Source organism: Saccopteryx bilineata, chromosome 8, assembly GCF_036850765.1.
Source record: "Saccopteryx bilineata isolate mSacBil1 chromosome 8, mSacBil1_pri_phased_curated, whole genome shotgun sequence".
In the NCBI taxonomy this organism is placed as follows: Eukaryota; Metazoa; Chordata; class Mammalia; order Chiroptera; family Emballonuridae; genus Saccopteryx; species Saccopteryx bilineata.
The window spans coordinates 23,487,516-23,559,604 of record NC_089497.1 but is presented as its reverse complement, the minus strand read 5'-3'; the positions used below and the strand labels follow the sequence as shown (position 1 = coordinate 23,559,604).

General features: G+C 36.1%; 1 protein-coding gene and 1 non-coding gene across 2 annotated transcripts; one reads left to right on the top strand and one right to left on the bottom strand.

Annotated features, from left to right (window-relative positions):
• The first annotated feature begins 34,082 nt into the window (after nucleotides 1-34,082).
• LOC136311819 (large ribosomal subunit protein uL14) lies at nucleotides 34,083-34,661 on the top strand. The gene has a single exon (XM_066241075.1). It carries the CDS (start codon nucleotides 34,110-34,112, stop codon nucleotides 34,530-34,532), a length of 423 nt encoding a protein of 140 aa, XP_066097172.1. The 5' UTR covers nucleotides 34,083-34,109; the 3' UTR covers nucleotides 34,533-34,661.
• Nucleotides 34,662-70,794: 36,133 nt separating this feature from the next.
• On the bottom strand, nucleotides 70,795-70,870 carry TRNAT-GGU (transfer RNA threonine (anticodon GGU)). The gene has a single exon. It is a non-coding gene; the product is annotated as a tRNA-Thr (tRNA).
• Between the last annotated feature and the right edge of the window lie 1,219 nt (nucleotides 70,871-72,089).

Here is a 72,089-nt window from a genome sequence, read left to right as displayed (position 1 = left end):
CCACATCTCTTTTATGCACTTATCTACTGATGGACACTTTGGCTGTTTCTAGATCTTGGCCTCTGTAAACAACACTACAATGAACATGGGGGTGCATATCTCCTTTTGAATTAGTGTTTTGGGATTCTTAGGATATATTCCTAGAAGTGGGATAGCTGGGCCATAAGGCAGTTCCATTTTTAACTTTTTGAGGGGATGCCATACTGTTTTCCACAGTGGCTGCACCAGTCTGCATTCCCACCAGCAGTGCAGGCGGGCTCCCTTTTCTCTACACCCTCACCAGAACTAGTTTGTTGATTAGTGGCATTGAGAATTTTTTTATGAGCCTATTGGCCATTTGTATGTCCCCTCTCTTTCCCTCCTGCAAGCCATTGCTCAAGTAGTTCTAGCAAAAATTGGCCTGGGAGTTGAGGATAATTTCGTGGAGCCTCCATCCCAGGTTAAAAATAGCTCTGTTAGGAGCATGTGCCTCAGATGGGCAGAGCATTGTCCCCAGACAGGGGTCACCAGATGGATCCTATTCACAGTGTATGCAGGAGTCTGTCTTTCTATCTCCCATCCTCTTACTTAAATAAATAAAAAAAGAGTTCCTCTTTTTCAATGAGTTTGAGTATCTCATGTTAGCTAGCTTTTTATATTACCTCCTCTGTAAATTGCTGGAACATATACTTTGCTCAGTTTTCAGATGGGATTTATCTGTTTTCCTTTTTGGTTTTCTCAGTATAATCTGTGTATTAAAACCTTGACAATTTCAGACATTGAAAATTTCTAGTCTTTCAATTTTCTATGATCCTCATTCATTATGTCCTTCCTTGAGCAAAATGATCAAGTTTTGTGTAATAAGTTGTGTCCACCTTTTATGTGCATAGTTTGGAGGTTGTTTAAGCAGTCATTGTCCATTAGTATATCTCCATTCTTCAGATATATCTCCATTTATTCTTTCATATTACCTAGTAAACTTAAAGTTTCACATTACGTGTTTGAATTCTTAATATATCTGGAGTGTACATTTATATGTGGTTTGGATGGAAATTGTTTTAGACTGAATATTTATTTCCCCTCTACCTCATAACATATATTGACCCCTAATGCAGTGATATTAAGAGGTATGGCCTTTGGGAGCTGATTAAATAATAAGGGTGGAGCCCTCATGAATGGAATTTGTCCCCTGTAAGAGAGACCCCAAAGACTCTTTGCACTCTTTGGTGATGGGAAGACACAGTTAGAAGTTGGTGTCTAGAAACCAGAAGGTCTCCAGAACTGTGAGAAATAAGTATCTGTTGTTTAAAAGTTACCAAGTCTGTGGTCTATTACAGCAACTTGATAGGATGAAAACAGAGATCCAGTTTTATTTTTCTCCATATAGTGCATTTCCCTCAATTCCACCTGTGGCTTTATATACCTGAGAAGATTTTTTTTTATCATTCCCTAATATTTAAATAATAATATTACCGAATAAAATTTTTAACGTTAAAAGTATTCCTTCCCTTCTAGTATTGCAGAGAAACCTTAGGTAAACCTGATTCTCCTTCTTTTGTAGGTGATCTGCTTTTCCTCTTGGCAAGCTTTTGGAATTTTTCTCCAAAGAGAGGAAAGAGAAGGCAGTCTTAGTTTGTAATCCGCTAACCCTGGGATAAGAAGGCATCAAAGGATGAATGCTGCAGAAGGTGGTCAGCTTGGGTCTGTTTGGATCCAGTTTTCATCCCAACAGTGCTTTTGCAATAATCTGAGATTACTCTGTGGATCTTGGTAGCCTGAGCTTTTATCACCAGGTGGCTTTTGTGGCCAAGTGGGCGAGAGATGATTTTTCCCAAGCTAAAACAAGAGAAAGGAAAGGTAAAATATAAATGTTTTCCTGACTACAGTGACTGGTTCAGGACAATATATAGTCTCCTTTTCTTTCTTTTTTTGGCAGGTTTTTGTTTTGGTTGCTTTTTGTTTGTTTATTCCTCCAGTGCTTGCTGCTTCCCCGTACTTTCTGCAGTTTTTTAGGGGAAATCCAGTAGACACCTTCTGATAGGTTTTCATCAACTGTCCATTTATTCTCTCTTTGTCTCTTTCTATATCTTCTCTTCCCTCTCCTTTCCTCTCTTCTTCCTTTTGTCCCCGTTGTCTTCCCTAAATACTGGGTAAGAAAAACAGTAAGGTTAGAGGAAATAAGGGCCCGAATAACAAGCAGCAAACTATTTCTTTTTCTTCTTCTTCTAACCTCACCAGCCCTGTTCTATAGTTTTTTAATATGTGTAGAACTGTGGGTCAGAGTTTGAAATATCCCCAAGAAACTGTTCCGTTCTCTTCCACTAAAAACGTTTGCCCAGAGAGAGAGGTTGTCATTGACATTGCTGATGTTTAGGAAATATACTTATTCGTTGGCTGTTCCTTAAAAATCTTTGGGAGCTTTTCCTGTCCTGTAATTATTCTCTTGTCATTTTCTCACCATTTCCTGTGTTTAATTACTTCCATATTCCATTTAGCTCATATGTTCCCAAATTTTATCAGACCCCCACAGCTTTTAGTTGCAATTTGGTTAAAGTACAATTATTCTAAAAGGCACCCCCAAAATTGCTCAAATATTTTTGGGAGAAGTTCAATCCTGCTTGTTTTCTTTATGAAATACAGAAATCTCAAGAACTTTTTAGCCTTTATTCTAGTTTTAGTGACAATTTCCATTTTTCTCAGAAAAAGTTAACTATAGTTACATCAGGGTAAGATTAGATATAAACTTTTTCTTAGTTCAGTTTGATTTTTTGTATTTTTCAATTTTTCCCAGTGACCTAGTTTAATAATAAAACATAGCAAAAAGTGTTTAAAATGAGTACAGATTAGAAAGTAATAACATTGAGAGAAATGCTTAGAGCTTTCGGACTTGTTAGAAAATTCTGTCACCATTCTTTGCTTCTCCCAATTCAATGAGATGGTTGTTTAGAGAGCAGGGAAAAAAATTTTTATAAGTCACTAAATAAAATCTATATGCATTTAATTCTAGTATTTCACACTTTACAGAAATTATATTACATATAAAATAAAAAGCAGATAATATTTTAACACCTTATTCTTGAATAAGATTTAATTGTAGTTAATGACGGCAGAGGTTTTCATCTTCTACACTTGGGTCAACAAATAGAATTTTCTGTTCAACACCAGTTAGTGCAGCATGTCACCCACATAATAGGCTTTTTATTTTCCTCCTTGAAGGAATAATTAAAAATAAGACATCTTTCATAACCTTATATACAGAAGGGGAGATAAGGCCCTTTGGGTTTTCAGAGTGAAAATTGCCATGCAAAGCACTAAAGATTTTTTTTTTTAAATACTCTTTTTGGTTATTAAGAGGTTTTGTCTTATTGAGTTCCCAAACGAAACACAGATGGATGTCTCCCTAACACTGAAATGGTTTCTGTGATGAGAAGTGGCAACTATTTAAAGCACATGTGTCTTTTGGTATGAATACACACAACATTTTCATTTGCATATACATTACTAATGTTTTACTCTGAAACCTTGTATTTCTTCACACATTTGGTTAACCATATGCCTTTGATGACAATCCAGTCTTAAAGCATTGCTTCTCATAGCATATGAGAAGTATAATTAAGCTAAAATTTTAGACTAAGAGTGTAATGCATTTTGATTTCTCGTGAGCTTCTAATCCAGTTTACAAAATATTACCAGATGTACAGTGTAGTTCCAGATCAAATTTTATGTATGTACTGAAATACTAATGCTTAAATTACACAAATACAATATTTATATTCATTGTTGTGCTAGTCCATTTGGAATGTTTCTTGAAATTATTAAGATCATAAGTATATAGTTTGTACAGGGTAATTTTTTAAATTGTGCATATTTGTTCAAAATTAGTAAGGATAATCTTTGAAAATTTGGACCTTAGTTATTAATCTTAGAGATAAAAGCTATTTAAATTTACTCTAATGATTTTCTATTGTATCTTCAGAGGTGCATTGTACATACAGTAAGGGACAGAATTGGGGTAGGGAGCTGGTGTAATAAATTTGTAACTTTAAGCAAAAAATTATTGCTTCTAATTTTTTTATTCTAAATGTTTCTTAAATTTGTTCATCTATTTAACAATGTGCCAGGTATGACACTGAGGATCAGATCTATAAAAATTAACAAAATAATGTTCTGAAAGCTCTCATTCTGGTGACCTAGTCAGCAGACTATGCAACATAAATGCATCTACAGGGATAAGTAGAATGTAACAATGTGAATACTGAGGGGAAAACGCTAAGCTAAGCGGAAGGTTCATCACTGAAAAGATGTGAATGTCGCAAGGTAATGTCAAGCAGTTCTATGTCTCTTAGAGGGTTAAGTTTAATGTCAGTTGTGGCAATAGATCAGAGTGGAAAAAGGAGTTAGCAGAAAGTGCAACAAGGTCTTTTTTAACTTAATTTTAAGGAGTGAAATTTTCTTGTAATGAGAAGCAAGTCAAATGCTTTAACAGTTTATAGTGATTTGGGCCAAATAGAAAATTGTTTAGGATAGAAAAAACACTAACATCAACTAAAACTAAGCATAGCTCTATACTGTGACATGGGAACATCCTCAAGAAAAATGAGTGTGTGTGGTTATCAGAATACACACAAAAATGTTTTTTTTGTAGCTTTATTCATGATAGCCTGGAAAGTGAAACTACTAAAATCTCTACATTATTTCTGACTCAGAATAATGGACAGCTATATTGTGGCACATTCATATTGTAGAATATATCAATAAAAAAGAGCAAACTAGGGTAACTACATGGATACAATCACATGGAGGTGGATATATGAATGAATCCCTGAGACATAATGTTGAGTAAACGAGTCAGACACAAAAGAGAACATACTATGTAATCTCATTTTTATAAGATTCCATCCTTCTGTACTTTTTTATCATGATACTATCATGACTTCTTTTTTTATCAAGATTACTACTGCCATAAACATTGATTCATATCATGTTTCATGTTAACTTGGCCCTGTTATTACTGCATTTTACATTGGTAGAAACCCATCTTTTTTATAGTCTTTATTCGTAAAATATAATGTATTATACCCATTTTGTAGTTTCTCATATAAAGACATGATTTTTTTATTCAATTGTTATTACTGCGTCATTTTACATTGGTAGAAACCCATCCTTTTTATAGTATTTATTAGTAAAATATAATGTATTATACCCATTTTGTAGTTTCTTATATAAAGACATGATTTCTTTTAGTCTCTGTAATAAAAATAAAACAATAATTTTACAACAAGAAAAGAAGGCATGACTTAGCATAGCTTTAAAGAACTTTCTTCCCTGCCTTTTTATTTAAAAATGTTTTTATTATGTTGAAAGTATGGAGGTTTGCTTTCTAAGATTTCCTAGCTCTATTCTCCTCTCCAAATTTAGTTACAATCTTACCTCCTTTTTTTTGTTTCTATTGCCTCTGCACTGCGTAATTATTTCATTTTTGCAACTTCTTCTCACACAGTAGTTTTTATTAGGAAATTTGGAAAGATTCAAAACACTAAATCTCTGTCACCATAATTTTCCACAAACCCTCTGCTGGTGGAATTCTAATTATATAAACATAATGAATAAAGAGTGCAATGCTAAGTTACCAAAGTCAAGTTACCTGGAGAGATTAGCATAAGATCGAGAAAGTAGAGAAAATGGAAAAATGGTAGCTGTGTAACAGAAAAGGGATTCTTTGAAAGGGTAGAACACAAGAGTATCTAGCAGCGTTTGGTCAAGTGAAGGTGTCTAGGAAAGTAAAATTTGTTAAAGAGCTGGACTAGGCCCTGGCCGGTTGACTCGGTAGTGGAGCGTCAGCCTGGCGAGCAGAGGTCCCGGGTTCGATTCCCGGCCAGGGCACACAGGAGAGGTGCCCATCTGCTTCTCCACCCCTCTCCCTCTCCTTCCTCTCTGTCTCTCTCTTCCCCTCCCGCAGCCAAGGCTCCATTGGAGCAAAGATGGCCCGGGCGCTGGGGATGGCTCCTTGGCCTCTGCTCCAGGCGCTAGAGTGGCTCTGGTCGCGGCAGAGCGACACCCCGGAGGGGCAGAGCATCGCCCCCTGGTGGGCGTGCTGGGTGGATCCCGGTCGGGCGCATGCGGGAGTCTGTCTCTGTCTCTCCCCGTTTCCAGCTTCAGAAGGGTACAAAAAAAAAAAAAAAAAAAGAGCTGGATTACAGGGGGAAAATATGCATCCATTCTGCTAAAACTGATTATTTTCAATTTTTTAATTTTGAGTGTAGTTGGAATACAATCTTATATTGACTGTATTAATTTTAGGTATGCAATATAGTGATTTGACATTTTTATATCTTACACGCCACTAATTTTAGTAATCACCTTTATTAGTTTCAGTTTATAACATGAGAAGTAACATTAGCAAGGAACTGTGCTATTACAGAAGGCTATATATGTTCGTCAAACACTTTTCCTTAGAATGTAAAGATGCAAGTAGGCATAAGTGAGTAGAAATCACTATTCAGTTTGATTTATATATCAAGACTCTTGTTTGATTATGCAGGAAAGAAGTTATTCTTAACTATTTAAAAACAATTTTATCTTTCATTCAAGTATTCAGATCTGTGACATTTGAAGAATAATTGTGTATGCACATAGTAAATATTATATATTGACAGTGAAATAACCATTTCATCAAAATTATTCTCAAAACTTCCAAGCAATAACAACTCCATTGTGATCAGATACAGTTAATACTCAAAATGGCATTCTTTGAAGAATGATTTATAGGGAAATAAAATGTTACAGTTACAGATAAAATAATTTAAAAAATAAGTTGAAATTAATTTCTGTATACTGGCCTGTCAGAACTGAAACTACCTTAAATTTATAAGTGAAGAGTATCCATTTTAGAATAAGTATTCTGGATTTATTATGAACCATTGAGTAAATCACTGTGAGCACTTTAATTCTTTTAAGGCACTAGTAACACAAAAGGATTTTATATAAAAGATTTTAAGTAATGAAACAGAGACAAGTACAAATTTAAGTTCATCAAATATTTTCAAGGTACTGGAGAGATAACATTGAAGAGGACAAAACTCCCTGACCTCAAAAAAAAACTCCATCACAATGATGGTAACCAAGTGAGTCAGGGATTGTGCACCGTGGGTTCCCCTTGAAGTACACAAATAAAGGAAAGAAATTACCAATAAGAAAAATTCGATGTTACCAGCTCATTCAATACCATAAGATTTTGAATCAACCTTGTATAAATAATGTCTACACATAAATAAAAATTGTGTATATAGTGAACTATTTTTCAACTTTTCATTTTTTTTCTCTTTTAATACACATTGAGAAACAAAATAACAAAACAAAATAAAACAAAACTTGAACTTCCATTCCAGCAAACTATGGAAATTCCATACTCTCCTAGGATTTTCAGGGATAAGAGACAATGTTTACATTCTGGCTTGTGTCTCTGCTTGATTAGGTTGAGCAGACCCTTTGCTCTTTCTGCTTGTCTTCCTTGTTCATTACACAGCTCACACACTTTTTTCCCCCATGTAAGATTTTAAGTAGATATTTTAGGAATGATAGCAGGTAATTACAAATCTAAAAAGGAAATAACTTAAAAGCTGAGCATTAGATATCACTTAAAAAATCGTTCATTGCCTGTGCCTTGCAATAAGGAATTTCTTTCTGGCAGTCCACTGCAGGTTGATGTGGCTTTTTTTCTTTCTGTTTTAGAGAATTTGCATCCATCTCTTGTGTTCAATAGTCTTGTCTTCTGGTTCATCAGGGAGATAAATGAAAAATTCTTGTTAGTCCTTATTTAGAGTAATTTAGATATATCCTTTATCTCTAATTCTATCATGAATAATCAGGACTTTCTCTTTCATAATGTAAAAGTTAATTACTGAGATAATTGCAGTCTTCACTAGCCTTTTCCATTCTTACCAACTGCTATTTTAGGTGGAAAAGGGCATTGTGTAGTGGTGGAAGTGTATTATGTTACCAGAGTAAGCCTTATGTCTTGATGTCAGAAATTTTTCTTTACCATCTAGGTTCTTCTAGTTCTTCTAAGAACTAAATTTATATGAGACATATTATCAGAAAAAAAATAACCAAAATATAATTACCTATATATGTATGGAGTTTCCAGAAGAATAGGGGACCCAAGGACAAATCAGGCTTTTGAGGCTAATATGCCATCTTAAACTAAGGAAAAGGGGTAAATGACTAAGAGTTCAAAGGAGAGAAAGGCAATTCACATGGTAACCTAATGTTTGCTGTGGGTCATTCAGAGACAATGGGACACAGAAAGGCATTTCATCAAACAATATTTGCTAGACTTTTCCCTGTTTACCACACTATGTTGTGTGTGTGTGTGTGTGTTTATAGTTACCTCTGATGATAACTCCCTTTCTTGGAAAAGGTCTCCTATCTAGATTATTTTAGGCAGTTAGAGGGAAGGTCAAAATTTCTTCCTCAGCCTTTTGCTTGTTAAAATATCATAATCCTCATGCCAGAGAGATTCATGTAGGGGGAACAAATTTTGCTTCATTGCACTCCCAATGGGCGACACTTGTGCTTTCCCTTTATCTAGCAAGTCTTACACGGGAAGAGTGTACACTCCATTCCTTAATGCCACTTCTGTGAAAATGTATCAACTGTACTAGTTTATGTTAAGGAGCTTGAAGTATTTTTATACTCATTGCTTTCAACTTTTTATTCAAATAATCAGTATTACTCTGCAACTAATATATTTTAATAGAGTGTTTTACATAGAAAGATAAAGTAAGTCTACATTACCCAGGAAATGAAATTTCTGATTACTTAAAACTGTAATTTTAACCTTGTTTTCTATTATTATTTTAAATATTTATTTAGAAATTAAATTTAACAGTGTAACATTGCTCCATTAGGGTACCTAGGTTTCAGGTAAACATTTCTATAGCATTTGACTTGCTGATTGTGTTGTGATTCCATCACCTTAAGTCAAATAGTTTTCCATCGCCGTATATTTCTCTCTCTTGACTCCCCTTCCACTTAACCCCTTCTTCTGATAACCACTTAACTTTTATCTATGTCCATGAGTTTCAGTTTTTTATCCCATTTATGTGTGAAATCATATACTTCTTAGTTTTTTCTGATTTACTTATTTCACTTACTATAATATGCTCAGGTTCCATCCATATAGTCATAAATGGCAATGTCATAATTTTTTATGGCTGAGTAGTATTCCATTGTATATATGTACCAACCATATCTTCTTTATCCAATCCTCTATCGAGGGACACCTTGGTTGTTTCCGTGTCTTGGCCACTGTGAATAATGCTGCAAAGATCATGAGGGTGCATGTGTCTTTTGTGTACCAATGTTTCTGAGATTTTTGGGTAGATACCCAGTAGAGGGATTGCTGGGTCAAATGGTAATTCTATTCTCAATTTTTAGAGGAACCACCATACTTTTCTTCCTTTATGACTGTACCAGTTTACATTCCCACCAGCAATGAATGAGGGACCTTTTTTCTCCACAGCCTCTCCAACATTTATTATTACTTGTCTTGTTGATAATAGCCAATATAACAGGTGTGGAGTGGTATTGTGTTTTAGTTTTGATATGCATTTCTCTAATAGGTAGCAAAGATGACCACCTTTTTATATATCTATTAGTTATTTGTATGTCTACATGAGATAAGTGTCTGTTCAGGTCTTCTCCCCATATTTTAATTGGATTGTTTGCTTGTTTGTTGCTGAGCTTTGTGAGATTTTTAAATATATATATATATATATATTTTGATATTGACCCCTTATCAAAGCTGCTGTTTATATCATCTCTCATTTGGTTGGCTGCCGTTTTGTTTTGTTGTTGGTTTATTTGCTGTGCAGAAGTTTTTATTTTGATATAGTCCCATTTATTTATTTTTGCTTTTACTTCCCTTGCCTTTGGGGTCAAATCTGTAAAATATTCTCTGTGGCCAAAGTGTACAGTTTAGTACCTGTGTTTTCTTCTATGTAATTTATTGTTTCAGATCTTATATTTAAGTCTTTGATTCATTTTGAATTCATTTTGTGCAGGGGGACAAACTGTAATCAAGTTTTATTCTTTTGCATGTGGCTTTCCAGTTTTCTTAGCACCATTTATTGAAGAGGCTTTCTTTTCTCCATTGTGTGTTTTTGGCTTCTTTGTCAAAGACTGTTTGTCCATATCGATATGATTTTATTTCTGTGTTCTCGAATCTGTTTCATTGGTCTGTATGTCTTTTTCTGCCAATAGCATTTTGTTTTGATTATTGTGGCTCTGTAGAATAATTTGAATATGCATTATTTTTCCATTTAATTGTGTTTTTTAAAATTTCTTTCAATAATGCTTTGTAGTTTTCAGTATATAGGTCCTTCACATCCTTTGTTAAGCTTATATGTAGGTATTTTCATTTTTTGGGGTACAATTATAAAATGAATTGTTTTTAGAGTTCATTTTCTGAAATTTAATCATTGGCATATAAGAAAGCAATAGACTTTTGTATATTGATTTTGCATTATGTTCTTTACCTATTTAATTGAGTGTTTTAAATATAAATGAATGTTATACCTTATCAAATGTCTTTTCTGTATCTATTGATGAATCATGTTTTTTGCTTTTTCTTTTGTTGATGTGGTATATTACATTGATTGACATATATGTTGAACCAAACTTGTGCTCCTGGAATAAATACCACTTGTTCATGAGGTGTTATTTTTAAATGTATTGTTGTGTTCAATTTGTTAGTATACATATTTTGTTTAGGATTTTTGCATCTGTATTCATTAGAGATATTGATCTGTAGTTTTCTTTTTTGTGTTGTCCTTACAAGGTTCTGGTATTAGGGTCGTTGGCCTCATAAAATGTGCTAAGAGCCCTGGCCAGTTGGCTCAGTGGTAGATCATTGGCCCAGCATGTGGATGTCCTGGGTTTGATTCCCAGTCAGGTCACACAGGAGAAGTGCCCATCTGCTTCTCCAGTCCTCCCCCTCTCACTACTCTCTCTCTCTCTCTTCCTCTCCTGCAGCCGTGGCTCACGAGTGAGTTGGCCCTGGACACTGAGGATGGCTCCATGGCCTCCACCTGAGGTGCTAAAAAATGGGTCCAGTTGCATCGGAGCAAAGGCCCCAGATGGGGATAACATCACCCCCCTGTTGGGCTTGCTGGGTGGATTCTGGTTGGGGCATTGGCTCCCCTCCTCTTACTAAAATAAAAATAAAATAAAATAAAATAAAAATAAAATAAAATATAAAATAAATAAAATAAAAATGTGCTAGGGAATATTACATCTTCTTTTATTTTTTGGAAAATTTTGAGAAGGATACATGCCAAATCTTCTTTGGATGTTTGGTAGAATTCACTCGTGTGGCCATCTGGTCCTGAACTTTTATTTTAGGGAAGGTTTTTGATAGTTGTTCTTATTTCCTCCCCGCTTATGTGTCTATTTAAATTTTCCACTTCTTTGAGTCAGTCTAGGAAGACTGTATAGAATGAGAAATTTATCATTTCTTCTAGATTGTTGAATTTTGTGACATATAATCTTTCATGGTATCTTTCTGTGTTATCCAGCCTGACCAGGTGGTGGTGCAGTGGGTAGAGTGTCAGACTGGGATGCTAAGGACTCTGGTTCGAGGACCTGAGGTCACCAGCTTGAGCATGGGCTCATCTGGTTTGAGCAAAAGCTCAGCAGCTTGAACCCAAGGTCGCTGGCTTGAGCAAGGGGTTACTTGGTCTGCTGAAGGCCCACGGTCAAGGCACATATGAGAAAGCAATCAATGAACAACTAAGGTGTCGCAACGAAAAACTGATGAGTGATGCTTCTCATCTCTCTCTGTTCCTGTCTGTCTGTCCCTATCTACCCCTCTATCTGACTCTCTCTCTGTCTCTGTAGAAAAAAAAAAGAAAAAAAACCACTTATATTCCAGCATGACCTAGTGAAAAAGAGGAACAGAAAACCTCTCAAACATGTAAATTATTATTCCTTTCCTTTTTTTCTTTAGATATTTTTTTAATTTTCATTTATTTTTGGTTTTTGGTGGATGTTTTCTTGTTTTTGATCACTATGTTTTGGCTTTTGTTATTCTTTTGTGTTTTTTCTTTTACTTTTTATTTCTATTTAATTTTTATCTATCTTTTTTTCTATAGTTGGTTATTTGATCTCTTAACAATAGCACTCTCAAATACCATCAAGAGAAAAGAAAACTAATACTATGACTACTGAAGAAAGAGATGCAATTCAGATAGCAACTAAAAAATATCCAGAAAGCAATCTCAATCATATGGAAACCTTGGAGTTAAATGATAGAAAATTCAAAATTAAAATTCTAAAAATAATGAAGGAGATGTGAGACAACACCAATAAGCAATTTAATGAGGGCAATAAACAAATCAGTGAACAAAATGAGAACTTCTCCAAGGCGATTGAAAACAGTTATTTATCTATTTATTTTATTTAAAATTTTTTATTGATTGATTTTAGAGATGGGAGAGAGAGAGAGAAGGGGGAAGGAGATTGAAGCATTAACTTTCACATGTGCCATGACCAGGCAAGCCCAGGGTTTCAAACTGGTAACCTCTGTGCTCCAGGTCAACACTTTATCCACTGCTCCACCACATGTCAGGCAATTGAAATGTTTAAAAAGGACCAAACAGAAATGAAAAACTGAATACATGAATTGAAATATAAAGTAGCAAGTTCAGCTAATAGAACAGGTCAGACAGCAGAGAGAATAAGTGACATCAAAGACAGGTAACAAGAAATGCTACAGGGAGAAGAGAGAGACTCACAGATTTTAAAAAATGATAGAGTTCTACAAGAATTGCCAAACTCCATCAGAAAGAGCAATATAAGAATAATGGGTATATCAGAAAAAGGAGAGAGAGAGAAGGGAATGGAGAAGCTATTCAAACATATAATTGATGAGAATTTCCCAAGCCCACAGAAAGAGTTAGATCCTCAAATACAAGAAGCAAAAAGAATGCCAAGTTACCCCAATCCAAACAGACCTTCTCCAAGGTATATTGTAATAAAATTGTTAAAAATCAATGACAAACAAAGACTGCTCAAGTCAGCTAGGGAAAAGCAGGACATAACATATATAGAAAGGCAATTAGGTTATTATCAGATTTCCCAGAAGAAACTCTACAAGCCAGAAGGGAATGGAACCAAACATTCAAAGTGATGAAAGAGAAATTACCAGCCAAGAATACTGTATCCATCGAGGTTATTCTTCAAATATTAAAGAAAGGGGAAAACTTTTCCAAACACACAGCTTAAAAAATTTACCAGCAGAATTATTTAAGGGGATTATTCTGTAGGATTCAAAGAAGCAAACAGAACAAAACTATATATAAAATCTCTAACAGGTTACAATATAAACAAGAATAATCTGTGACAACAATAACATAAAAGGAGAGAGGATAAAACTGCAGTAACAAAGAAGGATGGCATGCAGAAGCTCTCATAAGACAAATGACTCTTATATATATGAAATGGTGTTTCTTAATAACCTAACCACCCACAAAATAACAAATACTGAAACGCAGCTTAAAAAAATGGAACAAGGTAAAAATGTACGAACTGTCACCAAACAAAAACAACTGGCAGAAACACAAAAGAGAAGAACCAAACAAGACACAGGGCTACCAGAAAACAAAACATAAAATGGCTATAGATATTCCTCAAGCTTTAATAATTACCTTAAATATAAATATACTGAACTCATCAATTAAGAGGCAGAGAGTAGCAGATTGGATCAAAAAGCAAAACCCAACCATATACTGCCTTCAGGAGATACATCTAAGCTGCAAAGGCAATAGTAGACTCCACAGGAAAGGTTAGAAAATAATTTTCTAAGCTAAAAATATCCAAAGAAAAGCAGTTGTAGACATGCTACTATCTGACAATGCTGACTTTAAGACAACAAAGATAACAAGAGACAAAGATCATCATTTCTTATCGAAAAAAGAGATACTACATCAAAAAGACATAGCACCACTTAATATATGTGCACCAAATCAGAAAGCACTAAAATATATTAGACATCTCCTAATGGAACAAAGGAAGAAAGAAAGAAGAAAAGAAAGAAAGAAGGAAGAAGGAAGGAAGGAAGGAAAGTGGAGGAGGAGGAGAGGAGGGGAGGGGAGGGGAGGGGAAGGAGTGAGGGAAGGAGGGAGGGAGGGAGGGAGGGAAGGAGGAAGGAAGGAAGGAAGGAAGGAAGGAAGGAAAAACATCATTGATGACTTTAGATAGATCATCCACACAGAAACCAATAAACAAATATGAGTCTTAAATGGCACACTAGACCAAATGGACATAATAAACACTTACAGAACAATTCATTCTAGATCATCAGATTATACATTTTTTTTAAGTGTGAATGGAACATTCTCAAGGATAAATCATATTTTGGACCACAAAACTAACCTCAACAAATTCAAAATGATTAAATTATACCAAATGTATTCTCTTACCATAAAGTTTTAAAACTAGAATTTCACTCAAAATTTCACAAAACTGGAGAAATTAAACAACATACTTCTAAAAAAGACTGGGTCAAAGAAGAAATAAAAGCAGAGATCAAAAGATATATAAAGACAAACAAGAATGACAACATGACATATCAAAACTTCAGGAATGAAGCAAAAGCAATAATAAGATAAAATTTTATATCATTACAGGCTTATATAAAGAAACAAGATAAATCACAAATAAACAATCTAACATTACAACTAAGAGAACTAAAAGAAAGAACCAAGGCAATCCAAAATCAGCAGAAAAAAAGGAAATAGTAAAAATTAGAGCAGAACTAAATGAAATAGAGAACAAAAAAGGTATAGAAAAAAATAATACAACGAAGAGTTGGGTTTTTGAAAAGTTCAAAAATATTGACTAGCTCCTGACTAGACTCACTAAAGAAAAAACAGAAATGACTCATTATAAACCAGATCCAAAATGAAATAGGAGAAATTACAACAGACATTATCGATATACAAGGCATCACAGAAGGATACCATGAAAGATTATATGTCACAAAATTCAACAATCTGGAAGAAATGGATAAATTTCTCATTCTATACAGTCTTCCTAGATTTTTTTTCAAATAAACCTTTTGATTGTTTTTTTCTATTATTTCTTACTTTATTAAATGTACCTAAAATATAAATATGATATTTTTCATTTGAATAATGGCTAACATTTCAGAAAATAAACAGATTTTTTCTTTCTAGTTATTCATTCAGGCTGCCTGAGCTAGCCATCCAAAGACTTAAGAAAAGAAAAAGCACCCACTGAATTATTCTTCCAGCCTTTCACTGTCCTGCTTCCCAAATTTCACAGCATAGCTCACATTTTCTTAGATTTTATCTATGAAAATTGACCACCTGGTCTCATTCAAAATAGCATGTTCTTCAGCCCAGATTGAAGATAGGATTAGTGAAATAGAAGACAAACAACTTGAGGCACAACAGAGAGAAGAAGAAAGAGACTCAAAAATAATAAAAAACGAGAAAGCCCTACAGGAATTGTCTGACTCCATCAGAAAGAATAACATAAGAATAATAGGTATATCAGAGGGAGAAGAGAAAGAAAATGGAATGGAGAATATACTCAAACAAATAATAGACGAGAACTTCCCAAGCCTGTGGAAGGAACTAAAGCCTCAAATTCAAGAAGCAAACAGAACACCAAGTTGTCTTAACCCCAACAAACCCACTCCAAGGCACATCATAATAAAGATGACACAAACCAATGACAAAGAAAAAATTCTCAAGGCAGCCAGGGAAAAGAAGAGTACAACATATAAAGGAAGGCCTATTAAATTATCATCAGATTTCTCAGCAGAAACTCTACAAGCTAGAAGAGAGTGGACCCCAATATTTAAAGCCCTGAAAGAGAGGAACTTTCAGCCAAGAATACTATACCCATCAAAGCTATCCTTCAAGTATGAAGGAGATATAAAAACATTCACAAATACAGAAAAGATGAGAGAATTTATCAACAGAAAGCCCCCACTCCAGGAAATACTAAAGGGGGTTTTCCAACCAGATCCAAAGAACAAAAGAAAACAACACCACAAGTAACAGCTCCACCAAGAACACAATAAAACCAAACTTAAACTGTGACAACAAAGGAAAAAAAGGGGGGAGAGGATGGAGATTAACAGTAGCAAAGGATGATGAAGTGCAGAAATACTTATAAGATAGGGTACTACAATGAATATGGTAGGTACCCTTTTCATTACTTAATGGTAACCACCCTTAAAAAAACCACCACAAAAACACTTGACTTAAAAAAGGTAGCAACAGAGGAAAGAAGTATGGAACACAAACAAACAAAAACAAATGATAGAAAAACAAAAGAGAAGAATCAAACTAGATACAAAACTAACAGAAAGCAATTTATAAAATGGCAGTAGGGAACCCACAAGTGTCAATAATTACACTAAATGTAAATGGATTAAACTTACCAATAAAAAGACACAGAGTAGCAGAATGGATTAAAAAAGAAAATCCAACTATATGCTGCCTACAAGAAACACATCTAAGCAACAAGGATAAAAACAAATTCAAAGTGAAAGGCTGGAAAACAATACTCCAAACAAACAACACCCAAAAAAAAGCAGGCGTAGCAATACTCATATCTAATAATGCTGACTACAAGACAGAAAAAGTACTCAGAGACAAAAATGGTCATTTCATAATGATTAAGGGGAAGTTGAATCAAGAAGACATAACAATCCTTAATATATATGCACCAAACCAAGGAGCACCAAAATATATAAGACAGCTACTTATTGACCTTAAAACAAAAACTAACAAAAATACAATCATACTTGGAGACCTCAATACACCGCTGATGGCTCTAGATCGGTCATCCAAACAGAGAATCAATAAAGATATAGTGGCCTGAAACGAAATACTAGAACACCTGGATATGATAGACATCTACAGGACACTTCATCCCAAAGCGACAGAGTATACATTTTTCTCTAGTGTACATGGAACATTCTCAAGAATTGACCATATGTTGGGCCACAAAGACAATATCAGCAAATTTAGAAAAATTGAAATTGTACCAAGCATATTTTCTGATCATAAAGCCTTGAAACTAGAATTCAACTGCAAAAAAGAGGGGGAAAAACCCACAAAAATGTGGAAACTAAACAACACACTTCTAAAAAATGAATGGGTCAAAGAAGAAATAAGCGCAGAAATCAAAAGCTATATACAGACTAATGAAAATGAAAATACGACATATCAGAATCTCTGGGATGCAGCAAAAGCAGTAATAAGAGGAAAGTTCATATCACTTCAGGCTATATGAACAAACAAGAGAGAGCCCAAGTGAACCACTTAACTTCACACCTTAAAGAACTAGAAAAAGAAGAACAAAGACAACCCAAAACCAGCCGAAGAAAGGAGATAATAAAAATCAGAGCAGAAATAAATGAAATAGAGAACAGAAAAACTATAGAAAAAATCAATAAAACAAGGAACTGGTTCTTTGAAAAGATCAACAAAATTGACAAACCCTTGGCAAGACTCACCAAGGAAAAAAGACATAGGACTCAAATAAATAAAATCCAAAATGAAAGAGGAGAGATCACCACAGACATCATAGATATACAAAGAATTATTGTAGAATACTATGAAAAATTATATGCCACCAAATACAACAATCTAGAAGAAATGGATAAATTCCTAGAACAATACAACCTTCCTAGACTGAGTCATGAAGAAGCAGAAAGCCTAAACAGACCAATCAGCAGGGAGGAAATAGAAAAAACTATTAAAAATCTCCCCAAAAATAAAAGTTCAGGCCCAGACGGTTATACTAGTGAATTCTATCAAACATTCAAAGACGACTTGGTTCCTATTCTACTCAAAGTCTTCCAAAAAATTGAAGAAGAAGCAATACTTCCAAACACATTTTATGAGGCCAACATAACCCTCATACCAAAACCTGGCAAGGATGGCACAAAGAAAGAAAACTACAGACCAATATCTCTAATGAATACAGATGCTAAAATACTAAACAAAATACTGGCAAACCGAATACAACAACATATTAAAAAAATAATACATCCTGATCAAGTGGGATTCATCCCAGAATCTCAAGGATGGTTCAACATACGCAAAACGGTTAACGTAATACACCATATCAACAAAACAAAGAACAAAAACCACATGATCTTATCAATAGATGCAGAAAAGGCTTTTGATAAAATACAACACAATTTTATGTTTAAGACTCTCAACAAAATGGGTATAGAAGGAAAATATCTCAACATGATAAAGGCCATATATGATAAACCATCAGCCAACATCCTATTAAACGGCATAAAACTGAGGACTTTCTACCTTAAATCAGGAACAAGACAGGGTTGTCCACTCTCTCCACTCTTATTCAACGTGGTGCTAGAAGTTCTGGCCAGAGCAATCAGACAAGACAAAGAAATAAAAGGCATCCATATCGGAAAAGAAGAAGTAAAGCTATCACTTTTTGCTGATGATATGATCCTATACATCGAAAACCCGAAGGACTCCACAAAAAGATTATTAGAAACAATAAACCAATACAGTAAGGTCGCAGGATACAAAATTAACATACAAAAGTCCATAGCCTTTCTATATGCCAACAATGAAATATTAGAAAACGAACTCAAAAAAATAATCCCCTTCACGATTGCAACAAAAAAAATAAAATACCTAGGAATAAACATAACAAAGAACGTAAAGGACCTATATAATGAAAATTACAAAGCATTGTTAAGGGAAATCGAAAAAGATACAATGAGATGGAAAAATATTCCTTGTTCTTGGATAGGAAGTATAAATATAATCAAAATGGCCATATTACCCAAAGCAATATACAAATTTAATGCAATTCCCATCAAAATCCCTATGAGATTTTTTAAAGAAATGGAACAAAAAATCATCAGATTTATATGGAACTATAAAAAAACCCTGAATAGCCAAAACAATCCTAAGGAAAAAGAATGAAGCTGGGGGCATTATAATACCTGACTTTAAACTATATTATAGGGCCGCGATAATCAAAACAGCATGGTATTGGCAGAAAAATAGACACTCAGACCAATGGAACAGAATAGAAAGCCCAGAAATAAAACCACATATATATGGTCAAATAATCTTTGATAAAGGGGCCAACAACACACAATGGAGAAAAGAAAGCTTCTTCAACAAATGGCGTTGGGAAAACTGGAAAGCCACATGCAAAAGAATGAAACTCGACTACAGCCTGTCCCCGTGTACTAAAATTAATTCAAAATGGATCAAAGACCTAAATATAAGACCTGAAACAATAAAGTACATAGAAGAAGACATAGGTACTAAAATCATGGACCTGGGTTTTAAAGAACATTTTATGAACTTGACTCCAATGGCAAGAGAAGTGAAGGCAAAGATAAATGAATGGGACTACATCAGAATTAAAAGTTTTTGCTCAGCAAGAGAAACTGATATCAAAATAAACAGACAGCCAACTATATGGGAACTGATATTTTCAAATGACAGCTCCGATAAGGGCCTAATATCCAAAATTTACAAAGAACTCATAAAACTCAACAACAAACAAACAGACAATCCAATAAAAAAATGGGAAGAGGACATGAACAGACACTTCTCCCAGGAAGAGATACAAATGGCCAACAGATATATGAAAAGATGCTCAGCTTCATTAGTTATTAGAGAAATGCAAATCAAAACTACAATGAGATACCACCTCACTCCTGTTAGATTAGCTATTATCAACAAGACGGGTAATAGCAAATGTTGGAGAGGCTGTGGAGAAAAAGGAACCCTCATTCACTGTTGGTGGGACTGTAAAGTAGTACAACCATTATGGAGGAAAGTATGATGGTTCCTCAAAAAACTGCAAATAGAACTACCTTATGACCCAGCAATCCCTCTACTGGGTATATACCCCAAAACCTCAGAAACATTGATACGTGAAGACACATGTAGCCCCATGTTCATTGCAGCACTGTTCACAGTGGCCAAGACATGGAAACAACCAAAAAGCCCTTCAATAGAAGACTGGATAAAGAAGATGTGGCACATATACACTATGGAATACTACTCAGCCATAAGAAATGATGACATCAGATCATTGACAGCAAAATGGTGGGATCTTGATAACATTATAAGGAGTGAAATAAGTAAATCAGAAAAAAACAAGAACTACATGATTCCACATATTGGTGGAACATAAAAATGAGACTAGAGTGTGGTGGTTACCAAGGGTGTGGTGGTTACCAAGGGTGGGGGGGAGGGAGGACATGGGAGGGAGGGAGGGAGAGAGTTAGGGGGAGGGGGAGGGGCACAGAGAACTAGATAGAGGGTGACGGAGGACCATGTGACTTTGGGCGAGGGGTTTGCAACATAATTTAATGACAAAATAACCTAGACATGTTTTCTTTGAATATATGTACCCTGATTTATTAATGTCATCCCATTACCATTAATAAAAATTTAGTATAAAAAAAACAAACAAAATAGCATGTTCTTAACAATAATAAAAAAGAAAGAAATATAATGTTCTTTAGCCTGAACTGAGTTTTGTAGGACATTTAAAAATGATTAGTTCAATTACAAAATAAGTAATAAAAATAAAATGACTAATTCAGTTCCAATGTTTATTTGAATATACTCTTAAGTGTTGTTTTGATCAAATCCCAACTCATAAGATAATATTTTCAAACAGAAAATGAAATACATAGAAATGTCAGGCCTTAACTCCAGATAAATCTTTCTTTACCAAAGAATTTTATGAAGACTGAATGAGACAGGATATTTCAAAGGTTTTATTAATGCAAAAAGTTATACAAATATGAGGTGTTATTATCACTAGTTTCAATTATGAATTTTAACTTGTATTTAAAATCTATTTCTTGTTCTACATGGCATTTGTTGGATGCGCATGTGGTTACTTTCACTTAATAAAATCCCTTCTCTGAAAATGGTACTTATAATGGATCTTATTAAAATGGTATAAATGTCAATGTAAAATTCAGAAGGGGAAAATTAGTTCTAATAACTTCAGCACAGTTCAGCACTCAATCAATTTACATATCTCAAGTTAATTTCTCTTAAACATACTGTCATTACAAGTTCCTTTCAAGCTAGTGAGGTATATTAAAATTCTATTAATGCAGTAGAGCTATTTATTTCTTGAATATGTCATAGGTCAGTCTCCTGTCCTCAGGAGTGAACTTTTTTCTGGTTTCCCTGACAGTGATTGGCAAGAATATAATCTGGTTAGGTATTCAGTCAAATTGCAAGGTGTAACATGCTTGTCTTCACCATCAGACAACGGATTGTGTATGTGTATGTGTCTGTGCCATTAAAGGTCAAAACACAAGATTAAGAATAAATATCTATGTATAACTATCCACCATATTGGTGCTGCCAAAGATGTGTTTATCAAGAGGTTTTAATTAATTAAATGCTGTGAATCACTGTCTTTTTAAGTGTACCCCTGAAAGGAAATCATATGCTTGAATCACCATAGTGGGAAGTGAATGATGAAAACTATTTTCTGACATGAAGCCAACTTTGACTGACTTCATAGAGTAAAATCCTTTTTTTCTTCTTCCTTTTACTTTTTCCCCTCTTTCTTTCCTCCTTATTTTATTCCTCTTTCCCTCCCTTGATCTTTCTCTCTCTCTCTTTTTCTTTATTTCTTCCCCTTCTTCTCTTTTTCCCCCCTCCCTCTTTCCTTCCTATCTCCTTCTCTCCCTTCCTTATTTTTCACATAAGAAGTTTAACAACCTAATAGTTTTGTCATCAGGTTAAAAATATTGGCGCCTTTGAACTATTGATTTTATAAACAGATACTCATTAATCAAATAAAGCTGAGTTTTACCTTACAAAGTCTATTTCAAACATATGCAATAACGTTTGGTGACTTATAACTTTTTTTTTTTTTGTAAGAGAGAGAGAGTGAGAGTGACAGACAGGAACAGGCAGACATGAAGGGAGAGAAATGAAAAACATCACCTTATAGTTGTGGTATCTTAATTGCTCCTTGATTGTTTTTTTTTATATGTGCCTTGACCAGGGGGTTGCAGCCAAGTTAGTGACCCCTTGCTCAAGCCAGTGATCTTGGGCTCAAACCAGTGATCTTTGAGCTTGAGCCAGCGACCATAGGGTCATGTCTATGATCCCACACTCAAGTCAGCAACCTCGTGCTCAAGCTTGAGAGTCTGTGCTTAAGTCGTATGAGCTCGTACTCAAGCTGGTGACCTCTGGGTTTCTAACCTGGTTACTCAGTTTATCCACTGTGCCACCACCTGGTCAGTCTTTGGTGACTTATAATTTCTATTACAAATTTTATTAATCATATCAAAAAAGTTGATATTTAATAAGAACTCTCAGTTACAATGTAATGGCAAAATAATCCATCAGAAATTTATGATTAATATTAGCCTTAATTCTCATTTTAAAATATTGTCATTTTTGTAAATATATAAGTTTAACAGGTATATAAGAAGTGAATTACTTTTGCAATGTTGAAATTTAATTAATACAAGGCCTATTCATAAGAACATATATATTTTTTTAGTATCCTAAAATACTTTAAAAATATTATTTGTGGAATATTACTGACTATTATATAATAATAAGAGTCAGTTATAAAATTCATTTGAGACAAAACAGCAACCAGTTGAATTATCTTACTTGAATGTTTGCCAACTAAAATACAAAAGAAGTTGTTCTGATTATAAACGTTAAATGAACCCAAATATATGAACATACTGATAATTTTAAGTGAGACGCCGCTACCAGAATTACATCCATATGTTTTGCTTATAAATAGTAAAAATTAGGCTTAACATTTACAATAAGACCCCCAAAATAGCCGTTCCCACGGCCTGTGTCCTGTTTGGGCCTTTATTCTCAAATGTCCCAGAGAAGATAGTCTTGTTATCTATTCCAGAAAGAATTAGGTTCATTTTTAACAATTGTAGAAATGATCCAGTTTTCAGAAGTTTTATAAATAATTTTATATGATCTTAAAGCATACAGCCTTTAATTTCTTATATACTGGCACATTCATTCTGTTAAACAGGCTTATACATAGTAAAATGTAAATGATCATGTGTTTGCACATAATGCAAAAATATACTCATGATGTTCCGTATGATTACCATGGGTCTGGATACTGCTTGTAGTGTTTCTTTTTCTAGTACATATTTCTGGAATTGTATAAATGACTTCCTGTAGACAGATATTTTGTACAGCTCAACTGGCAAATAACTTTAATGAGTTGAGGTACTTTCCTTTTAATCCAATTTTATTGAAGGTTTTAAACATAAAGGGATAAAAGAAAGCCCCTTCAATAAATGGTGCTGGGAAAAATGGAAAACCACATGCAAAAGAATGAAACTTGACTACAGTTTGTCTTCCTGCACAAAAATGAATTCAAAATGAATCAAAGACCTAAATGTAAGATCCGAAACAATTACATAGAAGAAAACATAAGTATTAAGCTCGCAGACCTTGGCCGTAGAGAACAAATTATGAATTTGACACCAAAAGCAAGGGAAGTAAAGGCAAAAATAAATGAATGGACTATATCAAACTAAAAGTTTCTGCACAGCAAAAGAACCGACAACAAAACAAATATTCAGGCAAATATATGGGAGCTGATATTTGAAAACAACAGCCTTGTTAGGGAGTTATAATCCAAAATATACAAAGAAGTCAGAAAGCTCAACAATAAACAAGCAAACAACCCCCATTTTAAAAATGGGGAGAGGACCTGAACAAACGCTTCTCCCCAGAAGTCATACAAATGACCAACAGATACAGGAAAAGATGCTCATTTTTATTAACTATTAGAGAAATGCAAATCAAAACTACAATGAGATACCACCTCATAGCAGATATATTGGCTATTATCAACAAGACAGGCAATAACAAGTGTTGGAGAGGTTGAGGAGAAACAGGAACCCTTTTTCACTGCTGGTGGGAATGCAAATTAGTACAACCATTATGGAAGAAAATATGATGGTTCCTCAAAAAATTAAGAAAAGAACTACCATATGACCCAGCAATCCCTCTACTGGGTATCTATCCAAAAATCTCAGAAACAATAGTACTCAAAGACACGTACACTCTCATGTTTATTGCAGCATTATTCATGGTGGCCAAGACATAGAAACAACCAAAATGTCCCTCGATAGAAGATTGGATAAAGAAGATGAGGTACATATATACAATGGAATACTACTACTCAGCCATAATAAATTATGACATATTGCTATTTATGACAACGTGGATGGACCCTGAGCGCATTATACTAAGTGAAATAAGTAAATCAGAAAAAACTAAACACTGCATGATTTCACACATAAGTGGGATATAAAACTGAGACTCATGGACATAGATAAAAGTTAAGTGGTTATCAGAAGGAGGGGGTAGGTAGAATGGGAGTAAAGAGGGAGAAATATATGGCGATGGACAATTATTTGACTTAGCAGGATGGACACACAACACAATCAGCAATTCAAATGCTATAGAAATGTTTACCTGAAACCTATATACTCTTTTTGAGCAATGTCACCCTGTTAAAGTTAATTTTCTAAATAAAATTTAAAAATTAAGAAGAAAGCAAGATGGTTTCTCCTTAAGTTTCTGTATTGTATTCCCTCGGGCTTGAGGAATTATTCATTATACCTTCACCTTGTCTTTCAAGGAAGAAATCTAGGGCCTTTCTCTCATTTATATCAAACTCAGTGCAGTGCTGATGATGGTCAAGGCCAGGCAGGCTCACAGTGAATTCAGGCAAACAGTAGAGAAACTGTGGAGCCGGAAAGTGTTGGGAGATTCCTATTTATTGGAGGCTTGCAGAGATGGGCAAGTGCATAAGCAAAGGAAAACTGCCTTTCACAGTGAAGGGCAAGGGATCAGGAAATTGCACCTCGTGGTGGCGGGAGAGCAATCTGGGAGAGTCGCCATCAAAGGGAAAGCACTCATGGCTTTTCATAGAGACACACATGTTGCTTTCTGCCAAGTGCTCAAGCACTAATCATGTAAAGTGCTTGCAGCCGGCAAACCAGTGAGCAAGCCTAACACAACTGTTTTTCCAACACCCAGTCAGTAAGTTCAGGCTGAATTGAATGACTGCCTGGCCTGAGGAGTGTTTCTGTAAATATTGAAGGTCGCTTAGGAACCCCACTAAGGTGCAAGTTACATTTTTTGGGGTGTAGAGAGCCATGCTAGTCTTGCTGCCACATGAGAAAGACGTCCCTAAGGGTGCCCCTGGAAAGAAAGTGTTGTTTATAATTGGCGATGCCACTCAAAAAGAACGCACACCAGTCATGAGGCAGGCACAGGTTGAGAATGCTGCCTGAATTATAGCCAGTAGGGTTCCAAATTTGAATAATTGAGTCTACTCCTTATTTTTAGAGGCATTACCAGCTTTTACACACTTTCAGCTCCTTGACTTTTTTTGTCCAACAGAGTGACTAAGGATTAGAAGACATCTTTTGGGAGTCAGGGCCATTTATTGTTCTTTTAGACAAACATCTTGAGAAAGTTAAGAGAAATGGCAGAGTCATGGGCGGAGTCATCTGGAAGGGGATGGCCTACCTAGGATTCAGCTTAATTTAAGACAGAAAACCAATATTTGGATAGTTGCAACGGAACATTTTCTTTCATACAGAAGGTCCTACAGGAGGTTATGAAAGAATATTGTCATTAATATTCCTCCTTACCCCATTGTAAAGTATTCTTTCTTCCACAAAATCAGTGCATCCATTTCAAGAGCTATAACTTTACCTTAAAAAAAAAATGATTTCCTACTCACAACTGATTTTGAATCTCCTAGGCTCTATTTTGGCTTGACAGTCTCAAAGAAGATGTTACAATCTAGCCAGCCAGGAGTTACTCTGAGGAATAAAAAAACAGCATCATGCCCAGAATTGTGAGAATAGAATCTTACATTTTCAAAACAGGTCTTTATAGCTAACTCCACACTTTCATTATCATCATCTAGGAAATGGCTGAGAAAGAATTTTCCCTGTCTGAGATGTCCTCATTTGGTGACCAAGCTATCTTACTAAGCTGTGTGGATAAGGGGAGGCTGAGAAAGCTAGACAAGAAATTTTTGGAGTTGGTTTTGAAAAAGTAATTCCAAAACTATGGCAAATAATACCAGATATTTGGAGATGTCGGGGAGTGTGGGAATCTGTCAAATATCTTGACTCTTAACCAGTTCTTGAGCGAGTTTTGCAACAAGATACATTTCTTTATCTAACTGAAGATGATATAAAAAGAAAGGTACAGACTTTGCCCTTGGGCACTTATAAGGTCCTCTCCAAGCCCTTAGAATTGTAACATCATCTCTGTTTACCTGTGGGTTTTGAGCCACATGATAATTTCAGGTAGGAGCTTTGGTTCATGTGGGTATCATTTGATTTTCTGAGGGGCTGGAGATGGAGGTCAGCCATGTGGGTGATCAACAAAGTTTATGTGACCAAGCCCCAATAAAATGCCTAACAAGGCCAGAATGGTATTGCCAGAGTGGACTAGAATATCAAATGTGCAATTAAAAATTGTGTCAATAGTGATGAGTCAGCTTTTAACTAGAGTCACAGATTTGACAGGCAGAGGTAGTTTTTGCGTCAGAAATATGGTGACTTTTCCTTTGTGTCAAGTCTGTGGTGGTGGATGCAATATCATGTCCAGAATGATCATGGATCCAGGATGGTGGTGACAGAGGTACTGAATCTTGATCAGCGGTTTTATTCCAGTCTGTCTTGTCAGAGATTGGGTCCTTATCATGGATATCTAGTTGAATGACCCAGGTAGTTTAATAAATAGTTACTGTTTGTTTCCATCATTCGGAGTATCTTTAATCTGCCAGTCAAATGGCAAAGTGAATAAGCTATGGGCAACAGCTCAAGAGTCAGTAGTGACATAGCAAGGTTTATCAAAAGGAGTGTGGGCCAGAGGTCTGAGAATGGGCTTAACAATGACCAACGGACAGAGTGTCACTTCCATTTTTGATACTGTATAGCTGGTACAGTAGTTGAATAGCTTCAGCAGCCCAATGAGCGTCATTGGATTCAGCTTGGTTGAACCAGGAACAGGCTTTTACAGGAATCTTTGTGAATTTAGGACCACTGAGCCAGTGACTTTGGCTCAGGAAATGTAGTAGAGGATCAAGTTTCTCCCAGAGGAAGAACTGGCCCTTTTTCATGTAAAGCTAAGTTAGCACTGGAGTCAAGCCTACTGCATTTGTGAATATGCCATTTCTCCTTGACTGGTGAGGTTTGTTGCCCTTTTCTCACCTTCAGAGCAACCGAATAGAAGTGGAAACACCTCAAACTGGGAACTTAAAATGTCAAGCCAGCCCATCATAAGACCTCCCCAGGTTAGGTATTTATTTCTGGCAAGAGCTCAGTGGCCAGGTGATAGGTGCTTTTGAAAGGAGTGTACCTGGTATCTGTATCAGGAAGGCAACAAATCTGGACTCAAAAGCGGATCTTCTTGGTGGAGGCTGCTTTTCTTTGCCACACTGTCTAATACAAAAAAAAAATCACCAGTTGCAAAGATTCGTAGCTCAGAGGGGTTATTTCAGTTGTAAGGCTACATGGACTAAGAGTGTGCCATAGCTGCTGGACAGGTTCTGTTCAACCCATTCATTTGAACTCTATTCAAAGAATGCCAATTTGTGGATTAGCTGAGGTAATTAATAAAATATATAGAATGTCCAACTGAGACAGTATTGTGTCCAATACCTAAAGTGTTAATAACGCATTGGGCTTCCTTTTCTGGTCACGAGGGATACAAAAAAGCAATAGTTTTTACTTGATTTCTGAAGGCATGAACATCGTGAGTCCACTTAAATTACTTTGCATGTGTGTCTCTGCATGTTTTTCTCAGGATTTATTAACCACTTCCGCTGATAGGTGTTATAATAGTACAATAAGGGCCATTGAGATTGATTCTTCTGATTGCCACAACAGGACATCATTTATATAGTGAAAACTTTGGATATTAGAAGATAGAGGCTTACATGTTAATTCCTGACCCACCCACTGGTAGAAAGTTGCAGGTGTTACTTGTGTTGGGGTCCTTGGATTACCCTAGATAGAAATCAAGAGGAAATTCAGAGAAATTTTCAGACAAATTTTATGCCTAGGAGGCAGCACAGAGGAAAGTCAAGTCCTCTAAACTGATTCCAAAAAAGGTTACGTTGGGTTATTTATCAGCTGGGACAAGGCAAGTTTGCTAAAAGGTGAATGGGTCTCAGATTTTTTTTGTGTGTCACTGCTGAATCACTTTCTCTTTCTTTTTTTTTGTTTTTTGTTTTTGTTATAGAGACAGAGAGAGACAGAGAGAGGGACCGATAGGGACAGACAGGAAGTGAGAGAGATGAGAAGCATCAATTCTTCGTTGAGGCACCTCAGTTGTTTATTAATTACTTTCTCATATGTGCCTTGACCGGGGGCTATAGCAGACTGAGTGACCCCTTGCTCAAGCCAGTGATCTTGGGCTCAAGCTGGTGAACCTTGCTCAAACCAGATGAGCTTGCGCTCAAGCTGGCGAGCTCGGGGTTTTGAACCTTGGTCCTCCGCAGCCCAGTCTGACATTCCATCCACTGCGCCACTGCCTGGTCAGGTGCTCATTCTTTAAGTTGCTTTGCACCAATCTCTGACCCTTCGTTGTGAGGGCAAGATGGCGGGTTGCTCACTACTGCTATCCCAAGAAGGTTGTATAGAAATCAACCTTACTCCACTGTGTTTGTGGAACAGTGGTTTTTACATCTTCAAGGGGTAAGTGGTTAGAAGGGAGATAAAAATAACTACTTAGGCATTTTTCATAAGAAGTGGAAGGGTGATTACATTCTTGCAGTCAGCTTATGTGGTATTTCTTCCAGCCATCTTACATTCCTTCAGTCCCTGGGCCCAAGTCTCAATGCTGTCTCACAGGGGTGTTTTATCCACTAACAGTTCCCTACATGTGGCTTCTCCCTCGTGAAGGAAGATTCTGTGGCACTCATGGAGGTTGAAGTATATGCATATAGCACTCATCAATTCTACTGTACACCCAGAGGTAGAAGCATCAGCATTACATTGGCCCCAATGGATCCACATACAAAGTCACATTAGATTTTCCCACCTCACTTTGAACTTGTCCAAATAACAACAGTTTAATTTGGTTATGTTCTTGCCCTGTTGGTGTGGGTAGGATGGTAAATTGGGTGCCTATATCCAACAGAGCCCTAAAAGTTTGAGGCCCTTTTTACTCTGCAGTTTCTCAGTGTGATTGTATAGGTGTATAGGTCTGTCACCAAGACAGGAAAATTTCAGCCCACTCTTAATTATTCTTCTCCATAAAGCACTTGAGATTAGGGTAATGGGAGGGAAGAGACAGAGAGCATGGGGGAAGAAATGACTGCAGCAGTAAGCACGGCACGTTTACTTTTGGTTTCAAGTGTTCTTGGAACTGCACATGGCTCAGCTGAAAAAACAAAAAACAACAAAAAACAACAGAACAAACACCTATACTGTTTTTGACCTACCCAACATCTCTGTTTCATCATTACTGACACCATCTCTATCAGTTTGAGGGAATCCTTAAATCACAGCTACGGCCACATTCATTACCTTTTAGCCAGGGTTGTGATGCTTGCTACCCCATTATCATGATAATATCGTTAATCACATCACTGTTGGGCTGTGTGATTAAGTTCTACGTTTTATCTGTCTCCTAGCCTCTAAGCATTTACTGAAAGGTAAGGTAGTAGGGGATACTTACTTCTTTCCTGCTCATCCCAAACTCTTGCTCACCCTGGACAAGAACATTTTTTTTTTCCAAACTCTCAGTGAATCTTTTAATATTCCTAACACATGTCTATGAGGATCTTTTATTTATTTTTTTCTTCTAGAAAGCCACAGCTCTCTGAGCATTTCATTCTCACTGATGAAAACTAAAAAAGAATTGGTGTATCAGACTTATTTTCATGGAATCTGGAGGAAAATATGAGGCTCCAAATCAGAAGCAGAAGACTTTCTCCCACATAGTGCAACAGGCAACACAAGACTTGCATTTGCAGTGGGGGACCTTCTTCCTCTCTACCTTCCCACATGCCCCTAAGTACCACGGGGATGATTTATGTCAGGATGGAGGGACACCGAATTTAGGGAACCTGAATCTTTTATAACGAACTGCAAGCAATTATGACCAACCTTTTCCCTGGAGGAAGATATTATCTTTTTTAATACCAGATAATTAACAAACCTGCATTCTTCTTTGAAAGGAAACATTATCTTCCAAGGCTGTTTTCTATGAAAATGTACTTAAAAAAGTAGTTTGGAGAAAAAGGTCAGAAAGTCCCTTTGTTTGCATGATGCAGAAATACTAAAGATTCACAGAGAATCACTTTCTGACAACTCCTTCTTAAAAGTAATAAACTTTTCTTTTTGTATTTATACTAAAGTATTCCATTATTTCCTTTTTTTTCAATGAAAGTATGGATTAGACAAGAGTTTGTCATGGGTTGAAGAAGGAGAAAACAGTGAGCCTCTCAGAGGCAGGCCTGTGAAGTGAAGGGTCCCTGATAATTCAACTTACAAGTGGTTATACTGATCTACTAATAAGTAAAATTTATTTATTAATTCACCATATATTTATTGAGCACCTGCAATGTACTAAATACTCTTTTCACTTGGGGGCCTGTAAAAACTACAGATAAGGCGTGTGAAGTAACTAAAGTGCAATTATAGTTAAGAACAGCATTATGATGGTACTCTGGGCAGAGTAGTAGGAATCAGGTAAAGAACACACCTTTACTTGGGTCTTGAAAATATAGTGAGAGTTTTCCAAGTGTAATGCACTTGGTGGGGGCAGGAATTCTATGAACAAAAAAGTGTTAGCACTGGCAAATATCTATAGAGTACTTCAAGAAACAGTAGGTAGCTTGACTGAAATACAGAGATGGAAGAATGACATAGGAGATACAACTGGGTAGGTAACTGGGGTCAGCACATTGCAAGCAGTGATGGAGTTTGGGTTTTATCTCTAGTATAAAGAGAAAACCTTAAAGATTTGTAAATAAAAGTGTATGGCACATCAATCTTCATGTGATAATCTCTTAACTATTATAAAATAAATGTAAGAAAAGATTGGAGTTGGAGAAAGAGTGGAAAGGCAAATGTGATTATACTTGTGAAATATACAAAAGGATTGGTCAAGGCAATAGAAGAGTGGAAGCTATTAGAGAATTTGGACGTGGTCTTTTAAAACTGGATGGAGAAGTATATGTGTAAGAAGGGCAGAAAAAAAAAACCTTTTTAAAAAAACTTTTCTATTGGAAAATTGGGCAGCCAATGTCATTTTGATGATGCTGTCATTTTGATAATGGTAGAGGTTTTATTCACAAAGCTTCTAAGTATAAAGTTGTTAAATAATGCAAAGTAAAGAATGTGCTTAAATTGATTTGTGACTTTCCACTCTGTCATTCCATTTTATGTGCTTGTAAAGTGGCATAGATTGTATGAAACTTTCCTCACTACCAATGGACACGTTTGATGTAATCTCTTGCAAAAATAGATTTGATGTCTGGACATTTTTTTCCCCCTGACTTTAACTATGGTGACTTTAACTTTCTTATCAGAATCAACTGAAAGTAGAGTAAAACTATTTGTTATAAATTCTCAGATTTAAAAAATATAGACCAAATACTCAAAGAATCACCAACACTATAGCTTTATTAAATTTGAAATCTAATATTTAATCACAAGAACTTTAACTTTGTTAAATAATTTTGAAATCAAGTAGCTAATTTCCATACTCACGGACTATTAATATTGCTGTTATAATCACAGTGCAGTAGATAATAAGAAAGGAAAACTTTTATGTACAATAATAAGTGGCTTCATGCAGAGATAGAAAAATACAAAGTATCCTTGCAAATAATTACACATTCTAATTCTGGATGATGTTTGATTAATACATTGGAAGGCAAAATACCTTCAGTGTCTTAGATTACGGCACTCTGATAAAACTGCAGCTGATCTTCCATTGTTCTAGCTGAAGATTAATTATCTCCCTTCCTAGTATAATATCCGTTTAGTGCCTTATAAATTGGACCCATCTATTAGCACTACTCATTTATTTTCTGTGAAGATGGTTGAGCTTTATCTACTTGACTGTTTGATTTAGTATCACTTTTTATTTCCTTCTTAGCTAAATACATGATCTTCTAAACAGTTTTATTCTCATCTTTCCTTCACTTCCCACTCCCCACCCCAGACCAAAATGTAATACGTACACTCACACACTAATACAAAATATCTTTTCCTCCTTTTCTTGGTATCTTTGCATTAATTTATTGTATTTGTCAAATTTGAAAAAAAGTATTACAAGAGGAGGGAAAGATTTAACAGGACTTTTAGTGAGCCTTTGCCTCTGGAGGATGAACTTCACAAGTGTTTCTCAGGGTTTCCCTTCCCCCTTGGTGGGACAGGAGGACTAGGATGGCTAAAGTTGAGTATCACAGGTCAGTTAGGCTCTGATAATACCCCACCCCAGCAGCTTAGGTTCATGTTAACTAGTTTCCCTTGAGGGCAGACCTTGTTAAGAACTGAGTACCCTGATATATTTTGAAACATTTTCTTTTCCCCTTCCTGGGCTGGAAGCAGGAGGGGATTTTTCTCTGAAAGTTACTGTGAGAACCTGGTTGAATACTTGGAAGTCAAATTCACAGAAGTGTGGGGACCCCTATGACGGAGACCCCTGGAGTTTTTTTTAACTGTCAACCTTGTCTGCACTGAGCCTCCAGCAATTCATCAATAGCAGTCCAAGTTTTCTAACTCCTGCACTGGTTCCCCAGGCGGTTTCAAGCTTGCTCCCGGAAGCCCTGACTTCCTGTCCATGCCTGGCTGTCTCTACAGTCTGAGGGGGAGCAGTTTGCTCTGTGTCCTCATTTCAAGCATGGCTTCAAGAAGGCCTGTTGATGTCCTAGTCTGTTCAGCTGTTTCTTTGTTGTTGGGACAGAGTGGCAGCTTTCAAGTTCCTTGCATATGGGGCTGGAAACGGTATCAGGGCTTTTATAATTTGTGTTAGCTCGTGTGATTTCTCAGCAACAGGTGTTGAGAGAGAGAGAAATAAGCTGGGCTTTGGTGGATGTCTATCTTCTACATTTAATCAAGTATATGTAGGTTAGGTACAGGGTTTTACAGGGATCAATTTTCTTGTCTTCTAGGTTGAGAAGTCATGGAATTAGTCCACTGTGAGTTGGGACTAGGCTATCTAGTCAACCAAGGGACTCTTATACTTACTTCTAAGATATCTTACCTAATTGATGTGCACCGTCAAAAGAGAAGGCCCGAGACTAAGAGAGTTTCTCCCTCCTTGATTCTTGTCACACTCACGGGAAAGAATTCAAGCGAGACAAGGTGCAGTGCTCAAGCAAAGCAAGCAGCTTGTTAAGCAAAGCTATACACTTAGCACAAGGCACCAATGGGCAACTCAACTAGTCTAAGCACTCTGCCTACTGGGGTGTTAGGAGTTATATGACTTTAGTTTCAAAACTTTGTATTGATTTTAACACATAGGGTTTCAAGGCTCCCCTTCCATGATATTAAGAGTAATATACAGGGTTTCAAGGCCATTTGAATATGTGGTAATTTTGTTTTGGCAGACCTTAAGACTGCTGACTCTCTCCTTCTTTGGGTGAGATAAACCTCTTTCTGTCCCCTTCTTCTTTTCCTGTCCTGATAACATGCATCCCCACAAAGACACTGGGATGTGGAGATGAGTACAGCTCTTAACCTGGCAAGATGTGCTAGGTTCCCAGGCCTCTGGTCAAATAATTGTAACATTCCTCATGATAGTTCTGTACCCAGATGAACCATCCAAAGTACAGACAGAGAAAGTGATCAGAAAAAGGAAGATGTTGGATTTTTCTTGGTAGTTTCATTTATGGCCTTGATCAAAATAAATATTTATTCAATCCTTATAAGGTGGATCTGATTCTGTACTTAAAATATAATAAAAGAAGAAGTAATAGACACGATCACAAAAGGATAAAAAAAGTGGAATTAGACAACTACTTCCTTTCTTTCTCTTTCCGGTGCGTTCAAGATGTCGAAGCGAGGACGCGGTGGGTCCTCAGGTGCGAAATTCCGGATTTCCCTGGGTCTTCCGGTAGGAGCCGTGATCAACTGTGCTGACAACACAGGAGCCAAAAATCTATATATCATCTCTGTGAAGGGGATCAAGGGACAACTGAACAGACTTCCTGCTGCTGGTGTGGGTGACATGGTGATGGCCACAGTCAAAAAAGGCAAACCAGAACTCAGAAAGAAGGTACATCCAGCAGTGGTAATTCGACAACGAAAGTCATACCGGAGAAAAGATGGAGTGTTTCTTTATTTTGAAGATAATGCAGGGGTCATAGTAAACAATAAAGGCGAGATGAAAGGTTCTGCCATCACAGGACCAGTTGCAAAGGAGTGTGCAGATTTGTGGCCCAGGATTGCATCGAATGCTGGCAGCATTGCATGATTCGTTCTACCATCACAGGACCGGTTGCAAAGGAGTGTGCAGATTTGTGGCCCAGGCTTGCATCGAATGCTGGCAGCATTGCATGTTCGTCAGTGTATTTATAAAGAAAAAGCCCATTAAAAATTATTTCCTTGGAAAAAACAAAAAAAACAAAACAACAACAAAAAAGTGGAATTAACTATAAAAAGTTAAAAAATTTTTAAAGCTTTTGTTGCTACTAGTCAAGGGTCTGACTTCTTCAAGCTTCTACGACATAACTATGTTTAAGTAGGTGGACCCATGAGTCAGAGGAAGTGGGTTTAGATATTTGTTCTAATATTACTAGCTATGTCATTTAGGAGAATCATTTAAATTTTCTGTGCCTTGCCTGGCTTTTGTTGGCGCAGTAGATGGAGCATCAACCTGGAGTGCTGAGGCCACAGGTTCAAAACCCTGGGCTTTCCCGATCAAGGCACGTATGAGAAGCAACTACTACGAGTTAATGCTTTCTGCTTATCCCGCCCTTTTCTCTCTCTCTCTCTCTCTCTCTCTGTCTCTCTCTCTCTCGTCAATAAATAAAAACTTAAATTCTCTGTGCCTTTATTATCTCATTTATAAAAAGATGTTAAGATAATAACTTACTTTGTGAAGATTTACATGAGCTAAAATATTAAAATACTTAGAACAGCACCCATTTGGCCCACCATCAGCATTTAATAAATGTTAGCCATTGCCACTGTTATCTAAAGTTAACAGTGATACTGTAAGATGAGGATTTTTGGTTTTTTTTTGGCAGTGACAGAGTCAGAGAGAGGGACAGATAGGGACAGACAGACAGGAAGGGAGAGAGATGAGAAACATCAATTCTTCCTTGCGGTTCCTTAGTTGTCCATTTACTGATTTCTCATATGTGCCTTGACTGGGGGGCTATAGCAAACTGAGTGACCCCTTGCTCGAGCCAGCTGACCCTTTGCTTGAGCCAGCGAATTGGGCTCAAGCTGGTGAGCCTTACACAAACCTGATGAGCCCACAATCAAGCTGGTGACCTTGGAGTCTCAAACCCGGGTTCTCAGCCTCTCAGTCTTACGCTCTAACCACTGCACCACTGCCTGGTCAGGCGTGCGATTAGGTTTTTATAATCATTAATTCTAAATGTAGAAGCTTAGTTTACTGTTACTGACAGTACCATCAAGCTTAATCAAATCGAAAATGCTCTGTAACTTGGTAATTATTTTATTTTATTTTTTAAAATTTTATTTAGAAATTAATTCATGTGTCATAGGCTATAAAACTTCTTTTTAGAAAATTAAAGTCATTTTTTTACATTAAGTATTTGCTCATCTCTTCATTGTCAAAAAGATCCTGAGTATCAGGTCTCATTCTTCATGAAAATTGTGGGCTATTGTCCTGAGGATTATTGCTTCTCACATAGTTTGCTATTTCTGTACTGAAACAGTTTGCTAAATTGATTTTCTTTCTTTCTGTTTTCTTGCTACTTGTTCGTAGAGAAATACACACTTAATTATTTCCCACTCTAATTATGTTTCTGTTCTCTCTTTGAGTACTTTCTTTCATATGGCAGCAAGAAATATTGAGGGTTTACCAGGCAGGGTTATTGTGTTGTGAAGTTGTTTTTCAATTTAAAGAATAAATTACATTCTGTGTGAAATGCTGTAAGGCAAGGTTGACCAGATGACCAAGGTCTCTAGACTTCTATTTTTTAAAATTATTTTTATTTATTCATTTTAGAGGAGAGAGAGAGAGAGAGAGAGAGAGAGAGAAGCAGGAAGCTTCAACTCCCATATGTGCCTTGACCGGGCAAGCCCAGGGTTTTGAACCAGCAACCTCAGCATTCCAGCTCAACGCTTTATCCACTGCGCCACCACAGGTCAGGCCTAGATTTCTATTTTTTAACAATACACTTTGGTTATTGTCCTTTTGGAATAGAAATGTGTTCTATATTTCCAGTCTGCAGTGGACAATGCTAGCAGTTTCAGTCCAAGACCATAGAAATAGAGAGATATAGAAAACCTATAGTCAGAACTTGCAATATTTTCTCATGCTGCTAAAGCTTGTTTTAAATTTTAGTGGCAAAACTGTTAGGTGATTTTAAAATGGTGACATAATTATGATTTTATTTACTTTTAAGAGTATTAAACGGAAAAACACTTTTTTTTTTCTTTTAAAAACTCAATCTTTTAAGAAATAAGATAATGTAGAAACCTCGTATATGAATTTAGGGAGATTTTTTTAATATTAAACACAGATCATTTCATTGCTGGATCCAGGAGAAAATACAGTGGGACAGAACTTCAATCTTTTAAAATTTTAACAAAATTCTTCCATCATATGTATAATTTAGGCATGATTCAAAGATGTTAGAGCTATTTCTCCTTCATTAGAAGTTATTAAAATGGCCAACTATTTTCGCATCTACCCTATTTGTGGAATGTTACTAATATCATTACCCATTGAGACTTTCGGAGTCAATGAGAAACTTGCCATAAGACGGAGAATAAAACTATATTCAGGTTTTTGGCAATTTGCATTTACCTTTCTTTCTATATAATTCATTATTTTTATTTATATTATCTGAAATATATTTGAATTAAAGTACATCCAGGAAAGTCATGAACCTAACAAAAAATCTCCATTGAATAAATTGCATTTATCATTTTTTATCTTAAACTCTTTGTTTCTAAGTGAGAATTGTGTTTTGAAGGAAAGTACTATATTTTAAGATACGATTTGCACTTAAATAATGATTGAAGTACCTGGAATGGAAGTTCAGTTTTTAAATTAAAAAATGCATACTTCTAAAAAAAGAACATTTTGCTAGTTAAAAAATTTTTTTTAAAGTATGTGTCATATACTATTTCTATACTTCCCAAAGAAACATGCTCATATAATAATGGGGGTAAAGCATCAATTTCAGTTAGTTAACCAAATTAATTTGAATACATAAGAAAATGTTTTGTTTGAAAATGAGAATAAGATGATACCAGAGTATGAAAAATTCTTTATGTTTTTTACTATAACACAACATTTCAAGCTTTAACAAATCAGTTTGATGATAATGTAATTGAGTTTTAATGAGAGAGAATTTTCAGATGGTGTCACAATTCTAATTTTATTTTAAAGGATAGACTTATAATGGTTGCAAATGATAAGAAACAGTTGATCCTCAATTAGTGCAAAGCAGAAAAAGAAACTGGTGGTCTAGATTTTACTTTCTTTAACTGTATAAATTGACTTTTGAATGATTAGTTTTATAAACTTTTTATTGCAAATTCATATAGAAAACCTAATATTAATTTATTGCCAATGAAGTGGGAATTGCATAGATGAACACTACTAGCTATAAATGTATAAATTTTTTTTTTACCAAAGTAGATTTATTCAACCTTCATCAGTTGGAAATATATCTATCTCACCCTGGGTGAACAGGTCAGTTGATTAGAGCATTGTCTTGACACCCCAAGGTTAAGGGCTAGATCCCCTGGCCAGGGTATTTACAAGAATCAACCAATGAATTCATAAATAAGTGGAACAAACAAATCAACGTTTCTCTCTCTCTCTCTTTCTCTCTAAGTCAATTTAAAAAAATTAAAAAATATATATCTTACTTAGCCAAAACATTGAAGTGGGAGAAGAATCACAAGACCAAAAGAGCAACATGTCTGGAAAATAAAATTATAAACTTTGCCACAAAATTATTAACTTCCTGGTCTTCAGTTTCAGCAAAGAGGGAATATTACATTACTTTGTTTTTATGAGAGGCCAGTAATATAAAACACTGACCTACATTCTCATTCTATAAAACTCTCTAGGAGAATTACACTGCACTGGCAAAATTCAGTCCGTAGAAGCATAACCGCAATGATTAGATGCTTCTCCCTTAGCTAAATTAATTCCCTGGTTATTTAAATAGAAAGAAAGTTTCTTTGAAACTCTTCAACAGCAAAGCAGACTAAAGAGCTATTCCCTTACAGTGACAGCTCTTACCTCCTTCACACCATGAGTTGACACAATCGTTCCTTTGGTCAGTCGTAGCTTTTACTATGCTTATTTCAGTTCTGATAATGAAATTCCCCTAGACTGGCAGAAGCCAATAATTTAGCTTCAATAGGGTTATTAATTGAGATTTAGTGAGGCACCTCTCTCCTCTGTTACACCTTTACATCCAGAGGAGCTAAGCCACCGTCATCCATGCTCTTTTTGAGAAACAAATATACTAGATTATTGGATTTCAATTTAGTGAAATTAGAAACTGCAAGCTTATTTTTCAAAGACCCACATTTTAAAATACTCAATAATGTTGGAAATTTCTTCTTTACACTTTTATTTGATTGTAATACATCAATGCCAAGTAGTGCATATGGGATTGGGATCAAGCATGCTTTGAAAACACAAATAAGTTCCATGAAGACGTGGCTCAAATGCTCATGGTTCCCACTCCTGTTACATGACCTTATCTCTCCCAGCCTTCACTTACGACCTCATGGGGAGTTCTCTATGGTCAATTGAAATAGAAAGAAAAAACCTGGACCTGGTTTTACAGGTGGGTTTAGACAATACGCAGGCACAACCTGGAAGTGGATAATTATAGCACTATAGCTTGTTTCTGGGATATCCTTGAGAGACAATGGTGAGGGGGAAATCTTCCTAGTTGGAAGAATTTTGAGCATTGCCTCTGTTTGTTACTTTTTCTTGGGAGGAGAAGTGATTAGATACGTGACTGGCTATCAATTAATAGGTTGTGGACAATGGTTTGGCTAGAAGATTAGGGACCTGGAAGGAGCATGATTGTAAAATTAATGATTAAGAGATCTACGAAAGAGGTATAGGACCTGTGGGTAGGCCTCTCTGAATGAGTGCAAAGTGTAAAAGCATTTGTAGTTTGTCTGACTGCTCACAAAAGAGTGACCTCAACAGAAGAGGATTTTAATATTTAAGTAGATAGGATGACCAATTTTGTGGATACCAGTCAGCCTGTTTTCCTAACCAACCCATCAGTGTCCAAAGAGCTTAGGAATTAAAGGAACATGGTGGCAGATGTCAACCCCAAGAATCAATATTTCTGTTAAGGAGGGTTCCTGGTGGCTTACTGGGCTCAAATTTATGAACAGAGTTTAGTAGTCATTGCTAAACAAGAGACTCACACTCTCTTCACTTCAGGGAAAAGATGCACCGAGCTGCAAACCTTCTGCCATCTGAGATGAATCTTGTAGAGGAATTCCTGGAATTGTACTTTGACTGATAAGACTGGGGCCTTCCCCATCCAACTGGAGTTGCATAGCTATCTACTCATTTGCATCTTCAACAATTAAGCAGAGTTGGTCCATTCTGACCAATAAGGATAGTGTTTTTCGGACCAATCAAACTGTGAGGCTTTGGAGTCCTCTTTTGTATGAGGACAGACCAATCATGGACCAGGGCAGGGCCTTCTCTGTATATAAGTCAGCCCCCCTCTGGCGCAAGGAGTGCATTTCCAGTTTTCACAGAAGACTCCATCTCCCTGTTCAGAGCTCTAACACTGAAGCTGTCTCAGCAGAGTGAGGCTGCATTGAGTGGAGCTGTCTCTCCAGAGAGGGGCTGAGGTGCAACACTGAGTGAAGGGAGCCAGTGTGGAGTGAATCGGATCCTTGCCCCAGAGTCGCCTCACAGCCGTGCTGTTCCTCAGCCATGCTGTATCATAATTGAGCTGTAACACTTTGGAGCTGTTCTATAACTGTGCTGTCACAATTGAGCTGTTTTAACTGAATAAAGTGTCTACCTTTACAGTCACCTGGATTTGGGACTCCCATTCGTGTTGACTTGTGGTCACAACCTTCAGTTGACACAGGGATGGAGAAGATCAACCTGCCCACAGCCACTGCTGAGTATCCACTCTGCCAGCAGCGGAGACCAACACTGAGTTTCTGTTACAGTAACATTTCCGGGAGTGATCAGCCAGCTATACGGGGCAAGTTGATTATATTGAGTCACTAGAGGCGGATTTAACGGTGGACGCACTGGGCACGTGCTTTGGGTCCTGACTTCTGAAGGGCCCTGCAAAACCCCAATTTTACACTTTTTTCTAATGACACCAAGTTTGGTTTCATATGTGCAATTTTAACATTAATAGTATATAATATTTTTTATTTATTTAAAAATATGTTTAACATGTACTTTTATTTTCCCTGTCTTTCTCTCTCTCTCTCTCTCTCTCTCTTTTTTTTAAGGGGCCCAATATTTTCTTCTGTACCCGGAGCCTCAACCAACCTTAATCCGCCTCTGTGGGTCACTTCTATGGTGGAAGGATCTAGTGTATTCATACTAGAATACACTCTGGATACACATTTGCCTTCTTTGCATGGAATGCTTCTACCAAAACTACTGTTTGTGGACTCACAGAATGCTTTATCTATATACTTTCATGGTTCCACAGGATTGCGGTCAAAGGACTTATTTCATATCAAATGACATACAGTAAAGGGCTCGTGCTTATGGAATTCATTGGTCTTACCATGATCCAGCCATCCTGAAACACCTGTCTTGATACAGTGGTGAAAAGGCCTTTTGAAGATTCAATTACAGTGCCAGTTAGGTGGCAGCACTTCACATGGCCACGGTGAGGCTCTTCAGGAGTTTGTATATATTCTAAACCAGTATTCCACGTATGTGTGTGACTTCTCTCACTATAAAGATTCATGGATCCAGGATTTAAGAGGTAGAAATGGGACTGGTGACCACTCATTATTACTGTCAAGAAGTCATAGTAAAGGTTTTGCTTCCTGCCTATATGCTTTTGATGGTTCGTAGTCTGATTTCCAAAGGGAGAACACTTTCACTCAGCGACACAAAAATGTTTCCATTGAACTGGAAATTAAAATCGGCACCCAGTCTCTCTGGGTCCTCATGCCTTTGAATCAATGGGCAAAGGAGGCATTCACTGTAGTGGCTGGATGATTGATCTTGATAACCAAGGAGGAAATTGGACTGAAACAGTATGTCACAGGCATGGCAATACTAAGAGATTCCTTAGAACATCTCTTAGTATTGCCACACCTGTGACTAAAGTCAATGGAAAACTACAACCCAATTAAGGTAGAACTAATTACTCAGACCATTCAGGAATGAAGACTTGGGGTATCCTACCAGGTAAAAAATCATGATCAGCTAAATTGCCTGCTGATTATTAAGGGAATATGAAATGGATTATTGAAGAAGAGTAAAGAAAATTTTATTCTATAATATGGGTGGGTTTCATCCAATCAGTTGAAGACATTAAGAGAAAAGAGTTCGGTCCCCTGGATAGGAAGGAATTCTGCCCTGGAGGAGTGTCCTTGGACTCAAAAAGACAACTCTTCCCTGGGTCTCTAGCACGCTGAACAGCCATGCAGATTTTAGACTTGCCAGCTCCCACAATTACATGAGACGATTTCTTAAAATAAACCTCTCTCTACCTGTGTATACAACTTATGGGTTCTATTTCTTTAGCAACTTATGGCTAATATAACTAGCAATGTTGCCAGAGTAAAGTTTAGCAATGTCTGGATTTTTTTTTAACATTATAGTTTTACATTACATATTTTTTTCAATTATAATGCACTTAAAAGAAAAGACAATTTATATGGGGAAAAAGTCATTGTTTTACTGATGAAGGAGTTCAACTTTTATGTGGCTAGGTGAATTTCTAAAGATGATATCAATATAAAGAGTTATGTCCAGGACTGACACTCATTATCCAGGGCTAAAATATCACAGTGCCTTTCCAAGAGGTAGTATACACTTACAAGCATTAGATTTGATAAGATCAAGGTTATTGCTTATCCATAGAGTAAGCACAATTGTATCTAAATCAAAGATTGATTGAAAATTGATTGAGATATGTATTTAAAGCATTTTAGACTGATTGCACCATAAAGTTAATAATTAGTAGTATTATTTCTTATTAAAATGAAATGACTATTTTTTGTATTATATCCATGACTTTTATAAAAAAATCATCTTTATTTTACTAAAAGTTACAATAATTTTATAACAAAACTCATGGTTTGAAAACCTTTTTGATTTTAACAGATTTTTAAATGATTAGACTGAATTGTTAAATGTTTTAAAGTGAAAGCTAGAACGATTATTGTAAAATCCAATTATGTAGTCTTTTCTGATATGACAAGATATTGTCAGAATACTTTGGGTTTAGGACGAGTAAGATGGAGAGTATCAGTGAAGTTTGATGCCAATTATGAATTCATGCTTTTAAAGGTCTAAGAATGTCTTTAGTTAGACCTTTCTTTTAAAAAACTCCAGTATTCATAAAGCACTTAGGAAGGGTTTTATCTGCAACGTCCCCAAAAGATCCCTTTGGAGAATGATTGATTGGTATTTGGCAGACATCCTTTATTGTGTCACAGTTTTGTTAGAGTATTTTTGGCTTCAATATTAGGGGGACAGTTTAAAGTATGCACTTATGTACTGTTCCCAGTGGTAATAATAGGAGGATTAAATGCAGTCAGTTGTCTGGAGTCAGCCATAACCATAAATAAGATATCACACATATGTTGAAAAAGTCTATAATGTTTCAGAGACTAAAGAATGAGCTAAATATTTCTTTTTTACTTTAACTTGTTTTCTATTCAAGAGCAAAAAAGCATTTAGAGGATGCTAAAAGTTGTAGATTTAAATTCAGTAGCTACCAATACAATAGAAACATTGGCTGCTGAAATTCAATTCGGACATGTCAACATATGGGATGATAGTATCTTTGCTAAAATCAGCATTTCAGAAGACAGCAGAGATACTAAAAGCAACCTTATAATTTTTGATAGACCTTTTCATTTCAAAGTTATGCTGGTTGGTATTTTGATCACCAGTTTTCAGAACAAAAGGTAATTCCGGCTTTATGTCTGAATTCTAATGCTATCTGGCCACTTTTACTGAAAATAATGAATGTATGAGCAACGTTTGGTGTAGTTGGTCTCTCTCTTTCTAAATTGTCTTTGAACCTTTCGCTTCCAGGGCACTGCACTTGATTGGCTTTCCTCCTAACTCACTGGCTGCTTATCCTCAGTTAGTTACCTCTCTATTCCTTCCCTTATCTGAGCCATTAACATTGCCATGTCCCTGAGCTTAGTCTTTGTACTTTTGTTTTCTTTTTTTTTTAAACCACAAATCCATGGTGCTCTCATCCAGTCTCATAACTTTAAAGATTATCTATATGCTGATGACGACCCAGTTTTAAAAAAATCTCTTGGCCTGATTATGCTCTTAAACTATAGACTCACATATCTAATTGCCTACTCCACATCTCTATTTAGCTAATAGACATCAGAAATGTGACATGTATAAAACTTTAAAATTTCCAAATATTCTCTCCCAAATTTGATCTTTCCCTTTTCCTCATCTCCTGGACATTTGTCTCACTTCCATTCTTCCTGTTGTCAAAGCTGAAACCTTTGGGGTAATACTTATCCTCCTTCCTTTTTCTCAAGTTCTATATTAAATCTGTTAGAAAATAATGGTGGCCTTATCTCCAGAACATACCCTCCACTGTTACCATTTTGTCTGAACCACCATCATCTCTTGCTTGGATACTGAGTTATCCTTCTAAAATATAAGTCAGGTCATGTCATAGCTCCATTTCACTTGGATTAAGAAATGAAGCCTAGAAAATGGCCAAGACAGTCTCTTATGCTCTGTTACCTGCCCTTCTTCTCTGGCTCTCCTTACACATTTCCACACATGCTCAATCAATCTCGGCACGCTGGCTTCTTTGATGTTGTGTGAACATAAAAGACATGTTCTTCTTTTAAAGTTTTGCTCTATGTGTTCTGTATGTTCTTCACCCAGATAATAGTTTGGCTCAACTCACCATCTTGTCTAATTATCACCGTATCCATGAGGCCCTGATTACTACAATTATTACTAAATTTGGACCCACCCACCCCTTACACCTTCCCTACTGCTTCCCACTTGCAAACTGGACCTTCACCATGTTTAATTATTTCACTCTGTTTTTTCATAGAATTACTCACTTTTCATACTTTTCCCCAACTAGATAATAAATTTGTTAGGAATCTTTTGTTGGTTACTGATGTATCTAAGCATCTAGAACAGTGCTTGGCACACTGTAGACATTTGGAACAGTTTTTAAATACATGAATACAAAATTACTATGTGAAAAGCTATACATTCTGGCCAAAATCTCATTTGCAGGCTAGCAAAACTAAGTAGACAGAGAGAATTTGAAGAGGATAGTAGTTTGAAAGAAAAATATTTCTCTTTGCAATCTAGAAAGTTTAGTTTACTCTATATCATTCATTTTTATAAATTTAAACTTTTAATGCAGAAAATGTTTAACATTTCAGATAGTCTAGTATAGGAAATGAAATTATGCCATTGACATAGGGAAACAATAGGACAATATAGAAATAAGGCATGCATTGCTGTGATCTGAGGAGTGACCAACTCTCCAAAGCTGAGAGGACTTCAAAGATAACTTCAAAGCACCTGAGTTTTAAAACTGGGTATGATGTCTGGCGTGATCTGGCGGGTTTTGAAAGGATAGCATTCTGTCTGAGTTATGATAAAACTTTGTAAAGATTTATGTGTTTCTTGAATCTTACTATTTGTATATGTCCTTCATCTTTTTCTTTATTTGTATTATAAGTCCCAGCTGTTTTTGTACGCTTTTTAAAGAATTGTGTGCTATATATTTTCCTGCTAGATATCATTTGGATGATGTCAATCTATAAAATGTATTTACATTTTGAAAACTTCACAACATAAAGGAAATCCTTAGATAATAGAAAAAAATCAAGTAATAGCATATATTGTTAATAATGTTAAGCATAAGGAAAGCATAGGTCAATGTTAAAGATAACTATCTATATGAGTTTTACTCTTAATATTAATATATATTTAACTGACTGAAGTGGAATTAGGAATAAAAAAGAGATGAGGGAATTGAAAAAAACAGTAGAAATTTTTGGACTAGAGGGGAAAAACCTATAACAATTTAACATTGAAAAGTATATAGTTAATGTTGAAAATATTTGCATTATTTCTTTGAGAATTGGATATAATGTGTATGTCAAGAAAAAAGTTTTCAGACACCCTTTGGGTTAACCTAAAGTAAATTGCTCTGTTAAAACTTTTTATTGATAAAACATTTCTGGCTCATGTTAAAATATCGCTTTTTGATGGCAAAATGGCTGCAGGAGGGGAAGAGAAAGAGAGAGAGAGAGAGAGAGAGAGAGAAAGGGATGGTGAAACAGATGGTCCCTTCTTCCGTGTGACTTGACCAGGAATTGAACCCGAAACTTCCATATGCCAGGCTGATGCTCTACCACTGAGAAACTGGCCAGGGCCTTTAATTTATTTTTGTTACTTATACAGAAGTTCAAAAACAAGTTATTTTAAAGCTATTATGAACCAACCTTCAGTATTCAGCCAGACTATTTTTGAAAAGTACTGGGAGTAGGATCATCACTCCTAAAGTTGTGAACAGAGCAGGGAAGGAGCCAGCATCCTGTATGACATTTTCTGGTTTAGATTATTTTCTACTCATAGTGTTATTATGAGATTATGAGAATAAATCAAGTTGGTATGAGATTGTTTCTCCATGGGAAGAATACGGGATTCTGAAAAAAAATACCATTGTAAAAAGTGAAATTATTAACTTCTAAATGCAATTGTGTTTTCTTGCAAAAACAAAATTAGTGTGAAAGTTTCTGTTCTAAATGAAGTTTTAATTTCTTTATTTTAGTCATGCTTAAATGTAACAAACTATAAAATGTGAATGTTTATGAAGCCCACTTAAAATCATTATTCAAAATGTCCAGCTTTTAATAAAATACTTAAAATATACCAAAGTGAAAAAATTCTTTAGTTGACTTAAAAACAGTATAGAATTATATATAATATATGAAATATATAGGATCACAATTAAATTTTTATTTTATTATTTAAACTTTGTATTATTTTTGTTTTCTAATACATAATAATATCATAATAATGACAAAAATAAGTGTTCTCATATTAAAAATGCAAAGTATTATAAAATACTTCCAGTGTATGAAAAGTAAAAACTGCAGTGTGCTGTTTCAAGTGATTTATGATCTTCCAATGCTTATTGTAATGTCAAGTTTCAGTTTTGAATCATACTATTGTAATGTGTCAAACAATTTTAAAAGTACTCCAACAGTCGACTACACCTGTTTCCACTTTACAAATCCTTTCAAGTTCATGGCACTTTGATCGAAGGGAAATATTTAACTTGTGTCTTTCTTTTTCAATCTAAAAATTGGAAATATTATAATTTTATTTTTGAATATCATTTAATATTAATGGATAATAAGTTAAGTTTAGTAATTCTCTTTTATTTGATCATTTGTAAAGAGATTTTTCAAGTAATTTAATTTGAGTTATTTCCAAAAAAGAGAGTAGAGTAGAACAAAATGTGGTAAAATTCTACTAAATTGTATTACTGTACCTTATAAATAAAATCTTTTAACACTTAATCAAAATATTTTAAGTTTGCATCTCTAAATTTGATACACACACATATATACATATAAATACATCTCTATTTAAATATTTAATACCACCTTATGGTTAGGCTAAAAGTAAGACAAATTCATCATAGTTAGTATTTGGTATTTTGGCTAGGCTATTTATATTTTGGCAACTTTAAGCAGAATAAGGTTCTTGACACTTTCTTTTTTTTTAATTTTATTTATTCATTTTAGAGAGGAGAGAGAAAGGGAGAGAGAGACAGAGAGGGAGAGAGAGAGAGAAGGTGGGGAGGAGCTGGAAACATCAACTCCCATATGTGCCTTGACCAGGCAAGCCCAGGGTTTCGAACCGGTGACCTCAGCATTTCCAGGTCAATGCTTTATCCACTGCACCACCACAGGTCAGGCAACACTTTCATATTACATAATTGTCATTGGAAGTTACCATTTCTCTGTTCAATCACACCTACTAGGTTAAAATCATGGAGATAAGATAAAGCCATCTTATTATTTCTCATATTCTTTGTACATGTATTTGCTTAAGTCTGGATTACATGAGTAAGAATTCAGGGAAACACATTTATATTGAAAATAACAGCGACAATATAAATTTTCATAATAAGAAACTGTGACACTTTCTGCAGAGAAAATATTCATAGAGTGCTACAGGTAAATTTGACTTAGTAGAATACTAGTTTTTTCATTATGACCTAGGTTTTATGAATTTTGATTCTTTCACTTTTCAGACACTCTCCAATTTTGTAAGGCATTTTGAGAAATTCTTTTTCAATCTACTGTGAAATTTCAGTAAAGGGCTTAACAGTGTCTTAATCCAAATAAATATAAATTAAATATGAAAGAATTAGGTACAGCCAAGAAATTCTCCTCAACTGAAATATCATTGTAATTACAAGGTAAAAGTTGGATGAAAAATTTCAAAATATGTTATTAAAATACTCAAGGAGGATTTTTAAGAACTTAATTGTAGTGTGCTGCTTGGGTGATATAAAGTACCTTTTTTTTTTTTTAAAAAAAAAAAGACATTTATGCCTTTAATAGCACAATCATAAAAACTGTGTGTAAGTGTAAGAATCATATTTCTTATTGAAAAGAGAATCATTTTAAGGGAAACGTCAATATTCTTATGATGGATCATTCAGATACTCACTAAATATGATTTTTGTGCTAGGCCTTCTTGGGCTGTTTTTATTGTTACAGAGAAGTTAGGCCTGAATGAAACCTGCAAGTACAGGAATAGCTGTTTATAATTTAAAGAGTCACATACTGAACAGAATGGGAGAATGTAAAATTATTTTTTCTTATTTATGGAAAGTGAGACAACTTTTACAACTCTGAAGTATTTTCCAAAGAAAAGTCAACCTACAATTCTATAAGGTGGTGATGGTGAGACATCAGCAATGATTAGTAAAAGAAAGAACAGATACAATGTTTCCAATATTGACAATACTTCTCTCTACCAGTTAGTAGCAAACACAATAATGATTTTTCAGAAGGTTGAAGATCATCTGTGGGAGATATTTAATATATGGTCCTGCATATAGTAAGCTCTTGAACAATGGTACCCTAGAAAAAAAGGTAGAATATATCAGGAATCTCAAAGTTTTCACTCAAATTCATAATCATATTTGCTTCATTTTTATTTTCTTGGGTAGCATCAGCATCATAATCACGTTTTCTGTTTAAATTCTTGACCAAACTACAGCAACTTCTCAAAACATGTTGATGATGATTTGGAATAGTGTTTATTTAAGACATTAAGCAGTAAGGTATGTGTTCATGATTAGAGGTTGAAAAATTAAAGATAACCACAGTAGTAATAGTCCAGGTATGGAGGAAAACATTAAAAAATATCTACTATAACCTTAGGTTCGATCTCATGTCAGGGCACACATGAGAAGTGGCCATCTGTTTCTTATCCCCTCCCTCTCCCCCTTCTTTCTCTCTTTCCCTTTCACAGCCAATGGCTCAATTGGTCCGAGCCTCAGCCTCAGGTGCTGAGGATAGTTTGGTTGATTCGAGCATCAGTCCCAGTTGGGGTTGCAAGGTGGATCCCAGTTGGATGCATGTGGGAGTCTGTCTTTCTATCCTATCTCCCCTCATCTCAAAAAACAAAAACAAAAACAAAACAGAAACAACAACAATAAAGCAACTACAAGGTGTTAACCACCAAGACAGAAAAATGAGCTCTAGAATAAAGAGATAAGTTTTTCTCTTTCAGGATTGACTGAGTATTTTTATATCTATTTTGCTCAGGAATACCAAAGAAAAGAGTTTCTTTAAAAAGCTACTTTAACCATATTTTGTCTCTCAAATCCTGTTTCATTTAAAATGAACCCAAAACACTCTATTCACCCCCCTGCTCTTATCTTTATCTTGGCTTTCATTCTGACTTTTATGTCATTTATCATGTCCTATTCAATGATCAATTAAATAGGCTTAAATGCCATAATTTTTCTGTTTTTCCTTTAGTTATTATGAATATAAATAGTATTACTATAGAGCAGAAAATCAAAACTATTTTTTATAAATTATTTAGTGGCATGGAATTTAGCATACATTATAATAGAGGATGCCACAGACAGATCACTTTTAAATTTAAAATCTTTATTTAACTGTACTTTTGTCAGACTAATTTAACTGTTTTCGATATATACCTAATACGATTATAAATAGTCTTTCTATACAAAAACTTCAAATACTGTATATTTTTTAAAACAACTTATAACTTTAAGATAGATTATTTATAGCTATAATTTGGATTCCTGTCTTGTTATCCATTACTGAGGATATAAAACATTTTATCTTATTTCATTTGATAATCTTCATGCCATTGGCAATACCAGATCAATATTACCACTGTAGACTACATACTAGTTGTTTCCTTTTTTTAAAATTATTGATTGATTTCAGAGAGATATAAGAAGGGAAAGATGGAGAGAGAGAGAGAGAAAGAGAGAGAGAGAGAGAGAGAGAGAGAGAGAGAGTAACATCAATTTGTTTCTTCACTCATCCATGCATTCATTGGTTGATTCCTGCATGCGCCATGACTGGGAATCAAACCTGTAACCCTGGTGCATCAGGATAACACTCTAAACAACTGAACTACCCATTCAGGGCCATACTTGTAACTTATCTCATTTTTTTTTAATACTATCTCACATTGGGTTTTATGACTTGATCTTTTGGAGTATTTGTTTTGATTTTGTCTTTTCATTCTTTTTCTTCATTTCAAGCCTATGATATCTTTTGAATGTTTCTTGTTTGGTCTTGTTGAGCTGCCTTAGAGTATGCTTGAAATCTTTATTTATATAATAGGCCACTAGGCCTGTGGGTGATTTTCCGTCGTGTCCCTGCTGAAGGGGTATTCCTGTGCCACCCAATCATGAGTGTGATTACAACACTGTGCATTTTGTTTAGGACTTCACCAAAATGGTACACACTCTTTAAAAACTATCTATTATAACTTTTAATCTATAGCGAAAAGCTAAACATATCTATTTCACCAAAAGAGATTCTGAAGGCCAAATTAGAAATTATTGCACATTCTGGATAAGGGATTTTCTTTATACAAGGACGCTCTGAAAACACATACATGTAACTATTGAAACAAGAACAATGGCAGGTATTTCTGCAGGGCAAAGCTGTAGGGAACATACTTCGGGGGTTTTCGTGAGTTTTAGGAACTTTAAGTTGTGTTTCATTGGTGGTCTTTTACTGTATATTTCTTCATCATTGTATATAGGATCATTTAAGAAGATCTTCATTATTCGTGGTGAAATGTTCTCCTTGCTGTCTGTTTTGCAATTTTCCCTTGTGAAAAATATGAATCTTTAAGCTTTAATGAGTATATATTTTTGAAGGATGTAGAATGGCAGCGGTCGGGTATCACTGACAATTGTAAAGTATCAATCATATGGCATTTGTCATTGAGCTAATTCAAATAAAATATCATTTCTAAGTACCTGCTGTGTGCCAAATCATATGCTTATGCCATATGCATCTAAGTGACTGTGCTAATTTTATGAGAATAAACTTTTCACAGTGTGCCCAGAATTCTCAGGCTTTCTACCAAACCCCTCTGGACTATATTTGTCAAGCTAATTAAGACATAGGTTGGAGAACACATGGTTTTCAAGGTATGAAAGCCAGTTTGGAATAGGCATTTTTTGAGGCAAAAATGTTGAAATTTCTGGAATATTTTAATGCTTGTTGAAAAATACTTGAAATCGTGTACATATGGTAAGCATCATGTGTACCCAAGTATTTTTGCTTTCCACCCTGCCCCTTTGTAATTTTCAAAATGTGTGGGGTTAAGATGGAAATAACATAAGCATCTGGAATCTGCTCTTCCTTAATATGGAACAAAAGGTGTGAAATAGGGAACACTTCTGCATGCTGGTGTGTTTACACATCACTTTGGGTTTTCCCCATGATTCAATCACAGCATGATTGAAGGGTGATGATGTTTACAAATTAGTATTTCCTTTTCTGTGAAGTTTCAGGCTTGAGGTTTATTCATCCTCAGGAAAACAGTCTAACAGCTGCTGCCTTGCTGATGAACTATAGGAACAGACCTCCATACAAGGCTTCGATACAAGGAAGTAAGGACAAGAGCAGATGGGCAGAGTGGAAGAATGAATGCTGACTCACTGTGCAGGACACAAACCCCCAGTACCAGTCTGTGGCCAGTTCTTGTAACACCTTGTTTGTACCAAAGACATCACATATTTTCATCCAAGGGAGGTTTCCCTAAATAAGATGCTCTGTTTTTAGCCAAAAGCTGATTCATGGCTTTGAAACTGAAGAGACATCTCCAGGAAGTTCTGATTGCTGTTTCAAAGCTGAAAAAATAGGCCTGACCTGTGGTGGCGCAGTGGATGGAGCGTCGACCTGGAAATGCTGAGGTCGCTGGTTCGAAACCCTGGGCTTGCCTGGTCAAGGCACATATGGGAGTTGGTGCTTCCAGCTCCTCCCCCCCTTCTCTCTCTCTGTCTCTCCTCTCTGTCTCTCCCTCTCCTCTCTAAAATGAATAAATAAATTAAAAAAAAACACACAAAAAATAATAATTAAAAAAAAAAAACAAAGCTGAAAAAATAGAATATGCATTAAAATAAATTTGATTTTCTTCATAACGAGGTTACTAAGATTCTATCTAAGCAAATCATTCAAATTGTACCTCTACATATCAGTTATATCACAATAAAATAAGGAAACAGTTTAAAATAAAAAAAAACATTTAGAAAAATTCTAGCTCCAGGTATCACATCCATTTCTTTCCATAAATAATTTTTTAAAAATATATAATTAATTCCTAACTTTAAAAAATTTTAACACAATCAATGATTCAAATGCTATGGAGATGTTTACATGAAACCTATGTATCCTTATTGATCAAAGTGACCCTACTAAGTTTAATTTAAAACAATAAGAAAAAAGTAAAATGATAAAAATTGAAATGTCAGGAAATATATTATGATGTCACAATTATCTTTTAATCCTATATTTTGAGCAACTGATGAGTTATATTGATCTTCTAGTTTTCTACATAAATATATAATGTTTAAGACTTCATTAATTTAATAAAAGCAATCATCGCTTAAATTAAAATCATGCTACTACTTTTATATTATGGGGACACTTAAAAAAATCCTGTGTAAAATTTGCCCACACTAATGTCTGTACTGCACAAAATAGAATAATATTAGAGACCAGTATTCAGATATGCTATCTTTAGGATATAACTTTAATAATTCACACACTATATAGCCAGATTTATGTAATTCCATTTAGACGGACATCTTGATTATAAATTCAGCCTTTCAACTTGTCCTGTGTAACATTATCACTTATTTCATTTTAAACTAAAATGTAATCATCTTGTTGAAAAGCGCTGGTATTCTCTATTCTCAGAAAGGTAAAAAAGAACCTAGCTTTTTTTTTTAATCCTATCTCCTTTGGGAATGCAAAGCTATTCCACAGTTGTCTCAGCTGCTACTTGGCATTCAAACCAGATCCTTGAGCTGCCAGACGTTTATAAATTCCACTCTCTTCAATTTTCTCCAGTAGTTTACAGTTACAGTAAAGCACCCATAAGTTGCATTTCTCGAGGGAACACCCTACTGTCAGCAGCAGAAACAGTCTTGACTCAATTGGGATCAGTTTATGAAGACTGTAGCACACTCATAAGTTGTCATGCATCCAGCCCTCTAACTCAGTGCACTTCTCAAAGGTCAATTTATATTCCAAATTTCATCCTCTAAGACATTTCTCCAGGACAGAAATATTCCAAATTCATAATTCAGACATTTCAGAGGCTCACAACGTTTGTAGAACTATGTGTGTCAAGAAATGTTTTCTTTTCTTTTTTTCAAAATAAATGCTGAATAGTCCATTTCAGTTCTTTAAATATTTTGTAAAAGTTTCAAATCCACATGTTTAAATAAGATGGCATGCTTTTCATTTAATCAAATGGTATGTGTGTGTGTGTGTGTGTGTGTGTCTGAGAGAGAGAGAGAGAGAAAGAGAGAGAGAGAAAGGAGAGAGAGAGAGCACCAATGTCTGAAGGAGAAATCCAAGTTATAAAACCTGCTATATGGTGTGTTGAATGTTAAAGTGACAAGGAACTTGTGTGAGATTTGTATTAACAGACATTTTGTAAGAAGGCAACATTAATGTGCCCCTGGAGCTACTATTTAAATGACTTTAGCTTTATGATCTTTTAATGTAGGACCCTTCAGCCTGGAAATGAGGTGGATTTTCCATCCTCTGACTCAAATCTGCTCAGCAGGGTGGCTTCCCTGCTAGCTTCTGAGCAGCTGTTAGCAGCAGCAGAAAGAGTATACTGCGATAAAATTGATTGCTTCAACCTACACTGCTCTACAGCCCTCTGCAGTTCCACTTTTTGTCGGGTTTCTTTGCACCTGCTTGCAAAAGCATCAGACCTTACTTATCTCCAACGTGTCTAAATCTAAATTTCAAAAAGAGAAAAACCACGCAGTAGTTCTGTGAGAATTGTGAAGAATTAAGTGCCTGTTATTGCTGAGGTTTTCATGAGAATAACAGGAAAGGTCTGCCCAGGCAGGGGTTTTATTGTGATTAAGATCTTAGTGCTAAATCAAGACATGGCAGCCGATATCCCTAAATCATTTCTGTGTAGACACTGGGGAGAAAGACAGAATGCATTAAGTGAATTTCCAGCTAAAGTGAACCTCACCAATTCCCCTGGTCTTCCTGGAAGACTCCCATATGTATAAGTAACACCTTCTTGATATTTCCTTTCAGATTCCTGAGGATCAGTTGTCAACCCCTTGAAATGTCCCTTTCAGTATAAGACAGAAGCTGGTATTGTCATAATTTGGTAACACAAAGGAAGCACTTCAGCTTTAAGATTGGAGAGTGATCAGTGTGATGGCCAAAATGTTCATCTTAATTTTAAAATGTCAGAATACTTCATTTTAGCCATCAATAACTGTCACCATGTTTTTATACATAAGATTCTTGTTGTGTCATTCCATTTTAAGGCCAAAATATTAATCAAATCAACTTTCAAACAACTTTTTTTTCTGATTAAATTCTCTGAATAATTAATTCTTATTTTCTTAAAAATAATTATTGAATTTTAGAGACAGAGAAGGGGGGGAAAGGAGAGAGAAACATCTATTTGTTGCTCTACTCATACCCATCATCATTGGTTGATTCTTGTTTGTGCCCTGACTAGGGATTGTACCTGCAACCTTGGCATGTCAGGATGACACTCTGACAAATTATTACCTATCATGTAATCTATCTTTGCTGTATTGTACTTGAAGACATGTAAGGTGATTTGCATATTTATTTCATTTTTTTTTGCTTAGATCATAACTTAGAATATTATAAAATTTAGAAAGTTAATATGTAACTTTTAAAATCATCTACCAATAATTTGGATAGTGGGACAATTTATGCCTATCATGCCATTTTAGTGAAATGTAGGATTCATTTATTTTTCAAGAAAAACATCCCCCCAACTTTGAACTTTAAACCATTTATCTCAGAAAAAAATTCATTATGAAATACAAAGTAATTGGCCACATCAAAAAATAGCAATGAACTATTTAGTGGGAGAAATATGTATTCACTTTTGGAAAGGAAACATGGAGTTTATTTTTCTTTCAATGAGAACTACCTGCCTAAAAAGTTATAACACGTTTGCTACTTTGTAAAAATTAAAAAAAAACACATGAGGGGTTAGAGGGAAATAATATAGGAATTGGATTTGATCAGAGTTTTTAATATTACTCTGAAGGCTTTGTATTTGGGAGTTTCTTGAACATAACAGTGGGGTTGCTGAGAAGACATTTGATCATTGACAGAATTATATCACTTCCAAGACTGTCTACTTTCAGAATCAATTATTTGCCTCATAGTTCTGCATAACAATATGCAGTATCTATCTGCATAACACTATCCAATAACAATATGCAGAACTTTGCTTGCTCCAGGTAATTTTTCATTAACTTTGAAATGTTTGTTTTAAAAGGTGAATATGCTGTTATATTCAAACATAGAATTTTAAAATGCAGATCATTCTCTATGTATTTTTAAAATTTTTGTTTAGAAAATTAAATTTAACGGAGTAAAAGTGCTCAATAAGAGCACATAGATTTCAGGTAAACATTTTTATAGCACTTGAACTATTGAGTCTGTTGGTGTCCATCACTCAAAGTAAAATCATTTTTCATTACCATGTATTTGTCCCTTTTTATTTCCCTCTTCCCAACCCTCTCTCCTTGGTAACCACTTCACTTTTATTTGTATCCACGAGTCAGAGTTTTATATTCCTCTTATGTGTGAAATCATATAGTTCTTAGCTTTTTCTGATTTAGTTATTTCACATAGTATAATGTTCTCAAGTTCTGTCCATGTTGTCATAAATGGCAATATGTCATCATTTCTTATGGCAGAGTAGTATTTCATTGCAAAAATATACCACATCTTCTTTATCCGATCATCTATCAAAAAACGCTTTGGTTGTTTCCATGTCTTGGCCTCTGTGAATAATGCTGTGATGAACATGAGAGTGCATGTATCTTTGCATTCCAACCTTTTCAAGATTTTTGGGTAGTTACCCAGTACAGAGATTGCTGGATCATATGGTAGTTCTATTCTTAAGTTTTGAGGAACCACCATATTTTCTTCTCCAATGGCTATAACAGTTTACATTTCCACCATCAGTGAATGAGGGTTTTGAATGAGCAGTGAATATGGAGGCTTTTTTCCACAGCCTGTTCAATACTTGTTATTAATTTGTCTTGTTGATAACAGCCAATCTAATAGGTGTGAGATGGTATCTTATTGTAGTTTTTATTTGCATTTTTCTAATTTTGTAACTAGTGAAGATGAGCATCTTTTCATGTATCTGTTGACTATTTGGTCAACAGATGTCTTCTTGGGAGAAGTGTCTGCTCAGGTCCTCTCTTCATTTTTTAATTGGATTTTTTGCTTGTTTGTTGCTCAGTTTTGTGAGTTCTTTATATATTTTGGATATTAACACCTTATCAGAGCTGTTGTTTGTGAATATTATCTCCCATTTAGTTGGCTGCCTTTGTTTGTTGTGAATTTCTTTTTCTGTGAGGAAGCTTTTTAGTTTGATATAATCCCATTTGTTTATTTTTGCCTTTATTTCCCTTGTCTTTGGGGTCAAATTCATAAAATGTTTTCAATGGCCAGGGTCTGTAAGTTTAGCACTTATGTTTTGTTCTATGCAATTTATTGTTTCAAAGCTTATATTTAGATATTTTATTGATTTTGAATTAAATTTTGTACATGGGGACAAGGTGTAGTCAAGTTCCTTTTGCATGTGGCTTTCCCAGCACTATTTTTTGAAGAGGAATTTTTTTCACTATTGTTTGTTTTTGGCTCCATTGTAGAATATTATTTGTCCATATACATGTGGTTTTATTTCTAGGCTCTCAAATTTGTTCCATTGGTCTGTTTGTTTTTCTGCCAATATAATGCTGTTTGCTTATCATGGCTCTTTAGTATATTTGAAGTCAGGTAGTGTGATAACTCTGGATTTATTCTTTTTACACAGGATTATTTTGGCTATTCAGGGGTTTGTATGATTCTATACAAGCCTGGGGATTTTTTGATCTATTTCTTTAAAATAAAGGAATTGAGACACCACTGAGCCTAGACTCAACCAGCTCTACAAACAACACACCCAAACACACAGACATAATGAGAAGACAGAGAAGTGCAATTCAAATGAAACCACAAGAGAAACCTTCAGGAAATGAACTGAGTGATATGGAAATAACCAAACTTCCAGATGCAGAATTTAAAATAATGATTGTTAGAATGCTTAGGAATCTTAGAATAACAAAGGATGGTCATTACAAACACCTAAATAAAGAAATAACAAGTGTAAAAAAAAAACATTGAAATATTAAAAAAAATCAGTTTCAGATGACAAATACAATATCAGAAATGAAGACCACAATGGAAGAAATTAAAAACAAGAATGATGAAGCTGAGGTTTGAATCAGCGAGTTGGAGGACAAGTTGAATGAAGGCATGGAAGCAGAGCAGAAAAAAGAAAAGAGACACAAAAAGTCTGAGGAAACTATAAGAGAGCTCTGTGACAACATGAAGAGAAATAACATCCGCATCATAAGGGTTCCTGAAGAAGAGAAAGAACAAGGAATAGAGACTTTGTTCAATCATATCATAGCTGAAAACTTCCCTAAATTGATGCAGAAAAAACTCTCAGAAGTTCAAGAAGCACAGGGAACTCCATTAAAGAGAAATCCAAAGAAATCTACAACAAGACACATCATAATTAAAATACCAAAGCTAAGTGATAAAGAGAAAATATTAAAAGCTGCTAGAGAAAAAAAAGGCTATCACCTACAAAGGAGCCCCCATAAGGATGAGATTTGACTTCTCAATAGAAACACTTGAGGCCAGAAAGGACTGGCAAGAAATATTCAAAGTAATGCAGAACAAGAAACCACAACCATGACTCCTTTATCCAGCAGGGCTATTATTTAAAATTGAAGGAGAAATAAAAAGCTTTTCAGACAAAAAAAAAAAACAAAACAAAAAAACTCAAGGAATTCATTACAACCAAACCAATGCTGCAGAAAATGTTAAGGGGCCTGTTGTAAACAGATCAAAGTAGGAGAATATAGCAAAAGAGGAATACAGCTTTAGAGAATAAAATGGCAATAAACAACTACATATCGACCCTGGCCGGTTGGCTCAGCAGTAGAGCGTCGGCCTGGCGTGCGGGGGACCTGGGTTTGATTCCCGGCCAGGGCACATAGGAGAAGCGCCCATTTGCTTCTCCACCCCCGCCCCCCCTCCTTCCTCTCTGTCTCTCTCTTCCCCTCCTGCAGCCAAGGCTCCATTGGAGCAAAGATGGCCCGGGCACTGGGGATGGCTCCTTGGCCTCTGCCCCAGGCGCTAGAGTGGCTCTGGTCACGGCAGAGCGATGCCCTGGAGGGGCAGAGCATCGCCCCCTGGAGGGCAGAGCATCACCCCTGGTGGGCGTGCCGGGTGGATCCCAGTTGGGCGCATGCGGGAGTCTGTCTGAATGTCTCTCCCCGTTTCCAGCTTCAGAAAAATACAAAAATAAAATAAAATGAATAACTACATATCAATAATAACTTTAAATGTAAATGGATTAAATGGTCCAATTAAAAGACATAGGGTAGCTGCATAGGTAAGAAAACAGGACCCATACATATGCTGTCTGCAAGAGACATACCTTAAAACAAAAGATGCACATAGACTGAAGTAAAAAGATGGAAAAAAATATTTCATGCAAATGCAAATGAAAAAAAGCTGGGGTAGCAATACTTATATCAGACAAAATGGACTTTAAAATAAAGGCTATAGTAAGAGATAAAGAAGGTCACTACCTAATGATAAAGGGAGCAATCCAAGAGGAAGATATAACCATTATAAATATCTACACACCTGATATAGGAGCACTTAAATATATAAAGCAGACTTTGATGGATATAAAGGGTAAGATTAACAGCAATACTATAAAAGTAGGGGATTTCAATACCCCACTGACATCACTAGATAGATCCTCAAGAGAGAAAATTAACAAAGAAACAGCAGACTTAAAGGACACACTAGATCAACTGGATTTAATAGGTATCTTCAGAACATTTCACCCTAAAGCAGCACAAGATACATTCTCTTCACATGCTCATGGTACATTCTCTAGGATAGACAACATGTTAGGACACAAAAGCAGTCTCAACAAATTTAAGAAGATTGAAATATATTAAGCATTATCTCTGATCACAATGGCATGAAACTAGAAATCAACCACAACAGAAAAACTCAAAAATTCTCAAACACATGGAAACTAAATAGTAGGTTGTTTGAAATAACGAATAGGTTAACAATGAGATCAAAGAAGAAATAAAAAAATTCCCTGGCCTATTGGCTCAGCGGTAGAGCGTTGGCCTGGCGTGCAGGAGTCCCAGGTTCCATTCCCAGCTAGGGCACACAGGAGAAGCTCCCATCTGCTTCTCCACCCTTCCCCCACTCCTTCCTCTCTGTCTCTCTCTTCCCCTTCCGCAGCCAAGGCTCCACTGGAGCAAAGTTTGCCTGGATGCTGAGGATGGCTCTGTGGCCTCTGCCTCAGGTGCTAGAATGGCTCTGATTGCGGCAGAGCGACGCCCCAAGATGGGCAAGCATCGCCCCCTGGTGGGCATGCTGGGTAGATCCCAGTCAGGCTCATGCGGGAGTCTGTCTGACTGCCTCCCCGTTTCCAGCTTCAGAAAAATACAAAAAAAAAAATTCCTAGAAAGGAATGATGAGCATACAACAACTCAAAATTTATGGGACACAGCAAAAGCAGATCTGAGAAAGAAGTTCATAGCACTACAGGTATACTTTAAGAAGTTAGAAAAAGCTCAAATAAACAACTTAACCCTGCATCTAAAAGAACTAGAAAAAGAACAGCAAGTAAAGCCCAGATGTAGTAGAAGGAAGGCAATAATAAAGATCTGTAAATAACCCAAATGTCCGTCAGTGGTTGAGTGGAATAAAAAGCTTTGGTACATATATACTATGGAATACTACTCAGCCATAAGAATTGATGACATTGGGTCGTTTACAACAACATGGATGGAACTTGATAACATTATACTCAGTGAAATAAGTAAATCAGAAAAAACTAAGAACTATATGATTCCATACATAGATGAAACATAAAAATGAGACTCAGAGACATGGAAAAGAGTGTGATGGTACCTGACCAGGCAGTGGCACAGTGGATAGAGCATTGAACTGGGATGCCAAAGACTCAGGTTTGAGATCCTGAGGTTGCCAGCTTGAGTGCGGGCTCATCTGGCTTGAGCAAAAGCTCACCAGCTTGGACCCAAAGTCACTGGCTTGAGCAAGGGGTTACTCGATCTGCTGAAGGCCCGCGGTTAAGGCACATATGAGAAAGCAATCAATGAACAACTAAGGTGTTGCAATGCACAACAAAAACATAATGATTGATGCTTCTCATCTCTCCATTCCTGTCTGTCTGTCCCTGTCTATCCCTCTCTCTGTCTCTGTAAAAATAAAAAAGAGTGTGATGATTTTTGGGGGGGGGAGGAAAAGGAAGGGTGGGGGGAAAGGGGGAAGGAGAGAGAGAGGATGTGGGGAGGGGAGCGGCACAAAGAAAGCCAGATGGAGGGTGGCGGAGGACATTTGGTTGAGGGGTGTGCAACATAACCAAATGTCAAACTAACCTGGAGATGTTTTCTCTGAACATATGTGCCCTGGTTTATCAATGTCACCCCATTAAAATGAAAAAAGAGTATTCTAAAAGTAATTAAAAATTTAATTAAACTTTAATGAGAATCTTAATTAATTTTCCCCTTGGAATTTGATAAAAAAATAATCTTAAAAGTCACATAGAATATTGAAGAATAGCTAGAAAAATGTGAATAAAAAGAAGGGAGCTTTTCTTGAGTTGGATTTGTTTTACCAGATACCAGAACAATTTGTAATCATATAATTATGATGTTATCATAGGAATAGAGAACTAGCCCAGCAAAGAAAAAGAAAAAAGATCCTATCATTCCCAAGGAATACTCACATGCTCAAGGTGTGGCCAAGCTGAATCTTATTTTTGACACAATGTAGCAAGTTCTATTTGATTATTTTATTTTATATAGAAAATTAAACTTAATAGTGATATGGATCAATTGGAGTGCATGGGTTTTAGGTAAACACCTCTATAGCATATGCACTGTTGTCTGTGTTGTATAACCATCAGCCAGGGTCAAGTCATTTTTTGTCACCTTATATTTGTTCCTCTTTACATCCTCTGTTTGATTTTTGAAACAACTACGCGACAGAGAACACTTTGGATGATTATTTTCTTTTAGATGCAAGTAAAATAAAAAAGGCATTGAGATTTTAATAGGGGTTGCATTAAATTTGTATATTATTTTGGGCAATATGGCCATTTTAACTATGTTGATACTTCCTATCCATGAGCACAGAATATTTTTCCATTTCATTGTGTGGGTGATTTTCAATTCAATCATGGACATTTTGTTTATTATGTTATGAGATTCTAGGTCCTCCTTAAGTATTTTATTTGAGCAAGTATTCACCTTGTTTAAATTTAGAGCACAGATCTTGGTCCATGACAAAATTTAGAAATGGAGCTCTCAGTGGTTTCTGGGAAATAGGTTTATGGACTGTAGGTGGGTGAAATTCTAATAGAGCAACAAGAGGAATATTTTGATGATGGAACTGTTCAGTGTCTTAAATACATTGTAGGTCAATGAACCTCACCATGTGAAATAATATAGAGAACTAAATACACATGAAAATGATTAAAAATGAAATTGGGAAACATCTGAATAAGATAGGTGGATGATATCAATACCAATAAAATAATTATGGTATTATACAGTGTGTCTGTAATGTCATGGTGCACTTTTGACCGGTCACAGGAAAGCAACAAAAAATGATAGAAATGTGAAATCTGAACCAAATATTTATAAAAGGAAAACTCTCCCAGTTTCATATCTATTCAGTGCAGTTTGATGTGGGCTCACACACAGACTTTTTAGGGGTCCTTAGGTAGCTATCCCGTATAGCCTCTACAGGCTCGTCACTGACTGATGGCCTACCAGAATGGGGTTTGCCCACCAAACTGCCGGTTTCCTTCAACTGCTTACCCCACTGAGTAATGTTATTCCTGTGTGGTGTCACTTTGTTATAAACGTGCCAACTTATACACTGCACTTCGGTCATGGATTTGAATTTAGAAAGCCACAGAACACACTGAACTTTCCTCTGTACCGTCCACATCTTGGCTGACATGGCCGTGGGCTGCTCTGCTCTATACACGGTGTTACATCACCATCTGCGCATGCGCACATGCTGCCACATCAACCTTCAGAAACTGGGAGGGTTTTCCTTTATTTGGTGCAGATTTCACGTTTCTATCGTCTTTTTTGCTTTCCTGTGATAGGTCAAAACTGTACCATGACTTTACGGACACACCGTACTTTGAAAATATTGCCATTGTAAGAAACTGGGTAAAATTTACATAGGATCTCTGAGTATTATTTTTTACAATAGCATATCAATGTATATAATTTCTCAAGATTTCAATTAAAATATACTGCTGCAGGAATTTTTTTAAATAGTCATTATCTTCAGAGATGCTATTTTTTTTTTTTAAATCCTGATGTCATGATTTACTATTTCTTATTCTCCCTAATTTATCTCGCTTTCTTTTCTATTTCTACCCATTCGTACTTTTGGTTTTATGTTATAATTTTCCCTCAATTTTCCAGATTATATATAATATATATATATTACTTTAATTAGAAATAGTAATACTCAAAAATCTTAAATATATTCATTGCAAAAACCTAACAGTAATATTTGGTCAAATTTCCAAAACTTATTAATAATTCTTCTAACTTTTTAATTTGGGATTTTTTTTTTTATATTGCCAAGAAACCTTTGTAAACTACTATTGGCCAAGTCTTATAACAGTGGGTTTCACTTAGTGTTACGTACATATTTACTCTCTTTGGGAAAAATTTTTATTAAAGTAAATTCACTGACAAGTGACTATTATTTATCGTTTATTTTAGTGAAAAGGGAAAAGAACATTTCTTATTCTTGTTAAAACAACCAGCATGGAAATTCTGGCTTGATTAAATTCCAGCTGTGACTGTTTTATTATCATGAGATCCATAGTAAAAGTTCGTGCTTCTATTTAATATTTTAGTCAACGAGGAGCTACTGATGCCTTTGGAACAGGAATGTATCATAATTCATAGTTGTAGACTTTACATAAATGGAGAGAGTCATCTTAGGAGCCTGTTTCTAAAGTACAGTCGAGGTAGGTTGCTAATATAAAAGCAGACTACTTGATAGTGATACATCTTAAATAAATTTTTTTTTTGGTAAGATCAAATTTATTTCCTAATTCGCATTAAAAACATGTTAGTATTACTTGTTTAGGCCTTATTTAGTAGTTTGAGTAGTTAAAAATTAAGACTACACTAATATTGTTGTATAGGATAAACAATAATGTAAATGATAAAATGTATATATATATTTCTTTGAGATTATTATTGTGATTTAATCTTGGATGGATATCAAAGATTGACTTATATTAAAAGATTTATGGATGTTTCTCAAAAGATGAAGAATTTTGTATTTTGTAATTCTTCTCTTGTAATGCCTAGGGAGCCCAAAAGTACTGTGAAATTTTTCATGCTTTGCTCATAATGTCTGTAAGGGAACCATGGAAGCTTCAGGGAGTATAACAGCCTAAAGTTCTTGGAGCTATAGCATCATAAGAAAACAGAGCCTCTTCTTTATTTTCTATTCTTGTTTTTCTATTCCAATGCCAATGTGTCTAATGGTTTCCGTTGTTTGAAATATAGGCAAGCTAGAGTTAAATTGAACATATATAGATTTGGTAGTTTTAAACTATTCTCAAATTTTCAGCGCTCACTTCTTTTTTTTTTAATAATTTAATTTTTTTAATGGGGCGACATCAATAAATCAAGATACATATATTCAAAGATAACAACTCCAGGTTATCTTGTCGTTCAATTATGTTGCATACCCATTACCCAAAGTCAGATTGTCCTCTGTCACCTTTTATCTAGTTTTCTTTGTGCCCCTCCCCCTCCCCCTTCCCCTTTCTCTCTCCCCCCTCCCCCCATAACCACCATACTCTTATCAATGTCTCTTAGTTTCACTTTTATGTCCCACCTATGTATGGAATAATGCAGTTCCTGTTTTTTTCTGATTTACTTATTTCACTTCGTATAATGTTATCAAGATCCCACCATTCTGCTGTAAATGATCTGATGTCATCATTTCTTATGGCTGAGTAGTATTCCATAGTGTATATATGCCACATCTTCTTTATCCAGTCATATATTGACAGGCTTTTTGGTTGTTTCCATGTCCTGGCCACTGTGAACAATGCTGCAATGAACATGGGGCTGCATGTGTCTTTACGTATCAATGTTTCTGAGTTTTGGGGGTATATACCCAGTAGAGGGATTGCTGGGTCATAATGTAGTTCTATTTTCAGTTTTTTGAGGAACCACCATACTTTCTTCCATAATGGCTGTACTACTTTACATTCCCACCAACAGTGTATGAGGGTTCCTTTTTCTCCACACAGTCTCTCCAACATTTGCTATTACCTGTCTTGTTAATAATAGCTAATCTAACAGTTGTGAGGTGGTATCTCATATAAACAAAATCCAAAATGAAAGAGGAGAAATCACCACGGACACCGTAGATATACAAAGAATTACTGTAGAAAACTATGAAAAACTTTATGTCACTAAATTCAACAACCTAGAAGAAATGGATAAATTCCTAGAACAATACAACCTTCCTAGACTGAGTCAAGAAGAAGCAGAAAGCCTAAACAGATCTATTAGTAGAGAAGAAATAGAAAAAACCATTAAAAACCTCCCCAAAAATAAAAGTCCAGGCCCAGACGGCTATATCAGTGAATTTTATCAAACATTCAAAGAAGACTTGGTTCCTATTCTACTGAAAGTCTTCCAAAAAGTTGAAGAAGAAGCAATACTTCCAAACACATTTTATGAGGCCAACATAACACTCATACAAAAATCAGGCAAGGATGGCACACACACACAAAAACTACAGACCAATATCTCTAATGAATACAGATGCTAAAATACTAAACAAAATACTAGCAAATCGAATACAACAACATATTAAAAAAAATAATACATCGTTATCAAGTGGGATTCATCCCAGAATCTCAAGGATGGTTCAACATACGTAAAACGGTTAACGTAATACACCATATCAACAAAACAAAGAACAAAAACCACATGATCTTATCAATAGACGCAGAAAAGACTTTCGATAAAATACAACACAATTTTATGTTTAAGACTCTCAACAAAATGGGTATAGAAGGAAAATATCTCAACATGAAAAAGGCAATATATGATAAACCATCAGCTAACATCATATTAAATGGCACAAAACTGAAGGCTTCCCCCCCCCTTTTTTTTTGTATTTTTTCTGAAGCTGGAAACGGGGAGAGACAGTCAGACAGACTCCAGGATACGCCTGACCGGGATCCACCTGGCACGCACGCCAGGTGGCGTCTCTCTGCTCACCAGGGGGCGATGCTCTGCCCCTCCAGGGCGTCGCTCTGCCGTGACCAGAGCCACTGTAGCGCCTGGGGCAGAGGCCAAGGAGCCATCCCCAGCACCTGGACCATCTTTGCTCCAATGGAGTCTTGGCTGCGGGAGGGGAAGAGAGAGACAGAGAGGAAGTGGGGAGGTCGAGAAGCAAATGGGCGCTTCTCCTATGTGCCCTGGCCAGGAATCGAACCCGGGTCCCCCGCACGCCAGGCCGACACTCTACCACTGAGCCAACCGGCCAGGGCCGCTTTCCCCCTTAAATCAGGATTAAGACAGGGTTGTCCACTCTCTCCATTCTTATTTAATGTAGTACTAGAGGTTCTAGCCAGTGCTCACTTCTTTGTGCCGTTTCATCTTCTAATTTAATCACCACGGTCACGGTACAGGTCATGGCAGAAGTTTCCTTTGGTGCATGATTCTCCCTGCTATTGGTCATCCTTTCAGGTGTTATTCAATTCCACATCTTGACTTTTTCTCATGGGTTGTAGCCTTCTTGGAAAACCCATCTTTTTAAACCTTTATTGTATAGATGTGAAAATAGAGTTGCTTGATTCTTGATTACTTGTTGTATTGGAGACATCAAATTCAATAGCCCTATGTACGTCATATAACATTTTTCTTTCTTTTTTTTCCCCCCTTGTATTTTTCTGAAGCTGGAAATGAGGAAAGACAGTCAGACAGACTCCCGCATGCGCCCCACCGGGATCCACCCGGCACGCCCACCAGGGGCGACGCTCTGCCCACCAGGGGGCGATGCTCTGCCCCTCCGGGGTGTCACTCTGCCGCAACCAGAGCCACTCTAGCACCTGGGGCAGAGGCCAAGGAGCCATCCCCAGTGCCGGGGCCATCTTGCTCCAATGGAGCCTTGGCTGCGGGAGGGGAAGAGAGAGACAGGGAGGAAGGGGGGGGGTGGAGAAGCAAATGGGCGCTTCTCCTATGTGCCCTGGCTGGCAATCGAACCCAGGTCCCCCACAAGCCAGACCGACGCTCTACCGCTGAGCCAACCGGCCAGGGCCATAACATTTTTCTGATTCTGCTTAATGAGGGAAGAAGATTTCATATCAGACATTTAACTGTGCTCTCCTATTTTGATGAAAATACAATTACTTACATACTTGTCCAGTCTCCAGATAACGTATTAAGTGGTATGGACACCAAATTATTGACTGAATTGATCTAAAACATACACATTCTTAGTAATAAACACACATATTTTATAGAATATGTTGCTAAAAGTTTGGAAAGGCTTTTGGTGCAGCCAAAAGCCTAATGCAGCAAAAACAGAATTACATTACTGTGGTGTAGTTAATAATTATTTACTTAACCTCAGGGTTGCATGAGCTGACCTGTCAACCTAGGTCACTCCCTTAGGCTTAGAGAGGTTAATATTAGCAACCAAAAATCTGTGGTCCTTTAACATAGCAGATGGCGATCACAGGCTTGCACATGCTTACCCATTAGATATACTTTCACTTCTTGCCCTCTGTTTGGCACGTAACTAGAAGGAGAACAGCTTTACAGAGATCAAGTCTTGGAATGTGGACCAACCTTGGTAGTCTGATCAAGAATATAGGGAAAATGGTGAAGGAAATAGTGTGATGCTCTAGAGTAGACCATGGGTTTTGCAGCTAGATCAATTCTTCAACTCCTTGTCTTGTTAATATCTGTATCACTTTGCACAAATTATTTACCTTCTTTATGCCTTATTTTGTCATTAAATAATGATATAATAATAAATACTTCAGATGCTTATTATGAGAATTAAATGAGTTCACATGTATAAATCACTCAAGACAGATGCCTGGCATATGTAAGTGGTTTCTATTATTATTTAATAGAATGCACTATTTATATTTTCATTTCTCCACTTTTATTACAGGGTGCCACACCATTTAAACACCATTTCACAATAATTCTATCATCTATAGGCATTTTTGTGACAGATTTTTTTTTAATTCAAAGAACCAGCCACATTTAATATAATTCTCTTTACCTCTCAAGGTATTCCATTATCAGGAAATCATAGACTGTTGTGAAGTTTGTCATAAACAAGATGGCAGCTCATAATATGCACCAATAACTTTTGTAGGTGATGGTGAAGTTGTGAGAAAAGGAAATGTAGATATTCTCAGTATTGTAAATTTTAAATTCAGTCAGCTACCAAATGTCTTTTTCTTTTCTTTTTTTCTAGCCCCTGGAGTCTGTGCTGACTGAGCCCATCTGGGAGAGCGCATGGACCAGATGGCAACTCTGAACTCTTGTGGAGGCCCTGCAGCAGTGAGAGCTAGTTTCCGAAGAGAAAGCTCTTTGGGACACAATGAATACAGGCTTAATTTATATTTTAGGGCTCTAGATGGGGAGTACAGCTGACAGTGTCATGATTTTAAACTGCAGTGGGAGGGGTTTTTGTCTTTATAACAGTGAAACTGAATTATAAGTCTGTGAGCTTTGGGGGTGTGAAAAGATGCCATAAAAAGAAAGGGAGGCTGAATAAATATATGGCTATACAGATTACAAACAGTATGGAAAAGGATTGGGATAAAGAGCCTCTTCAATCTGTTATTGTTATACGAATCATGACTTGAGGAGAATTGTAATTAGAAGGGATAAAGGAGTGTCATTTCTCTCTTTTTTATGTCAGAATACTTGAATAATTGATAACGAGGGATTAGAAACTGAACATGTATTGTGGCCTGTTCTATTCAGATTAGAGTTAAGGTTGAAGGGACATGGTTCATGAACTTGAGAAGCATTAGTGCCCTGGTTATTTGGTAAAAACAGACCTGGTGTCTAGAGTTCTAGCAGATATCATATAAATTAGTTCTGGTCTTAGTTAATCAGTTAATCAGATACAGATACTCATGTGGTATTTCAAATATTGATCTTAATCATTTCCTCATCTGTTCTTTCTTAGATGGCATATATTAGAGTTATTTATTTCATTGAAGATTTTTTTCCTATGGGAGATGTCTCATAAACACTGATGAAGGATTCTGGAACAATAAACTGAAGCTCAATCAACACTAGTCTAAATGAAAAAAAAATGAAATTATTGTTTATCATATTTCTTCATGCTTAGTGAGTGTAATTACAATTAAACCAGATTTTGACCTTTATAGTAGTCTCAGTTAGTTTGTGACTGAATCCTGTCATGACTTTTATTAATTGTTCATTCATTAATAACAGCAATGTGTTCAGGACCCATGTGTGCTAGGTGCTGAGGGATGCAAAGATGAACATTCTTCCTCCCTTAGATCATCTCACTGTCTAGTAGGTGGGATGGAAATATTAAAACATCATACAAAGTTCAAATGCAGTGATAAAGATATGTCCAGGACATTAAGATGACCCACCCCAAACATAAATAGGGTTATAGAGAGGCGGAAAATGGAAGGGTGCAGATGAAGTGAATGGGAAACTATACAGAGGGGGGCAAAATTAGGGTTGTAGTTTTTTTTGTGTGGAAAAATAGATAATACAAGAATAAACTCTGTGTTTCACATACTCACAACTGTAAACCACCTTTTGCTGATCCCTGTATAATATGTGGAAGCTTCTCTGAAATTTCTAGACTAGGGATATAAATTTGAGAATCATCTAAGTGGACAAGCTTTCCTAAAGAATGGTTTGCAGTTACAATGTACAAGGATTTGAAAGATCTTTAGTCCTGTTGCATTAGTTATCTCTGGCTGTATAACAAATTACTCCCAAATTTATCAGTTTAAAAGACTTTTTTTTTTAATCTCACACATTTTCTGAGCACCAGGAATCCAAGAGTGGTTTAACTCACTGGTTCTGCTTCCATGTATTTTACAAGTCTGCAGACAAGTTATCACCTGAGTCATCTAAGACTCTACAGGTAGAGGGACCACTTCCAGGTAGGTCATTTGAATGGCTGCAAATTGCAGTCCAAATTTCCTTCAACACGTAGGCCTCTCCATTAGCTGCCTGAATGTTCTTAGAACTTGGAAGCTGATTTCCATGAAGTAAGGAATCTAATCAAGAGAGTAAGCCTAGAGAGTATCCTCCCCAAGACGATGGCCACAATCTTTGGGGGACATGCCATTGCTTTTACCATATTTTATTTATTAGATGTACTTCCCTAAACCCAACCATGCAACTCACACTTAAGCGGAAAGAAAAAAGGTTTCAAAGAATTTGTGGATGTATATATTTAAAACTACTATATAAATTGTTACAACAAAAAAATCTTGGATCAACTAAAAATATTGTTCTTCTCTTTCAAGTCACTGGAAAAGGGTGGCTGCATTGAAATCTGAAAGACCTAAGTTCCAGAGAGATAACATCTTTTAGTTAAGTTGGTTGGAGCATTGTCCTGAAGTGCAGAGGTTGCCAGTTTGACCCCTGGTCAAGGCATACATAGGAACAGATTGATGTTCTCTTTCTCTCTCTCTACCCCTTCCTCGCTCACTGAAATAAATAAATAAATAAATAAATAAATAAATAAATAAATAAATAATAGAAAAAAAGACTGAAGGCCTGGAATTAGTTGATGAAATTGGAGTAGAAATGATGCTGACATTTTTTTCCTAAATACTTTCTCATTTTTCTTTTTATTGATGACTAATCATAACGAGACCATCATCATCCCTCTTCCTCGAATCAAGACATTTAGTAGCATTCACCTAATTTAAGCCCTTATCTTTTATAACTTTCCTAATTTCTTTTTTGCATGAGCTCAAGGTTAGTAGCCATTGAGGCTTCTTATACCGTATTCCATCCAAGTTTACCACCAGTGAAAAATTTTTTTTTTTGTATTTTTCTGAAGCTAGAAACCGGGAGAGACAGTCAGACAGACTCCCGCATGCGCCCCACCGGGATCCACCCGGCATGCCCACCAGGGGCGATGCTCTGCCCACCAGGGGGCGATGCTCTGCCCCTCCGGGGCGTCGCTCTGCCGCGACCAGAGCCACTCCAGTGCCTGGGACAGAGGCCAAGGAGCCATCCCCAGCGCCTGGGCCATCTTTGCTGCAATGGAGCCTCGGCTGCGGGAGAGAGAGACAGAGAGGAAGGAGAGGGGAAAGGGTGGAGAAGCAGATGGGCGCTTCTCCTGTGTGCCCTGGCCGGGAATCGAACCCGGGACTTCCGCACACCAGGCCGACGCTCTACCACTGAGCCAACCGGCCAGGGCCCACCAGTGAAAATTTTAATCATTGTACTATTATACGATGCCAAGGCTATCTACATTTACAAACTACCAGTGTTAGAATTTTTGTTAGAGTGACCATCATGTAAGACAGGCATGAAAACTAGAGGCTCAGATTTCTCAGGAATGAGAGCCACTCCATCAAGAATTCTACCCAGAAGAGGAGAGGTGTTAGCTGAAGGAGGGTGCACCAGACTGGGTGACAGAAAAGGGGGATGGTTAACTATGAGTTATGGCCTCAAGGTCAACTGCAGCAACAGATTTTGAAGAAGCTCCCCTAAATGAGGCAACATTACTAACAGAAACTAGTGGATGTGTGTGGAACAAATGATGGCAGATACACTTCCAAGACAAAGCACCCATCCACCAACTATTAGTTGCTGATAACTCATGGGTGTATCTTTTATTGGAATTTTATCGAGCTGCTGAAAACAGCCTCACAACGTGTTGCACTCCAAGAAAGGAATGAATAGAACATAGCAGAAATTGTTGGAAAATAATTCTTTGTACTTGAGTTGTAAGAAGAGTTTTTAACTAAGTTCTCTAAAGCGTACATCCTTAAGCAAAAAAAACAAATGGATTTAACTGCACCTAAATGTCATTCAAAGGACACTTAATGGAGAAGCTATTTATTGATATAAAATCGGCATAGTTAATGGACAAAGGTTGATGAAGCACATGGGAGTTACCAGTGGGCAAGTAGCCTTTATCACTCATAGACTTGAAGGTGCCAGAAGAAGGAATGATTATCAGAAGACAGGATGAATTGTATCAGAGGCAGAGGAACGTGACGGAGGAATGCAGCCCCTGCTAAATCAAAGTCTGGAAGAGAGGACGTTAGGGAAATAACTGTTTTTTCTTTCTTTTTCCTTTTTCTTTCTTCCGCTAGCCAGTCACATGTTGGCACCTCCCCTTGTCTGAGCATACTCGAAACCAGAAGGCAGGAGAGCCTGATTGAAACAGTCTAACAAGGTCAACTTTTTGCATCACAAAAGAGGATGGAGAAAAGTTGTAGTTGATTTACAGGAGCATAAACGGATCACTCATGTAAATTAAAATTATGAGTTCAATTCCAGAAAGTGTATTTTAGAAAAATGACAGATGAGTGAAAGATAAAAAAAGTTCCTTCAAAGTAAAAAATTAACAAGTAGTCACATCAGCAGGGATGCAGAATAAGAAGCTCTGTAAAGCCTCTTGGATATGA

Coding starts and splice junctions, on each gene's coding strand:
- LOC136311819 (XM_066241075.1), top strand. CDS start 34,110: ATGTCGAAGCGAGGACGCGGTGGGTCCTCAGGTGCGAAATTCCGGATT.